The sequence below is a fragment of the Megalops cyprinoides genome, chromosome 19 (genome assembly GCF_013368585.1).
Source record: "Megalops cyprinoides isolate fMegCyp1 chromosome 19, fMegCyp1.pri, whole genome shotgun sequence".
Taxonomy (NCBI): Eukaryota; Metazoa; Chordata; class Actinopteri; order Elopiformes; family Megalopidae; genus Megalops; species Megalops cyprinoides.
The window spans coordinates 7895581-7967669 of NC_050601.1; the positions used below are offsets into that span (position 1 = coordinate 7895581).

The window sequence follows — 72089 nt, forward strand, 5'->3', positions numbered from 1 at the left end:
ATGTTTCATACAGTAAGTGCTGTATATACTGGCAAGATACTTGTTGTCTGTGAAGACTCCATCCTAAAAAATATTACCTTGTGGTTGGGATGTCTGCAATGACCCTGAAAGCTTGTGGGTTCCCCAACTGTTGAGTGATGGTGTACACTGCCTCTCTGCTCACCGCTCAGTCCTACATCTTAAAATGATTTAATAGACCAGTGAATCGGTTAGAAATAACTCTGACTATTAGAGTTGGAACGGAGAAATCATCTGTGACTGCCAGCTCCCAATGAATTGGAACACACAGTGCAGAGAGCTGCCATTACTCACTCACCAGCAACAATCTATGCTACACAAATAGCTCCTTCACTCCAAAATGAAATCCTCTCTGCACACCCTAAAGACATCTTTATGTGATGGTTGCTTCCCTCTGCCTTCCATTTAATCCTCCATCACTGTATGTTGTCTTAACCTAAGGTCTGATTCTTTAAAAAGGAAACCTTGCGCTATCAAGCGCGTATAAATTGATCTGTAAATGGCATCTCATTAACATGTGCATTCAACCATATGCTTTGCTGTGGTCTCACTTTCTTAATGTGTATCAGTTATTCTGGGGAGCTTTACAAATACGCCCAAGCCCCCAATGAAATATAATGATAGAATAATTATAATATGGTGAATTGTGATCATGTTTCAGACAAATTAGCTTGAGTGGTAAACATTTGCTCATGTACTGTAATTTAGTTACACTCCCTGGTATGAACTCATTTTACAGAACCATCATTTTAAAACACAGAGTGCATATGTTGTCATGCATTCTGTTCCTGTAAAACAAAATTTAGAAGAGACGGAAAAACAACACTCCCTTTATCAAAAATGTTTTCCTGACATTACTAAGGTGTGATATTTTCTTGAAATCTCCCAATTAAATTTAACTCCACAGGCTCTCACAGAAATTGCAGTCCTGTTGAGGCTGCAATGGAATGTGGGTATGAAACAAAGAGATGAGTCTACACCTTGACAGTACATTTGTTTAAGCATGACTGTGTGTGTGTGTGTGTGTGTGTGTGTGAGAGAGAGAGAGAGAGAGAGAGAGAGAGAGAGAGAGAGAGAGAGAGACAGAAGGGGGGTTCATTTGCACAATTGGCAAATGCAGCACCCTGTGGCAATGATGCTACCCTTTTCAACCTCTCCAGTCCCCCCGTCTTCAAAACATCTACCTCAAGTGTTGGCGATGGTAGTCACTTGCCAAATAACTAACATGAATGGTAGATTGTCGGAGTCACAGCACACAATTTCAACAGATGACTTCTGAAAACCTGTTTTTCTTGTGACCTGCTTTGTGGAGTCTGACAGATGGGACTCTGGGAGCTGGAGGCTAGGGATGAACATTTTTTTTTTTTGCTTCATGGTGTATAGTTAAAGAAGAGACTTCTGAACAAAACTGAAACGCATCGGATAACTTGGCCAACGTTAGTTGGCAGGATTTGAGATGTTTAAATGAGCTCCTTTACAGGTTGACTTTTAATTCACAGAGAAATATGAAATTATAACGGTTGTATTACTCAGTTGGCAAGATATGTTATTCATTATAACATGTAGGCTTATATCATGGGAAACCTACTTGATCGTGAATTCATCAAAAAACTTTTAAAAAAGGATGTAAACGACCCTCCAAAAAATAACGTCATCTTTTTTGAATGCTGACGTTGGTATAACGCATAACTGATCTAGCGAGCTACTTTGTTCACGTGCATAAGAATTGGGCTGAGGTTTAAAATGTTTATTAATCAAAAATAAAACGGCTGAGATCAGGATCTCACTTTAACATTAGCACTGCTCTAAGCAGGAGAAGAGGTAATAATTAAGGCAAAATTCTGGCGACTGTGGGAAAAAACAAACAAAGTTGCATGCATTAGCTAAACCTCCTTTTGATGGCATACTGTTTTAAACTATGAGTACGTATCATAAAATAGTTTGCTATTTGCTGTAACATATGTCTCTCCTGTTGATGGCGACGCCGCACTCGGTGTAGAAACGCGAGGCAACAGTGTGGAGGCAGGGAGGGAGGGATTGAGTCCTCCGGTCACACCCTTTGCCGCCGGCCCCCTCCCTGAATGAGTGTACGCCATGTTTGACTGTGAGGGTGTCACACGGTGCTGAGGGAGACTTACAGCCTGCTAGCTAGCTAGCACATCAATCTGAACCCAGGGGTTTACGAGCAACAAGCCTTTCCAAAGCTTCAAAGAGTTTTTGTTTTTATTCATTACTCATATCGAGAACTTATGGGCGGTCTGTGGGACGAAGAGTGCCCCCCGTAAGAACTGAAGCGGAATGGTAAGTTGTTTTGTTAATTTGGGTGAGAGACCCATTTGGCATGCTAGCTAACAGTGATATCTCCATCAAACACCATCAGTAGACTAAACGACCGAGAAGGTTTAGCTAGCTAGCCGGGGTGGAACGGGGGAACTGTTAGCGGCCTATCGAGCCTTAATAGCTGTAATATCTTACTGGCTACCTATCGGACGAATTTGAAGCTTACGATTTTTCATAGTTAAAAACGTAAGATAGCAGTCATAATTTTCTCTGAAGGAATATTCAACAGATTGTTGCTCTGAATTTCGCGTCAACGAGCTAGTTTTGACGCCTCATAGTTTCTAAACTGAAGAGACATTTAACGTTACGTTTCAATTTCACGGTATTCTTGCGTTCAACTTATATAGCTAGCTAGTTAACATTAACAGTTTCAGTCAGTAGTTAGTTGACATTAGGTAACGTTAAAAACGTAGTTAGTTAGCCAGTCTGCTAGCTAGCAGGCTCAATGACTGCTTGACTACCTAGCTAAGATTAGTTCGGTCGGTTAGCTGCATTAATACCCAGCTAGGATTTAGTGTGTTTTCTTTTTAATTTAATGGATCTGTGGGTTATGAAATTATTCAGAGTTTTGATTTAACGTCACTTAGCTCACATCTTTGTAGTATGTTGGTAGCTTGCTCGGCAGACAAGGTAATGTTAACTGTGTAACTGTAAGGCTTTTGTTAACTAGTATTAAATAAGTTAGCTAGCTGTGTAGCAAGCTAGCAAGACGCCTTCCACCCGTTTAGCAGACGTTACACGTTGGCATGTTAAATACGACAGCTAGCCAGCTAGTAGGTTCGCTTCCATTTACAAATTATTTTGAACTTAGCTAGTCAATGTTTTATATTGTAGCCAACTGTTATATACACACGGTTGGGTAGCTATCAAGCTTCAACTGGCCAACAAAATTAAGTTGGTGCTAGGTAGCTGCCTAGCTGCTCGGAACGTTTATCATTGCATTAGCTAACGTTAGCCAAGTGAACGCAATGCTACATAGCTAGCTCAGTTAAGGCAAGTCTAGTTGGCTAGCAATAACTTTAGCTGGTTTGACTACCTTGACTAACTAGCCAGTTAGCTACGCAGAGCTAACTTGTTAGCCGACGCAGATAAACTTTAAAACGTTTAAGAAACGTTTGGGTTTCTCCAAACAAGCTTCTAGGAGCAAAACTCTCGAGATAAACATCGTTAGCTTGTTTGCTGGCTATACCCTTTGATATTTGACTCATTTAAATATTTTGAAAGCAAGGGTGTTAGCTAATTAGCATACTGTATTGTTGACTTTTTGACACGATTTCGCAAGATAGTGAACTGATTTACAAGGTCTGTAGTTTGGGTATTGCTCCAGTGTGAATCGTATGGCTCTGTGTATCCCACTGTCGTCCTCTTATGGTTTCCTTAAAACATACTCGTGTCACCAAGGATCTGTGCCTTTTGTGTGGTGGTCACTGTGTGACAGATGCGTCCGAAGCCGCCTCCCGTGAGCTCCGGCTTTGTCTTGCGAGGAACTCGGGGGCCGTGAAAGACAATGGGAAGAAGGGCGATTGTTGGGGAGAATGTCTTAATGCATGGCTCTTTTCTCTGGGGAATGCTTGTACACGCGTTTTGATTGCTGGGTGTTTTAGCTCGTTAAATTTTCGTAAGCACGAAATTTCATCGTTAAAATAGAAGCCCCTCTCCTACAGCGCGGATAAATCAAATGGGTACGGTTGTTCTGTAGCCAACGTACGGTAAGTTTAAAACATTTGGATGCCAAGACCCACACTTTACTCTTTAAATTGATTTTAAGACACGACGACAACGGTCATATTCCCAGCACACCAACTGTTGGCCTATATCATATATTCAGTATCAGAACGATCTGGTTCGTGATTTTCTCTGAAGGACTTTTCGTGAAGTGAGAAAACCGGCTGGATTACCTTGGGACAGCAGCACCGTACACAAATGCCATGCGCGTTATGTAAGCCGCTGTTTATCGCTGTAGGATCAGCCCTAACCTTGAGACGTGTGCAGCGCAGAACAGTACCTCTTATCCGGTTTTACCGAAATGTTCGACAGTATCACCTGCACTGGGACTATTTCAGCAGCCTGTTTTTCTAGGGAGGAATTGCCACGCTTAGCCAGGTGTCTGTTTTGGACAGGTGTGACATGACCTCTGACTCTGGTACTGCCGCTCGGTGATCCTCCTCCCTTGTAGAATGCAAGGTGTGGCAGAACAACCTTGCTCTGTCTCTTTGGCAGCCAGCATTCCTGCATCTGTGGAATTCAGTTTGTTCCAACACACTTACAAAGAGCAACTCTGGTGAGACTTGGGGCTTGTCGGTGCTTGCCACTGGCTCCAGTAAGTCCCGAATCATCTGAGGGCACCTCAGCACTTGTGCATGCACAGCGGGAATAGGGTACAACCTTCTTTTTGGTGTGTGCAAGAGTGTTTTATTTGCAAGCAGATTTTTCACAAGCCCTTTCTAGCATTTTGTGTGCAGTGGGTTGCCAGCTACAGCTGATAACTCTCACAGGGGCTCAGCTGAAATCCACAGGCGAGCAGGGTTTTCTCTGGTAGGTCGTCACGTGATGTGCCAGCTCCTTATCAACTAACAGGTTGCTGTCCTTTTATAGTTGAACTAATAATGATGCCCCTGGTGAGCAGTGTTTGTATTAGACATTATTAACCCTTTGTGCACACTGAGGTGTTTTCAGAGCCGTGGCTCTCCCTGATGCTTGGTTTGTATTGTAAAGGTGCCAATTTTTATGAATTAATGTTATCTTAGTATGACTTTACACCAGTTTATTTTGTACTCCGTAACACATTCAATGATCCACTTGCAGTTGCACAGTAGTGTTTGAAATGGGTGCCTATAGTGTGGTTTCACTGTCAGAATTTTTGTTTCGGAAATCTCTGTTTTGTAGTAATGCAGTATTGGTATTTATATTTCCTATTAGAATCTATACAGCTGCTAGAAGCCACACATTGGGTCTGTTTAATAGATTTTCAAATAGAAACCCACAAGGGTTTGGTTTTAGAGGTTGTGTGGCTTTGTACTGCCATACCTCATTTAATAGAGCTTCCATCTTTTCATCAATGACAGAGTTGAACAAACGCTTTATGTCAGTCTAAGCAGTATGCCAATCAGTTTGAGGGGGGGGCAGGAATTTATAATTTTGTCCTACCAAAGCGTCTTCTGTGGTATGAAAGGACATTTATTTATTGAGATAGGTCTGATATTTTGAAGTTTTGCCCCACAAAGTTTGCAGAGTTTCTGAAACCCCAATGGTACTGTCACATTGACAGCGTCTGTGTGGATACATTTTGTTGGTACTGAAGATTTTGTCAGGCTTTGAAGATCCTAAATTGGAGGAGGGCATAAAATGTGTATTGCCTAAAATGTGTATTACTACATCTCTAAATCAGGATCCTGTGTTTGGGGTATAAGCAAAACATAATTGAAATGCATGAGCAATAATTGCTTTTATCTCATTTGAACCCTGATGTTAAACAGGAAATTATTTGCATTTCAACAAGTTTGACCTCTTGCTGCTGTCTGTCAGCTCTGACTGAGCCTGTGTGTTGTCACATTCTTGCTACTTTTCGCAGGATTGAAAGTGGAATAGAGGCTAATTAAGTTGTGTCCTTAAATGGAGTTGAGTGGAGTGTGGAGACAGCTGTGCTACTGTGGCCACGAGTGGTGCAAAAATGAGAGCATTTGGGCTCGTATTAGAATTTAAAAAAAAAAAAAAATTTAAAGAGTGCTCAGTTTTTTGGCTTCGAAGCAAGAGTTGAGTTTTGAGGTACAATGTGCGACACTGGGAATCACCCTGGACGCACTTAAAACAAGTGAATGGAAGGAGCCAGGCTGGGGTCTGTCTGCCGATTTATGCATAGGGTTTAAGAGCGAGTCATGGCTCTTGTGCAACTCTGAGCATGACGTCAATTAAATGGAAGTTCCACATGTCCTTGGTACTTGAGGGCTATTGATGTCTTCAAGCTTCATTAAAAAAAAAAAAAAAGAAAGTAGTTTAATCAAGTACCTGATGTAGGGTAGTAACATCCCAAGAAAGATTTGAGTGTTCTAGAATAGTAAGAGAGAAGGTATGGTTCTTTTAAATTTTGAAAACCTGTTCAACCAATGTAGCTTAAGGCCACCCATGTCTGAGGACACGTCACCGGGTGTCTAGTTCCGGGAAGACTCTTCAGAATTGTGAATTCCTCCATAGTTTAAGTGAAATATTTCTGGTAATGTTTCAGTTTAAAATGAGGAGTTTTTTGTCTAAAGTCTTTTAATGTGTTTAAGGTTGTGTAGATGGTTGAGCATGACTACAGAGCCTCATATCTGATGAGTGTCACGCTTGATGCCTGAGGTTACCTGTAGGAAAATGTGGTTCCAGACGAATTAGTCTACAATGTACTGGAGTATGAAATAGAAAAAAATAGTTGAGTTGTTGATATGAATAGTATGTAAGTACAGGGATAGAAATGAGTAATTCACTATCTGGCTAAATCAAGTCTATGGAAAAATCCCCTCCAAGAATCTACATATGGTAGTATGAGCATAGCAGCAGTGTTAGTTCTCTTTGTACCGTAGGAAAACATTTAGACTTGCATCTGAAGTCTTCCATGTGTGCCCCTCCAAAGCACTGTTCAGTGTGACACAGTAAACTGGTCCTGACCTGTGGATGGCACCATTTTGACACAATATGAGCACTCAATCCAAAGTAAGGGCTAAACTCTAGCCTAGGTGACAGTCTGCTAAGTTATTTTAGCTTGTTCTGTATTTATATATTAAAGTTGACGTGGGGAAAAAATAAATAAGAACAAGGGTCCAGAGAATTGGAGGTGGTTGTTGTAATGTGGGAAGCCATTAGCACTGAATAGAAATCAGGCCTAAAAGCCTGTTTAGTCTGAAGGCTAATGTTAGCCCAGGTGAGCTGAAGGTAATGATGTGGATAGACAATAATCAGATTACATGCAAGGAAACTCAGGTGGCCCATGACACACAAACTCAAGCACTGCTAAATTCCATTGTTGCAAACACCTATCTGCATATAATTTCTTCACTCTGTCTCTTTGGTCTTTTTTAAATATTCTAAATCAATGTCTTGTTATGGACACACAAACTCTCCCATTCCCTCCTCCTGCGTCATCTTCCTTTTACTTATTACGTCAGTTTAGAAATGACTGACAGTGCGGTCTGTGTAATATTGGCAAGGAAGTCTACCTCAGTTAACGTCATTGTCCATTTCCCGTCAGTTTGCGTGGGGGTGACGCTACAGTGGAAAAGGTGTGTCCAGTGCGCATTCCTGGAATGGTAGTCAGGCCCTGTTTTTGCCTTATCGCTGCCTTTGGTTCAGCACCGCGCCGTGATCCCTGAGTCGGCCTCTGCCATCATCAACCCTCGCAGCACAGACCTGACCTGTTCCTCAGAGCCAGATGAGACAGGCCTGGGCTGCGTGGGCCCCCCACACAAACCGGGCCTGTGTGCAGGGCTCCAGGGAGCCACTGTGAGAGTAGAGCAGTGGCGCTTTGTTTCCGGGAGGCGATACAGTTGCCCCTCTCTTCCTCTTGTGTGCTGGATCTGAATAGGTGATTAAAGCAGCAGATGTTTCATTAGGGCCCTGCTGTATTCATGTGTATGCAGGCTCGGGGGAGGGGCTCCGCGGCCGGCCTGCAGGACAGCAGGAGTCACATTTCAGTGACTCCTAATGAATTTACGGGCTGCGCCAAGTTGTTTTTGTTAGGCGGCCCCCCTCGCGGCTCCCGCTCTCCCCTTGCATGGGAGCAGGAAGTGTAGCCTCTGCACGGCCCCAGCAGCCCCGCTCGAACCGGGAGTCGTGTTCCTCAGCAGTGTGTGTGGGACTGAAACCCGACGCCTTGACACACTGAGGGCCCCATTCAGCCCTTCCTCGCTCAGGTCTGGCCTTAAATTTAAGCTTCAAATATGCCTCAATGAAACTTCAACTTCAAGCAACACGTTTGCGTGTGACATTTACATTTACGTCCACTGCAGCACTGGAGTTTGGTGGTTAAAGAACTTAACAGGTCAGCGGGGAAATTTCGTGTTAGAAACCACGGGAAAGAAAACATCACTTGCTTGAATTTGTTCAAAAGCCTGGTCCAGTTTAGTTTTGTTTTGTGACTCGCAGAGTTGTCGTGCAACAATACAGCCAGTCACAGTTAAAAAAAAAAAAACATTTCCTGTGTGATGGACTGATATGAAAATTCTTGTAAAGCGCTCCTGTTTGATTGTGGGGACTGAAAATGCCGTTAACACTGAATCGGAAGGTGTTGGAATAGAGCAGGCGATGTCTCCAAGAGTATCCTTGCAAACTCTTCCCTAGCATATAAATTTGTTTTTATACCTTTGGAAATCCCTCCGCTTTTGGAAGACATAGCAATAATGATTCTGTTGTGTGTATGCTTGCATTCTTTATTTCCCTATCAACCCAGCATCTGATTTTACATAATCAGTTATAAAATACAGAAAATCTGTTGTTACATAACAGTGCATTTTGTAATCTTTCAAATCATACTAGAACCAGTAAATGCAGCTTAAATTATTTTTGTAGTTGGTAGATGAAAAACTTAAAAACTCAGGAGAAAGTGCAGTCGTTGGTTTTTAAATTTCTAGTTATTTCACTCATCCACTTAATTTTTCTTCCTGTTTGGTGCCCTCAGATCAAGGCAAAGGTGTGTCCACACAAGGGTTTCACTGAATATTAAGCCATGCATTGAAGTACAGTCCATGTGGAGTACGTCGGGTCTCTGAAAGTGTATAATTTTTGGAGGGATTTGATTGCTTCGTGTGTCTTTCTGGTGGCATTTGAAGCATGGTGGGTGTGCACAAAATGACCTTGATACATCTTTTCAGTGCATCAAAGCAAAGCTTCAAGATGGGCTGGTGCTCTGTGTTTTCACTCAGGGCCGTTGTTCAGCAACAGATCTGTGGTGCTGCAGAGTTTTTGAAAAGCAAATGTGGATGTCATAGGAAATATTTCGCTTATGTTTGCAGTTAAACGTGAGCAGCACTCAGTTTTTAGGTGCTAAGTAGTATATGACCCCCTGTCTGAATTACCCGCCAGTATTGAATTATTTCAGAGGCTCTGCTTTTTATAGTGTTTCATTTTCAGCTCTGCAAATCATTTCCCCAGTTTGTTTAGATTCTCCTTATAGAGTGGGAAATCATGACATTGTATTTCTGTCATGGCGAGTCAGAAAGCCTAAGGCCTCACATTTAATAGCATGTTGTTTCCATCACCTTGTTGCAGTAGTCTCTTTTTAACATTTAACATTTATGTCAATAAAACCCACAGACCTGCTGTAAGTGCAGCTGGTGTAACTGGGATCCCCAAAATGGCTGTTCTTGTTTTGTTTTGAGAATGCTTAGATGGGAAAGCAAGGGAGGGCTCTTTCTGATTATTAGAATTTAAAAAATAGTGTATGCTATATAGGTAATGAAAATGCCTCATCTGTTTCATTGGTTCAGTTCTGAAAAATACTGATATAATATGTTAAGTATTAATGCATTTAAGCTTAATAAGTAGCTTTAAATTTGGTAATATTAAGAAATTAGTTGGCTTGATTGATCAACCGCTGGCTCTTATTTGGGTTTTTTATTTTATAATGTCCTCCTATTTGTCTGTTGTGAAAGATGTGAAAATGTTGTCATCATTTTTGATGTGTAGGTAGACTCTGGTTATAATGGAATTTTAGATGTGAGGAAACGTTGAATGGGCTTTCTGCCAGTGATTTATGTTGATATGCTAAATGGTGAATCATAACCACATTTATACTCAACCAGGCATACTAAATGTAAATAACATCTCAGGAACAATTTAGGAACAACTAAATGTAAAACGTTAAGCATAAGTATCAAAATACCTGTACCGATTAGACTATAAATATGGTGAGGTGTCAGGACAAAAGGAGGTGTTTGTTCAAAACTTTATTTTGTCTTTCCATTGCTTAGCTACCTGCAAAAGAAAATGGGAAATGATTTGGTAGTAATATGCTGGTACACAATTACCATACCAGAAAGTCCTCCTTAGGTATGCATCTCCTTATGTAAGGGGAAGCCGTCTGTTACTGGATGTTATTGTACATACATATAAACATAACCTTTGATAAACAACCCATCCAGTGAGTCTTGGGGGATTGAGGACTGGAATTAGAGACAGCTGTAGGCAGCCACTTGTGACCTACTCTTTTCTCTCAGTTCCTTGTTTTCACAACAGGGAGTGAACTCAAGCATGCACAGGATGGTTTTATGCCTACGTGGCGTTATGTACTACAGTTCAATGTTTGAAAATGTGATCTATGTGATAATAGCTGATAATTAAATGTCTTTGAAAAGGGTGGTTGCAGTGTTGCATGGTTACCTTGGGCTTTTCTGGAGCCTTACGCATATGCTTGTCTTAAGTTCCCTTCGGTTTGTCTTCAGCTAGTTACATCAGGCAGTGTTCTCTGCAGGGCGAAATGGAAGTAGGCACATTTTTGTCTTGTATTGTTTACTTTGTTCACTGAAGAATGAGGAAGTTTAATTTCACACACTTCCAGTAAATAAAAATAAATGTCTGCATTTTGCGTGGCTTCCTTTCTGTGAGAAGCATTACCTAGCTACAGCGCAGAGAAAGCAGTAGAACAGTCATCGGATAACTGTAGTTTTGATTGCCATTACAGAGAATGAAGGTTCAAGGACAGATATTGCAAAGAGTTCCACAATGGCTGTGTTCGGTAGATGTTATATGCAGTGTGTTCAACTTGATTTTCAGATTAAGAGCTGAGCTAGAGACAGTGTGTTGATTAATTCTGAGCAGGGGGTCAAAGAGTAGCCAAGATTATTGATACAGTGACAACCTCACAGAGGTCCATTGAATTCAGGAAGTGTTTTCAAACTTTTAAAAACCTTTAAAATGAGCTTGTTATTGATGAACTACACTTGAAAGGTAGGTATGTGATATGAATGAAAAGGGAACTAGAAGTTGCTAGAGTGTCAGTATTGTGGCAATTATAGCAATAAATGTAGCAATACAATCAGGTTATCGCCTTTAGTTCTTATATTGATTTAGTTAGTCCTCTAAATTGATCATAAAAAAAAACTGGTGTGCGCATTTTGAATGGCTCTGAGCCAGTATGGTACTAGGCCAAGAACAGGTGAACATGGTCACTGAAGAAATGGCATGCCTTTCAGGTTTAACGGTGAGCTACAGTGACAGGTTGGTGCAACTGAGGAATGTCCCTAAAGCAGTTCACACACAGGTTATCCGCACTGCTCTTCATACTGTGTAAAAATGACAAGTCCAGCGTGTTTGTGGTCACTTCGGGGAAATGGGAAGTCACTCGTTCAGTTGCCAAAAGCTGGTATTACGGTAAAATTGAGCAGGAAATGTGTCAGGCTTAGAATCACTGCTGTTCCTTTGTTCAGCGTGTCTGGCAACTTGGGTTCCAGCATGGTAGCCTACATGTTCTGGGTTAAAAAATGCACAGCTGTGACCTATTTCTTTTTATCTGGCTGCTGGGATCATTTTAACTGTCTAGCACAGTAAGCGAAGTCAGGAAGTGCATTAGTAAGCTTAAGGTTGCTTATCTTTGTATTGTATTTCCACAATCAAACGTTTTCATTCAGCCCAACAAGCCTCAGTCATGTGATTGAACATTTGTGTGTTCTTCATTTCACATAAAACCTCCTGTGTGCTTTTTCTACTCGGGGAGATATTCCGCCTTGCGCACAAGCCATATTCATAAGGAAAGTAGCGTCATTCTTGCGTCACTGTCTAATGATTTGAGCTGCTGTGGTCAGAGTTGGCAAAAATGAATAATGAAGCAAATGTTGGAAAACTGTTGTATGTAAACTGAGGGGTATTAATCCTCTCAGTTGGGGGAGATAAGAGCTGTTGTCTTCTGCGACGATGTGACATTAAATGCCAAATGCCTTGGCCCTCTCTATGTGCAGAGCCTGCACTGATCACTTCCTAATGGTCTGGTTTTGTGTTCCAGGTAATGAAGGAACTCTGTGTGCCGACTCCCCTCTCTGTGTGGAAATGGTTTTAACAGGTGCTGCTCTGGAGGCCTCGGGAACACGCATTTGGGCTGGTGCAGCCTTGGAAAAAATAGTGTTTTGATCACTTTGTGGAATTTGAACCAAAAAACGGACCTGTTTCTATTTTTTTTTGTTGTTTTAAGTAAAAGAGCACTTGACACATTCTAGTCGGTTTTGCCCGTGAGCACTCAGCCCTCAACCAACCGCCAAAATGCCGAGCTCCACGATTCGGCGGCAGATGAAAAACATGGTGAACAACTACTCGGAGGCGGAGAAGAAGGTGCGGGAGGCCACCTCCAACGACCCGTGGGGCCCCTCCAGCTCGCTGATGTCGGAGATCGCCGACCTCACCTACAACGTGGTGGCCTTCTCTGAGATCATGAGCATGATCTGGAAGCGGCTCAACGACCACGGCAAGAACTGGCGGCACGTCTACAAGGCGCTGACGCTGCTGGACTACCTGATCAAGACCGGCTCGGAGCGCGTGGCCCTGCAGTGCAAGGAGAACATCTTCGCCATCCAGACGCTCAAGGACTTCCAGTACATCGACCGTGACGGCAAGGACCAGGGCATCAACGTGCGCGAGAAGTCCAAGCAGCTGGTGGTGCTGCTGAAAGACGATGATCGGCTGAAGGGTGAGCGCTCCCAGGCCCTCAAGACCAAGGAGCGCATGGCGCAGGTGGCCACCAGCACGGGCAGCAACAACCAGATGGGCTTCGGCCGCGGCTCCAGCCAGCCCAACCTCTCCAGCAGCTACTCGGAGGACTACGGCAAGTCTGAGGGCTCCCCAGCCTCCTACCATGGGTGTAAGTACAGAGTGACGGTCGGGGGGGAGGGGGAGGAACCACGCTATAGTATTAAACCTCGGGTCTCTTGGTCTCCATCATTGTTATTAAAAAGGCAGTTGTGATGAATGGCAAGTATATTTAAAGCTCATAGTTTAACTGAAATGAAATTTTTCAGTCTCATTCAGGCAGGTAGTGGCAGAGAAGTTTAGTTCTAGAAAAATGTGAAAGGTGCAAATATCACTTAAACATCTTGTGGCCTTTCTACAGTATAACTGACTGAAAACTGGCAGATCCTCATAGCTTTATGTGCTACTCAGCTCTTATGCTTACCATTTCAGCAGTAACAAAATGTCTTGCCAAACAAGTATGAATATTATTCAGTGCGCTTGTCTGTGTGTAGAGCAACAGTTGCTTAGTGTCACTCATATTTCCCTGTGGCATGCTGCATATGCTGCCGTTACAGTGGACTCCTGTAACAGGTGGTGTGCGCCTCCTTGGCCTTTTCTGTGAATGTTGAAACTGATTTTCCACCTTAGTGCCTGTATTTTTCCTCTGTACAAATGTACAAGTGTACAAATCCTCTATAGCAATGGCTCCTTTTAGGGGTGCAACACATCACAAAACTCACGGTTCGGATCGTATCACGGTTTTTGAGTCACTGATCGGATCATTTTTCGGGATCAGCAAAAAAAATAAAGGGAGATAAATATAACTTTGCTTTCCATCTATTACTTAAAGAACACTTAAAGCAAGGAACGTTTGCCCATGGTCTTAAATGAAAACAAAATTCAAGATGAACATAATATTGCGACAGCTTCGACCGCGGCGCAAATTCCGAGCGCTTGTTCAGATGTTCTTCGGCTGAGTCCGAAATTGCTCCCTGTTCACTATATAGTGCATATATATACATTTTACACTTGGTCGTTGGACTTAACTGCCAGCTAGCTAGCTAACGTTAGTTTCAACTAATTTGAACAGATGAAGCTGGGTGCTAGTTCTTTCATTAAAGTTAGCTAGTGATAGCTAGGTAGGTAGCAGTATAATCTAGCTAGCAGGTTAATGTCAGTTGCAACTAGCTAGTCACTTAGCTAGCTAGCTGGCATAGTTAGACACAAAGATGTTCATACAAATGTTCGAATAAACTTGCAAACATAGAACTATATTCAGAAAATGAATTTATTGTATGACTGAATAGTGAGTGAGTGAATGCGTGAGCGATTTCGGATGCAGCCTTTGTCTTCGCAACGCTAAGTAAGGTTGCTGGTTTTTAAAATTTTTAAATCTCTTCACTGCAGCCCTGCATTGAGATTTAGAGAATTATTACTTTAAAAAGTAACAGCGGCAGTTAAACTGTAATTTACACTGTTATGGTTAAACTTTGCAATTAATCCGCGGTTCACATGCGTGCCGAACCGTGGCGGGTGGGATCCATGAGGATTGAGAGATCAGTAGAAGTAGTAATCACTGTTAGCCTGGTAGCGCCATTGCACGCGGGGTGTAGGAAAGGGGTGGGGCCACATCGGGCAGCGGCTCAAAAGGACAGGCGTGGATAGCTCGGCAGGAGCCTCATGTGGCCCAGATGGGAGTTCCATCCTGTAGCCCGGGAGTAGGCCGTCCCGCAGGGTGGGGCAGGGCGGGGCGGAGCGGGGAGGGATTAGCGCCCGCTCCCCAGGCAGGGCCTTCATCAGGAAGCCGTGGCTGTAACGGAGGCTGCCGGGGGGGTAATCCCTTAAGCTGCACGTCTGGAGCTGCGCTCCAGGGGACACCAGCACTACTGTTCTTTCTGCCGTGACACGGCTTTTCCCGCTGAAAACATCTCCCCCGGCCCGCGGGCCCACACCCTGCCAGCGCTCCCTTCGCCTTGTGTGCCCTCTGTACTGGAATGTGAAATTCCTGAATTCCCCAAGGCTCACGGCTGCACTCCGGGTCACTGTGTCGGAGAGAGGAAGTCGGCTTCTGCTCCACCCCCTCCCCCACACATGACAAAAGAATTTCATAATCTATCCCAAGAAACTCAGTGTGACCTACAAGTCCTGTATGAGGAATGAAAAAATCAAAGTATAGCTGACCCCCATCTGAAGAGATTCTTCCAGTCTCAGCTCAACTGGCATTAGAGATTTTCTTGCCACAGAAAGCAGGTTCATGGTGTATGTCTTCAATTATGGGGCCCAGTGAGGATCACAGTTCCAAACATGGCCACACTGTATGGGGCAATTTGATTGGGTTCCTCTCATGAATGTCCTCAGTGAGTATATACAGCTGTATGAATAAATAATGCATTCATTGCTAATAAGAATCACATCCACCCTTAATGATTTGATACTGGAGGAGTTTCAAACAATTGTAATTGATAAAAATCCTAAATTTTATATTTAAATTCTTTAAACACGTACATTCAAATATATTCTTTTTCATTACTTATGTATATAATTCTTTATTGAATCAAATGGCATTTTTTAACTTGTGATAATTGTTTTTGATGTTTCATCATTAGCGAGGGCACATCAGTCATAAGCGCTTTGCTGGTTCACCTTCATTCTCTGTTCTCCCTTTTTTTAGAGCCTTAGACTGTGGAATGTCCTGGATGGTCTTAAGACTCTTGTAAGACCCAGGAAGGTGCTGCTGTTTTTCCTACCTTGTTCACTGGCATCCATGTAGTTAGCTGAACTGCACAACATTTTTTTTTCCTCAAACAAATTTACTTGTTTGATCCTACTGTAAGTAATTTGACAACGTTTCTTTGCATACAAAGTCTAAATGGCCTTCTTAACTTAAGTGCCATTGCAGTTAGTATTATCTGTATGTGTGTATGTGGAATATTTAAACAGTGTTAGGATAAGAACGCTTCTGTCCCAGTCTTTTTGATGATTACGTGCAGTTGATTCTTTCATGAGTAGTTGGTACAAACAAAGCGCACAGTACATGGTGCACACAGTGAGCAAATGAATAATGGAATGGCAACAGAGTAAGCAGAGCGGAATACCGCCCTCGCATAGCCGCCTGTTGATAACGTCAGTAGGAGTCCGGCCCGCTCGGCGCCCTTCCTCCCTCGCCACTCTGCGGACACGGAGAAGATGAAGCCCCAGCTGAAACCCTGGGTGACAGGCCCTGGCTGTGGGGGGTTACTATTTCTGTCAGCACGTTTCTCAGAAAAGCGGCGGTGGCTAAAGCGGATGTGCATGCAGCTGAATCACTGACAGGGGGAAATAAAAACGAGCAGAAGGAAAGCTAGGGTGCTAACAAAGGAATTTCTCAAATTCCTCCGGAGGCTTCCTGCCATTGTTCTTCCAGGGAAATGTTAATGGCCATTTTGCTTAAGCTGCATTCGCTCGCTGAAAAGGGTTTGAAGAGGAACATGTGACTTTATTGTTAGTCAGCTCCTCTCTTCCTTATTAGGTAATTTTTATCAGAATAGATTTTTTTGTGCATGAAATTTGTGATTTTTGTGTGTGTGTGTGTGTGTGTGTGTGTGTGTGTGTGTGTGTGTGTGTGTGTGTGTGTGTGTGTGAGAACTGTGGGGTGCAGACCGGATGGGTTTGTTATGTCTGTCAAACACAACATTTTGGCATGTTAGCAGGCATGAGAACAGATGGGGATGGGAAGGACCATGAACTCAAGTAGGACACACTTATGTATTTGTTACGGAGTAAGTCTTTTGAGTGGCCACCCCCCATTTAGCTGTGCTACTCCCTGTAGGGTTCTTGACAGATATTATGTCATAAGATTCTCATCTCATGACAGTCTTACTTGGTACCTGACCTTTTCATTTTCCTGCTAGACAGGAAAATGATCTGGCCCAAGTCTGTTTGTTCTAGTTTCTTTTTGCCAATGTGACAGACCTTCAGTCTGAATGCTGTTTGTCATTGTGGGGAAAACACAAAACGGCTGATGGAGAAACTTGGCTTTCCATTACTGATGACTGGGCAGTTACTGTTCTCAGTCATTTTCACATCTCTTTGACTTAAGTAGAAATATTACCAAGTCTTCAAGGAAGTCTGTGTCTGCAGAAAAATGAGCAGATAAGCACCTCAGTTTATCAGATGAGTGATTATTTTAAAAGTGTGTGCATTTGCTTGAACTGTGAAAAAGCACAGCCACTCAGAGAGCTGATGAATGACAGAAAGACTGAAGCCCTTTAGGTGTTTATAGACATTTTCTTTTCGCTGTCTTCACTTGTTAAAAATGATGACAACATAAAATAAATCACTCTAATGTGATTCAATCATTACTTTAGTATCTTATTTCCTGGAAAAAAAACATGGTTCAGCCAGTGAACTTTGTTTAACCGCAGTGTGTAATATGCTGAAGGCTCATGTTGATTTAGCTGTAAAATCACAAAGGAGAGGCTGGTTAAATGGCAGGTAGTTCTCCTCTGAGTCGTGTGCTGGGAGCCGCTGGCAGCGGTTTCAGGGTTGGCCAAGCAGCAGTTTGCGGTTTTGTGAATTGTCTGGCCTGTCATTAGCGGGTCCGTGTGAGAGCGCAGTGGCGTATTTGTCCAGGGGCCCGAAGCAGCCAGGCGAGAGGCCGCCTCAGTACACACTCACTGCCCCATGCTAGTCACTGTCGTCACCCAGTCACAGATCAGACACGGCAGTGGCAGGCAGCAAGGCTTTCTCAGGTAAACCTTACGCTGCACACGTGACTGGCTACCTGTTTGTTAAGAAGTGTGCTTTTTTAATAAGCTAGTACAGACAGCTTTTTTTGCTATTGCTGTACAACTTTTCTCACATCTGTAGCTATGGAAAGACAATCTGTCTTTTCTTCCGTGTAATAAGAAAATGTAATTATTGTGTATTGAAGGGTCTGCTCTAGCATAGTTTATCTTGTGTGGCCACTATCTTGACCTGTGTTTTGAGAAGGGAACTGTGACTGAATCTGCAGCTGTTCCTCTCTTTCTCTTCAGATAGAAGTGAAGTTAATTGCACTGGAAGTTCTGTTGTGCTAAATGCATGTAATGTAATGTTAATGAATTGATTGGTGGAGGAGCTTAGCTGTGAGTGCATTGGTGTCCAGATTGGATTAGATGCATATTAGTTGTTAGTAAGCTGTTGAGACTGGGAGGCACGTGGCATACCTGCAGTGGACTAGAAGGTGATGGTGCACACAGATTACAGCTCTTTACCTGAGCAAAGCTGCGTGCGCTGAGTCGCCCTCAGATACCCAGCCTCCTTAAGTCGGCCCCACTGAATTCTGCACACGTGTTGCAGGCAGTCACTGTTCCCTCTGAAGGAGGAGTAAGATGTTACCGAGACAACAGTGATGTCATCTACTCCCACATCGTGTCATCGGTGCCACTGCTCTTGTACACACATAAAAAAAGGGCCTTCACTTAGTTTCCATGCAACCGCAGGTATTTTGTGTTGTAACCGGGAAACTGAGACAGGCAGGCTGTGTGGGAGGAGGTACGTGAGGGTGGGCAGGCTTCTGATTGGTCGAGTGTGTAGCTTGATAAGCTGTTGGGAAGCGACACCCTGAAAATGATGAGTGACCACGGGACGTCCTTTGGACTGGGCTCTGTCATGTTGTGGCCGGTGGTGTATTGATCCCTGCTGTGTAGAATTTGACAGATGACTTCACCCTGCAGACCAGAATAATGAAGTGTTGCACAGCAACAGGAAGCTCGATTAGGTCTACGGCCTCGCTTGAATGTGTTTGTTTTGTCAGCTCTGTTATAGACAATATGGGTCGAAGCACAGCTGGACTTTTGTCATGGAAAACGTCCTGGGACAGAGCCTTTTGATAAATATAACGGGACTAAATTTAGCAAACAAAGATGCATTCCCTTTACGCCCTGTAAAATCCAAAAGCAGCATGAAGCATGGCCATAAAGTGTTGGTTTATGAAATTTCAAGTGAAGAATTGTCCATGAGGGCTTTAGACCTAGGGGGACCCGGGGTAAAGCCCCTCTTCCACTCGAGTTCATGCTTTACAAAGGAATGGTTCCCATTTATTTCAGGGCCCCTGACACATGGTTGCCCTTAATCCAATAAGCAGGGGAGGAAGCGGTCTCTATCGGTTTAACCACAAGCTTATAATCAGCCCCTGTGGCCTGCAGTGACTTAACCAGTGTGCTGGGGTGCATCTTGCCTTCCGCATGGAGTTTTCTCAGGCCAGGGGGTTTGGGCTCTGGCCTGACCGTATGGTTCATGCTTGTGTTTAAAGTCACACTGCATGTCGTGCTCTTGCAGGGTTTCCCGTCTGATTGGTCAGCCTCTTTTCTGCCATGTCATCAAGTCCTCGCACGCTCTCAGCTTCCGGTTTCAATACTGACTGAGCTGACCGCATTTTCCACAGCTCTGGTTCAATATACACACGCCTGTGTTTACAGTGTTGAGAACACTACCTTTCATTATTTGCACAGATTGTTCCCAGAAAGTGGCCGCCAAGAGGTTCAAACTGCGAGCAGTAAGAAATGACTTTACTGATTCCAGCCTCGACTGCATGTCTCCAGGCCCACAAACTCATAATGAGCCTCATCTCATTGGCAGACGCTGATCAGATGGTGATAACTGTTATCATTTTCTAATGAGATTCAGGTCTATGCTTCTGGCTCTCTTGCCTGCTTTGTGCCTTTACGGTAAGGCCACATCAACAAGGGTGGTCGGTATTAGCTAGAGTATTGACCATAGCCAGGGTCTCACGTTGCATTGAATGTGAACAGTGTTGTATTGAGGTGTGAAGCGATTAATAAATAAGTTTTATAACCACATATATGTCAAGCCTTTGTTTCAACATAATGGGGAGTTCAACTTGTACTTGTCTAGTCTGGAGGTAGTCATACTTGAAAGAATATTGAAAATGTGCCTCATACTGATTAGTAAATCAGAAAGTGCCCTGAAGAATGAGAATTGTCTTTCCAGGGCAGTGTTTGTCAAAATGTGTATAGCAAATAAACTGCAAAATGACAAATGCTGAAAATGTGTGGCTCATATTACTAAATACATTTTGCGTATCTGTTTTGTGCAATTTATGTAAAAATTCACATGCTTTATGGAAGTAGCGGTAATTGAAATGTAAATCGATTATGTCCAGGTAATACCGTTGGATTGTACATTTGAACATGCATTGTGTTTTCGTAACAGTACGTGCGCTTCCGGCAGAGAGAGCAGGCCCCATGCAGGGTAGCCCGCATGCAGGGCCTGAGGAGAGCAGGGCGGGTGACGGGTCTGTGTGTGTGTCTTCCTCAGCCACGTCCCCGAACGCTTCGTCGGAGCTGGAGCAGGCCCGGCCGCAGACGAGCGGGGAGGAGGAGCTCCAGCTGCAGCTGGCCCTGGCCATGAGCCGAGAGGCCGCCGAGCAGGTACAGCCAACGCCGGCCCGCTTGCTTTATTACCGTCATTACAATACAGCCAACGCCAGACCGCTCGTTTATTACACTGTTATTACAGTACAGTCAGCGATACTGCCACCCCCCTTCTCAGGGTGAGCTTGTATGCCCTGCTGAGGGTGTACAGAGACGGCCCCATGTGCCGAAGAGCAGTGTGCATTTCACTCTGCTGCGCGCAGATCTGCCCCACTGACCGCTATATCGATCCGCACCATCAACAGCAAACTGTTGCTCCGGCAGAAGGCTGTTTTAAAATTGGATCTAAAATGCAAACTGTCACCTACCTCCAACATACTCCTGCCCTTTTCCGTGATTACAGATTACACAGAACCACCATCTTTTCAAAGTGGAACCAGATTAACTGGTTATAGTGTTTCCAAAACCTCAGCTTGTTTAGTTTGGGTAGAAATCAACCATTCAGCACTTGAGATATATTTTATTGAGACTTGAAACAATAACTTACTGACAAAGCAGGCCAGGTAAATGGAGCAATATTAAAAGTATCATGGGCTGGCAATGGTTGTCAGCTCCTTTGTAAGCATGCTGGTTACTTTAGAATGATGAAATGGAGGGTGTTCTTTGAGAGGGAGTTCATTGAGAGGGAGTGTGCTGACACATCTGGTAAGGATTTTCCCGGTGAGAATGAGAGGCCAGAGCCCTGTGTTTAGGGCCGGGAGAAGGGCTCTGGCTAATGAAGGGGCTCTCTGCGGAGCGCTCGTCCTCTGGGCACCTCTCTGACTGGCTCCTTTCACTGCGCACAGACAGTCGCTGTTTAGAGAGAGCCATGTCGTCTGTGACCGGGTCAGCGCCCACCACCCCATTCATCTCTTTAATCCCTCTCACTTCCTGGTACCTCTGCAGATCAGCTGCCTTCCTTTTCTGTCTCCTCCGCTCCCCCTCTTAGAGAACTTTGCTTTCCAAAAAACAGACATTCGGTCCGTTCCTTTATCTGTGCCACAGTAACATGACCCATCTCCGCAGGCTCTTTTTCCTTTTGGGAACTTTCTCTCAGCTCTCAAGAGTTTGGTTTCACCCTTAAACTGATTGACAACAACTCCATCTCAAGATATTGTACCGTATGGTAACATCAACAGTGCTGAATTAGCAATGTATAAAACCGGTGTTTCTTAATTCTCAATCAGTTCAATTCAGACAGTTAAAATGAATCTATTGATTGAAGGGCGTATCTGAAGTTGACATGAATAGGCGGAGACCAGTTTTGGGTGTGAGTCACGGTTACACCCAATCATTCCCATACCAACGCACAGCGGCACCTTGCACTGAACGCATCAAATATTCATGTTGTCAGAGGCTCAATAAATAATCAGAGGAAATGTGTCATTCACTTAAGGCAGGGGAGGCTGTAAGTAATCTGTTAATGCAAGATCAGTTCAAAGCATTCACAGCAGGAGATAAACAGTGCATCTGTCTGGAGAAAAGTCAAGTACCGAAACATTTTGGTTTTAAGGGAAAAAAGCTGAAAGCAAGACTACAGTTGGATTTTCGAAATGATGATGATCTGAATGAGGCAGATGAAGGCATTAAACCCAATGAAAGCAAGCGGTTGATTACTTTTATCGCTGTTACAGGAACCATTACGTGACTTTGTCCCCGATGCATTCAAATTTGACTTAACATTGGTAGCACTCAACATAACAAGTAATTAAGAATGATATTACTGTTGCTGGGCAGTATGGGGGTGGAACTGTCAAAATGAACAGCATCTCACTATATCTGGTGTGTGTGTGTGCGTGTATGTATGTGTGCCTGCACGTGTGTGTGTGCGTGTGTTTGTGTGTGCGTGGCCTCTTTCAGGAGGAGAGGATGCGGCGTGGGGATGACCTGAGGCTGCAGATGGCCCTGGAGGAGAGCCGTAAAGACTCCAGCACAGGGAAAGTGGCCAAGAAGAAGAAAGAGGTGAGCTCTGTGCTTGGGGATCACCCCACTGCGGGCGCGCTTTCAGCTGGAAGGGTTCCCCATGCTCGGCTCTGCTTCCATTCACAGTGTAACTCTCAGCCGCTCTTTATTCATTTTTAAGGCGTTCGCTTTGACAGTCGGGCTTGTAACCTGAAGACTGTAGGTTCGGTTCTCAGGTGAGGCACTGCTGTTTCATCCTGAAGCAAGACACTTTAACTTAATGGTTTCAGTTGTATATTCAGCAGTGCAAGTAGATAATATTTTAAAAGTATGAGCTAAGCAAGTTTTTCTGGAGAACTGCTTTTATGGAGCTGTGGACGCTTCTCCTGTACAAATTGTAGCCATGTTTGTTTTTTTCCTTGGCCTTGTTTCTGCATTGGTGCACATGATTGGAACGCTCATGAAAATCTCTAATGGGACATTTCAGGTCACTTAAAAGTAAACCATCTTTCTGCATACCATTCATCAGTACAGTTGTTTTTTGCCTGAATGACTCCGTTTCATTGGTCTGAGACTTCAGAAAATTGTTTGTTTTTGATGTTGTGTACATTACTTGAATATAAAAAAGTTTCTTAATAATATAAATATGAAGATGATTACAGGAGCCATTTTAATTTCTAGATTATCCCTGGCTGTAAAATTAGTATTCTACTGACAGTGTAGAAGTTTTAGTAAGCTTTGCTTTGAGAAATGAATTGTCAGGGAGCAATTGTGTAGAATGAAACTGTGGCATTAATCCTGGATGACTGTTCCCTAGCCTGCCCAGACATCTCTGATGGATTTAATGGACGCGGTTCCCGAAGGCCCCGCGGATCAGGTTTCAGACCCCTGGGGAACAGGAGCAGCGGCTGCCGCCTCAGACCCCTGGCAATCATTTGGTAATCCTTCATTTACCTTCTGTCCCATCATGGTCTGCTGTGTTAGGGCTCTTCAGGTAGACACCTGCACGGGCTGTTTTTTTCTTTCAGCATTTGCTTCTGCCTGATCAATGTTTGATTGCCTCTTCCTTTTAAACCCTGTCTCACTCCGTGACAGGTATTGTGCTCAGCTAAACTCCGTGTTAGAACTCCAGTATGAGAACTCGTGTAGTTTACCACTTGTTTTCTTTCTAGAGTCAGGTTTTATATATCTAGTTTTTAAGTCAAAGAGTTCGTATCTTTTTGTAGTAGGGTGCCTAACTCTACTTTAGCAGTGCTGTTTTTAATCCCACCATTTTGTAGGTCTAATTTTTAACTAATTGTATTAATATGTTGTTTGAGAAGTAGTACTTTAGAGGGTGCGGTTACTCATGTAACGCCTGATAGATTTTGGTTTTCGGGGGCCAGAACTGTACGCCTACCTCTAATGATTTAAACTGTCATTTTGAGTTTCGGAATTTATTTTTAGACTTTTGCTGAGTTAGAGTTTCAATTTTTGCACTAGGTTTTTTTCCCCCTGTATCTGTGAACAAACCGACACTCTCAAAGAAACTTACAGCAGTACATGTGCCATTGTACGTGTCCTTTCTATGAATTCTGTTTGATATGGTATTTCCTTAACTTTACACTGGCTGATGCCCTTCTTGTCATGTCTTGAATCTATGTGATTCTGGCAATCTGCGAAAGTTTTTTCCCTTCAAAGTCAGATGGACCATTTGGCCTTAAGAGCTGCCACAAAGAACATAATCTGACATAATTTCAAAGGAAAGGAAAGCAAAGCCCATGTTCTCTTTTGCTGAGTTGCTGTAGAGAGCTAGGCCTTGAAGACATAGAATGTCATGTTGGAGAGGTGTGGGGGTTTTGGATTTCTTGGATAGAGGCATTAAAGAAGGCGTACCAGCTATTTCTGATTCAAGGAATAGTGTTCCGGTTTGTTATTCTGAGTGCCACTTCAATACCCCTACTCAAATGTACAGCTGGAACCAGGCTAGCATGACTTATTAGCAACCCAACACCAGTTATATTAGTGGTCTGAGCTGAGCGTTATATATACTGAGTCATCAGTATATATAACGATGAAGGAAAACCACCAAAAACCTAAGGTAAGAGCCAGTCGGGTTCCAGCTCTACCATGGAATACAGGTACAAAACAGAATTAGATCATCCACCTTCCAATAGGCAGTATCAACCTGTGTGTTTATATAGAAATTCTCCTTCTATGTGCATACACATGTGTGGCAGGCCTGTGCTGTGCAGGAAGTCCTTTTTAGTGTAATTGTTAAGTTCTCTGTGTTGATGAAGATCATTTCCCCATGGCTGATAGGGCCTTGTGGGGCCTCTCAGGCAAGACCGCCCTCCTGGCTGGCTTGCCGGCTCCGGCCTCTCTCAGCAGCTTCTAAGAAATGTGGCCCAACCGGCAGTGGCGCATTCCTGTGTAAACCAAACAAAGAGACACAGTATCCAGGCCCCTGCAGGTGGAGAGTCAAGAAAGCTCCAGAAGTTTCCTTTTATACGCTTCTTCAAACAGTCTAATGTTCTCATAACATTAGTCCTCACTGCCAAGCAGAAGTAGTCCTAATGCAATGCAAAAACATAGTTTTGTCAGTGTATTTTACAGAAAATGCTCAATTGAGAACATAAGTCTTGAATGGAGGTCCCTGTTTTGCTTTTAACTGTCAGGCCCTCACATGTGGGATTTAGCAGTTTTTAGTGTGCAGTGATTTTGTCAGTCTAAGGCCAGTGTTCCTGGATGAATATCTGCACCACAGTTAGTGGTGCTGTGGTTGACATTCTGAAGTGGTGAAAGTTGTTATTTTAGTGTTTTTTGGGCTGCTAGTGATATGTCACAATTTTATAACACTTCCTCTACTCCAAATGGATTCCCATGCATGTCACATGAAACAACATCATATAGGATGGTGTATATAGGGTAGGGGGTCTGATTCCCCACTCAGGCCTGTCAGGAGTGAGCGAGTAATTTACATCTGACACTCGAGCTCAGGTAGGTCAGGTATTATTTTAGGTTATTAATGTGTTAACATGAACTTATGAATGAAGATATACATAATATAGCAGACACAACCAGTTACATTGTTGTATCACCTTCATAGTGTACCTTTGGTGATGCATGTCATTTTGGAGAGGGAAAAAATTGAAAAGTTGAGCATTATTGTTGCCAATTGTGGTTTTTAACCAGATCAGTAAACATGTCATTTTTGTTCTAGTTGATGTTAGCTATTAGCTAGCTCAGTCAACACAAGGATTTACACAAAGCGAAGGGCATAATGGACTTCAGTTCACCTGAAAGATGTAGTATTTTTCCTCTTAATTTGCTGGGTTGTTGTGTTTTATGTTTTCCTGTTAATTTGGATTTTGTGGTTGTGTTCTGGAGCAGATGACTCGTTTTCTCAGTTATGTTTTGCATGGCTCAAATTAGCTGGTGAGCTGGAAAGTAGATTTTATGGGTACAATGGTTCCACTGTGATTAGCTAGCAAATGTGTTTATACTGGTTGCGGTGTTTTCAGGGACTCATGACAGTGCATTTTGACAAGAAAGGCCTGTGTAGGTACATTTTAAGTGATTTTGTATAGTTGGGCAACTAAAGAATGCTGTTTGGGCTTGGTCTTGGTGGGGCTCTGTTTTCTCTAAGCAGCTTTTATTTCCGGGAATCAGAAGGCTATTGTTCCTCTAGTAATTGGCATTATTGTTGTTGGCATCGTAATAATGCATTCAGACCAGCTCAGGTGATTCAGCAGAATGTGAAAATAGGCAAAAGTAAATCTCTAGGAACGGTCACTTTTCATGCATTCACTGCACTAAAAATGTTAATGTGTCTGTTCGACTTACCTTTTGTGTTTTAGGAGCAGCCTCAAAGCCAGCTGCACCTGTTGATCCTTGGGGCCCACCGCCAGCTTCTGTTTCAGCCACTCCCATGAAGAGCGCTGACCCCTGGGGGTCCTCCACAGCACCAGCAGCCTCCGACCCCTGGGTGTCAGGGTCTGCCGCTCGCCCCCAGGCCTCTGGCACAGGTGGGAACTATACAGGAGGCCAGACTTGCTGTAACATCCTTTAACAAGTAGAGTGGCTGTGTCCCAACTCGCACAGTAGCATTTTTGTAGTACTTGGACGTTGTACTGCAATCGCAGAAAAAGAATCATGGATTGGCTGGACATCCAGGAAGTGTTTCACGGTTCTGGTCCCAGAATTCATAGCAAAATCAAAAGTATGGGGAAGATGGTAGAGTTCAAAATCAGAAAAAATGGCAAACTGTTTTAATAGTTGTGTGTAGTCAGTATACAAACAGCTGGATTGTGAACAGCTGACCTTATCGTGTATCATATTTGTTTTCAATTACGCTAACATAGATCATTTGATGTACTGTCACACGTTAACATGCCAGTTGTAGTGTTTATTATACTGGAAGAAACCATAACTATCTAGCTAGACTTTGCTGTGGCTAAGGTCAAAAGCTGTGAAATCAGATTTCTGACAGGGAAGCGCATTCATAATTCTAAAAGATTTAGTTTAGAGTATGTACTACACACAGCTAGCACATTAGTATGCAGTACACTAGTGTGAGATTTGGGACACAGTCAATTTTAAATCCTGTAAATAAATACACATTCTGGGAACAGAAAAATGCAAAGAACACAGCTAGTAACCTAAACTGCTAAAGTATAGTTTGTCACACAGCTGTTCATGTATTCCTCATGCCAGGCTCTAGGTTTTCTGGTAAAGATAAAATAGTAACACAGACTTCATTTCAATATCTGTAGCCAGGCTTGCTGTCAAGTTCAGTTATTGCCATATCCACACTTGAGGATGTACAAAATAGTCACAATATATAGGATCAAACGCTACGCTAAAATTACAGTAATTGCAGTAACTTTGCAAGTTTCATTGACAGTGCTTTGCAACAACTGGGTGTGAAAGATAAGCACTTTTTATGAATCAAATGGAAGAATGTTTTTCTGTTTTCTTATTTCCTTTCAGGTGAATTTGATCTGTTCAGCACACTAAATGGTACTTCTAAGGAGGACTTCTCTGACTTTGACAGCATTCGTTCCTCATCAGTTAAGACAGGTAGAAAAAAACAAGAATTGGTGTCTCTTCAACCATTATTTAGCCAGAACCTCATTAATTCCTTAATCACAGTGGGTCCAGGTTTATCTCCCCTGAACAGTGTTGAATTTGGATGCCTAATAACAAACAAAATCATAGCAATGGTAGTTGGAGTTCCCACCTGGACTGTTGTTACTTGTGTGGGTTGTGAATCAGTGGTTGTTCATCACATATGATCGTTAGGGCAAGGAGCAGCATGCCTGTATTTCATGAATCAGACCATATGAGAGACGTATGGTTTCCAATTTGCAGGAGAGGCCAGAGGAATCTCCACCCTGCCCTCACGGCCCAACGCGTCAGCTAGCCCTGACCTGTTTGACTTGCAGCCGAGTGTCCCACTTAGAAAAACGCCCGAGTCCTTCCTGGGCCCCAACGCTGCGCTGGTCAACCTGGACTCCCTCGTGACCAAGCCACCACAGCCCACCCCCGTCTCCAACCCCTTCCTTGCAGCAGGTATGTTCCACTTGACCTGACCAGAGGGGGTCATTACACAACTACCCTACCGAACACAGGCTGATGGCTGTAAAAATAACTGATTAAATCCCAAGCACACACAGGTTTTCTCAGAACTTTCTCAGCACATTTTGAGTAACATTCACACCGTGGTGAATTTTCACAAGAAAACAAGGTCACCTTATATCTGCTTGTGACTGATGTATTTATGAATGATTATGTATTTAATGACCAGTGTCATGTAACAGTGAGATGATGAAAAAAAATGCTGTCACTGTATTGATAGACTCCACCATAAAACAAAGACTGTGCTTTACAGTGTAACCTGTCCTCCCTGCAGGAGCTGCCCCTCCCACAGCTCAGGTTAACCCCTTCCAGGTGAACCAGCCTCAGCCTCCCACCCTCAACCAGATGCGGGTGAGCCCCATGATGGGCATGAGCGCCCAGGGCTTCGGCGGCCTGCCCCAGATGAGCGCGGACCCCATGCCGCTCTCCTCCATGCCTCCCCCGGGTCCCATGACCATGATGCCCATGACAGGCATGGCGGCCCTGGCCCCCATGGGCCACATGATGCCCGGCGTGGGCATGGGCATCCCGGGCTCCATGTCCATGCCCCAGCCGCTCATGAGCACAGGGCTGCCCTCGTCGGGCACGGCCGCGCAGGCCGGCAGCACAACCAACCCCTTCCTGTTGTGAAGGACACTCCCTGGCTCTCTGCGCCCGTCCCCATCGCAGATGAGCACCACCTACATCAGACAATAAAACTCTTTCTGTGTTTTCAGACAGGTGTGCTATTTTATTAAGACTTTTTGGAGTAGCAACAGTGTTTACAGTTTTTTTTTTTTTTAAAGGCAGAACATATTGTCTGCCCAGTGGGAGGTAGGTACCCTACAGAAATTGGTATTTTTCTCACAAATTTCCCAAATGAAACCTCTTGTTTCATTAATGTGTTGTGAGTGTGATATCCTATCACCCTTGAAGTCCACAGTAGCTCTCCAAAAGCCAGCATATTGTTCAAAGGGGTGTAACAAGTAAAAAAAAAAAAGCCTTTTGATTGCTTTAATCTTATCAAAGGGTTGACAGTTTAGGAATTCTGCTCCATTTTTGTCTTTAGTCTATTAAAGCAATGTATTCACTGAAGCTAACCTTTTTTAATCAAATTAACCTGAAAGTTCTATGTCAGTGCATATACACTGTGTGTATTTACAGGATGCATTAGTAGACACACAGTCTAGAGAACTCAAATCGGTTTACATTTAATGTTTTTGATGTTCTAAGCAGGGATTTTGCACAAGCTTTAGTTTCTTTGACTGTTGGTTCACCATTAGTCCTTAGGTAAAGAGATACAAGGATCAACTGTGGCATCAGTACGGAGCATAACAAATGATAAAAGTGTGTGCTGTTACTGCTTAGGACGCAGAGGAGGAGTCTGCACTTCTTGTCTGACTGGTTCCAATCCTGACACTTTGGGGATGAACTTTTACCGTTGGAGTTTCAGTACTTTTTAAGCGTGACAAGGAACCGGTTCACACGTGTAATGGTGGCTTTTAATTTTTACAAAAGCTGCCATTTTTTACTGCATACAATCTGGAGGAATTATTAATTGGGATGAATGGTAATTTAAATTCTATTCTGTCGTACAGCTCACTTTTCATCATTTTTCTTGTGACTTTTCTTAAGTTTAATATGAATCTAATTTCTAATTAATACTTCAGTTTAGTATTCAACTGCCTAGCTCTTTTTGAGTCATGCTGTTATGATGAAATATCCAACAATCTCATCTGTTTTTTTTTTTTTTTTCCCCAGTAGATCCTGTTTATTTATGTGTGTAGAAAATATGAATTGTCATAGAAGGAACAAAGGGAATTGGGAATTGTTTTCTTAAGGGCAGGTCCTGACCCGTCTTGCTGTAATAATCACCTACAATATCCTTTATCTGAGCTGTTTCGTTTTCCCATACATGGTCATCACCTCTACAGGTTTATAAGCGTGTTAGTGCATGTACATATCTACACTGCGTGTTTGTGTGTATGCACATATATACGTACAAAAACGTATGTGTAGCAAATACATGTGCATATAAGTTAACTGTAATGTAATGAACTGTTTATCTTCAGATATGTGAAAGTATGCTCATGCTACTTAGCATTTGTCTGCCCTTCTAAGGTACAGATACATAATAATATGTTCACTTGTTGATATGAGTAATTGGGAGGCTTTTTTCTGTAAGATTTCATTAAACGAATGGTGTTGGTGGGGGGGATACCTGTTAAGATGCGGTTAAGACTCAGGACATTTTAGCTCCTGAAAAAAATACTCTCAAAAATGTTCTGTTTTTCTCAAGATGTTCTGAAAAGATTTAACAGTGGAGCAGTTGTTTTAAAGCCTGCCAAGGCCCTGGGTCTTTTAAACTAAATGATCTGCATAGTGTCATTTGACTATGCATTTTAGCTCCAAGCATGTATACAGTAATGTGCCAGTTAAACATGGGTATAAGACTCATCCATTGTTTTGGAAAACCTCAGTAAGCTTGAAGGTACCTATGGCAGTCCAGGTATCCACTTTCTCTGGGGTTCACTGTTGAATAGTTCTTCTAGGAAACGGATCTCAAGCTTCAGTTGCATATAGGTTAAATAATTAAAGGTGGACTACTGATCATTGTCAAAGAACAGCATTAGGGTGTCCTCACACGGGATCAGATCCATTTTCTTTTCTACTCCATTACGCATGGGGAGATTTAGGCTAGAATAGATCTTATAGGAAGAAAGTGTGGGGTCACAGGTCAGGGTAAAAGCAGTTAATACTGTGCATCACCCTCTGCTTTGACGAGTTAGCAGATTGATTCTAAAGACAAAATATGCAAGAAAACCAAACTTGGGAAGTGTTGGAAATCAGTATGTTAATTAGATTGCCCCATTCTAAAATTTCAAATTCTGAAAATGCACCTACTCGTCCTGCGTATCTTTCACAAACACCACTCGATAACATCAGTTTCACATGATCATTACTGGTTGCAAAGTAGAACCACTTCTCAAGCACAATAAACTTGCAGGGTCTCAATCACAGAATTTAGTTACCAAAGTCCCAACGGTTTATACAAAAAGAGGTGCTGTAGTGTTTCCCGTTAATATTATGTATTTTTTTTAAAGAATAACTTAGGCCCCATTGTTTTCAACTATTGGAAAATCACTGCCATGTTAGTTTTATTTTTTGTGTCAGCTAGTGCCCTCTGCTGGATCCGCTATGGTAGCACAGTCCTTGTACAGCTTCGTTACAAATCTTAGGTGTACTCTGATTGTAAGCAGCTTAACCAGCATACCTGTAAAGACACGTTCGCAGAGGGGGAAGACAGCTTTAAGATATGTTTTGTGTACTTTAACATAGTAGATGTTGGTTTGAGCAGGTTCTAATCCTGTAAAAAGGCTAATCCCTGCAGAAAACAATAACATAAATATGCAAAAGTGGGAATTATATGGCTAAAAAGGAAAAAAAATGTGTTCAAAGGAAAAAATGTTGTGCTAACATTGTTTTGCAATGTTTCCTTTAACTACAGACAATATCTAGCTCAATTTGTCACGACTGTCTCGTTTCCCCGTACCTGTTCATGTATTTTCCATGTTTCCTGTTACTGTGTACTCATCCTGCATTTATTGTGGAGGACTAACTTTGTGTACATGCATAAACAAGTTTGTTTTTTATGTTACTGTGTCTGTATATTTACCAAACTGTTTCATATTACTGGGAGCAGGCTGCTTTTTTATGGATACGTGCTCAACTTGTTGGCATTATAACTGTATAATATAATTTATCATTTGTACTATTGTAACATATTGTTCTGTATCTTATTTCTGTGTAATGGTTTTTGTAGGAAGGTCACATGGGAAATGTGATGTTTTAACGGCATCTAAATGGCAGCGAGTGATAAAGGACCTGTAGCTGCAATGGTAAAAAATAAATTGTATCACTTAAGGTTTTGCTTGTAGAGTGATGTGTTAATGATACTTCATAACATTGTGACTTGGTAACAAGAAGTATCAAATATTCTATGTATGTTGTACTAGGCAGAATTTTAGAGTGAATTTTGGTACAGTCACCTTACAGTCAAGATTCCTGTAAGATGCCATCAGTTAGATCTTCACCTACTTGGGCAGTTGTGAAACAGATGAACAAGTATAATTATAAATGAATACAATATATAATACTATAAAGTGGGTTTATTGTGATACCAAATCTAAACATTGTATACATTTGGAGTGACATTTCTGTAGAAATGAACCACACTGACAGTTGGACCCATGCTGCTTACGTGATGCCCCAGCTTGCTTTCAGTAATCGTAACTTTTATGTCATGAATACTTCTGGAGGCATTACAAAGCCTTTTTCCATAAACACTGGCAAAGCAGGGTGGTTTGTCACTGGGAGCATTGGCGGTGGCGTGACGCTAGGGTCATAAGTAGGCGGGGCGTGTGGCAGTCAGACTCGTGGCCTGCTGTGACTCCGTCCACGCAGTGTCGTAGCCCAGCTTCCCCATGTCCTTGGTCACAATGTCGAAGGAGAGTGTGACAGAGCCTCGAGAGCGCACCCTAGTGACTGAGACAGGGACAAACCCGTCAACGTTTAACTTCCTGTGACTGCAGCAGCCTGGTTCCTGCTTGACTGTGACATTGGTGGTGCTGTATATATCAAAACAGTGTCAGGATCAGCAGCTGGTGCCAGTGATGTCATTGAAGATGGGGGTAATCAAAGGTCAGGTTTATGAGATCAGCACTTTGCATTCAATTCTTAAATTACATTGTTATGAAATAAGTTCAGTATGATACTGGGGATGTTTCTGAGGGTGGATTTAGCTTGAATCAACAAGCAGTTCTAGATCTGGCTTATCAAACTTCTGACATGGTATGGCATTGGCAAATCTAATGCTTATCCTGGAGATTATTTAAACTGGTCTTCCATTAAACAATTCCCACTGGATTGTGCATGTTACATGGTAATTGTAAGACAAGCTGCTGAATTTTCAATTTAAACAAAGATGCCCTGATGTTGCCCTTTTGCACAGGAATTTGAAATTTGGTGGAAGGTTATGTGGTTTGATCTCTGTTATTTTAACCTAGTCTAAAGGCTGATGGGGAAACTGGTGAATGAGCACCAACCATAATATGCACCTACCTTCCCTTCCTTCTCCCTGGGCAGCAACCTTGAGGTCTGTGAACTCTGGACACCTTCCCATCAGCCAACTGGAGACGAGAGGGTATACGAGACCCAAGCGGCTGCATTTACATTTGTGTGCAAACTAAATCAGAATGAAAATACAGGCCACACTGACTCATACATCTTAGAGATTAGTGCCTAGGCAATCAAAAAATGCCTCAATGTAAAACTGATAGCTGAGGAATATTTCAGGGTCTTTTAAACTAAAAATTAGTAATGTTTTTGGACATACAGGTGTCCTTAATATCTTCTGCTTATGCCTTTTACTTGCATAGACTTGTAAAGAAAATACATTTGTGTGATCTTCCTTTAAACATTCTGGGCAACATTCTGTTGATATCACAACAGTACAAAAATCCCTTCATGTCTATTAGCAACATGGTCATTTCAAAACCATGACTATTTAAAACCAGAAATAGATGAAGATTGTGACATGTCTGGAGGAAAAAAAGAAACAGAAGACCAGGAAAAATGTATTTTAGAATTATTTCATTTACCAGGAAGCTTGGAAATTTTGCCTTTTCAGATGCTTTGAGCTTAACTGTTACCTTGTGAATTGCTGCAGTCTTGAAGTCGATTCAGGAGCAAACATTGGAATGGCTCTCTTATGTCTGAAAACAGAAGGTATTGTCCATTTGTAATTTTGATGGCATTTTTACAATTATGCTAAACTTTGGAGGTACGGTTGTATGTATATTTCATTAGACTGGTTTGTGTCTGGAAAATGTGTGTTTGACCATTTGGAAATGGCAGAGAAAAGATACCTAGCCACGTCTAGCCCTGCTTGATTGATATCCTTTAGTTCACAGCTATACAGCAGTGCAGGCTAGAGAGAGTGAAACAGGGGATAGCACTCACCTACCAGGGGTGAAAGGAATGTGAACTGCCCCGTACCCTCGCACCACGTCATTTCCAAAGGCGGTGGGACCGTAAACACTGACCACTATTTGAGGCCCTGCAGAAAGTCCCGTTCATAAGCCATGCAGAGAGGTGACAAATGATGTGAAGCAAGTCTGCTATGTATACTGTGACGAATCCTGCTGAGGGAAGTGAGTATCCTGAGTCACACCATTATGAAGATTGTGTATACTAAATAATGCGGTGTTGGTGCATTGACCCAACAATATCCCCTTTTCATTTGTTTAGCAGATGCTCTTACCCAGAGTGACTTACATCACCCGAAATTTTTACATTACCCATTTCTACAGCTGGATACTGAGGCACTTCATTGTATCCTTGGGCAAGATACTTCACCCAGCTGTGTCCCACTTGGGGATCAAATGGTCAGCATTTGGATTATAAACCCTCTGCCCACTGTACCACCCTGTTGCCCATTTGAATACATGAATGTAGGACTTGGTTGTTATGATGTGTCACCACTGTATTGTGTAAATGTAAGTGTTTTGATGTTTTGAAGCACAGCTGTCAGATGGTTAACAGGTGTGCTGCAGGTGAGATGTAACGGCGGAAGGGGGCCCTCACAGCCATAGGGGTTGGTGCTCTTGAAGATGATATCCACAGGGAAGTTCCACACCTGGTTGTGCTGGGTATCTCTTCCCCTGGAGGCAATCTGTGAGATCCCCTCCTCCAGACCCTGCAGTGAGGGAAGGCATGAGGACTATTCTCCAGGCCTCATTGAAACAACAGATATGAGCAATAATGAAACATTACATGACATTTTAGCAGTCTGATCTGTCTTTAACTCATAAAGATGAGAGAGCATAATTCCCTATCAAATTTAGTTAATGCATTGCCTTTGTACCCGTTGGCTTTCAGTGTACTTCTTGTAGTGTTACAATGTAAGGTACTGGGATCCAGGCCATACATTTCATGGCCAAAAAAAAAAACACAGGAAAACACGAGGCACAACTTTACAAAAATGCTTGCAAGCAACACTGTCGTAAAGATTGCACGTCCTAGACAGTGTCTGAAGCTGTGCAGCGTATCAGTGGCATTATATTCAAACTATGTTTTATTTCACACAAGAGAATGGGAAGAGAAGGCCGCGGCGAACTGACTCACAGGTGCATGAGCGAAGTTCCTATATAACCAGTACTCACCGACGTGGGTAACCAGTCCCGTCCGTAAACATAACAATACTTGCAATACAGGTCGTCATATTCTGGAAACTAAAGACAAGAAAAATCACCGGATGAATCAAAAACATTTAAACAGCTCACGTTAGATTAACACATTTCTCCATGAAATGGAAAAACATTTTGAGATTCGTCAATGCCTTTAAACCATTACTCACTGCATCTTTATTCAGTTTTAACAGTCTGAAACACGTGCTGACAATGTCATTTGGATGCTGAAACGCCTAAGATTAGTAAAATACACTGCCTGCTGGGTAGATGCCAAAGGATCCCAGAACGTGTAATAATTATAGTTAGTTAGCTAGCGTTAGTATTTTTCCACAGTTTCACTTTATCAGATACAGTTGGAAGGCGCTCACAGGATTTACACATGGTTATATTTATTGCAAAAAGATTAATTTTATTTGTTGTAGTTACACCTACACGTCCAACGTAGGACTTTTGCCATAAGGTTCCCTGTGTTCTGCACTATCACCTTTTCCTCCGCCATGATAAAAACAACATCCCTCCTGTGTTTTTCCCAATAAATTCGTTACGAGACGTTCGGAATTGGTCAAGGTGCATTAACCGTGTCTGTTATCCGAAAAAAAAAAAACGCCATAAATTAATAATTTGTCTTCCAAAACTGGCCAACATCTGCTCAATGCCTCTGTGCAAAATAAACAAGTTTTTAAGATTACACCGCTAATACCTTATCTGTTTAAGCATACACGTGGTAACTGTTGTTGGCTAGCAAACTCAAACGACTTGAGCTCAGGTAATCGCAAGCTAACTACTTACACATGCTTCTTCGATTTGACCATTAATCATAAGAAGAAATACGGACGGGTTTTTCGTGTCTGCCATTTCAACGTAAATGAAATGCCTTTTATGACAGCTAAACCACCTGCAGGTTTATGTAGGCTGCTAAATTAGTTTAAATTAGATGTCTTTATCTGAGAATATATGACTAACGTTATACTTCTTCAAACAAGAAAACTGTTGCTTTCTGTCCGTTGCCAAGGTTTCTTCTTGATCCTATGGAGGCCTTGTGGACGCAAATGAGCAAAACGCATTTATGCTGTAAAGCGCTTGGAAATTTATTCCACCAGATGGCAGTATTTGCCAACATTACGGTAACTTTGGACTCATTTCCTTTCATGTGAAAACGATGAACAGTAGATAGTGATTCAATTCTAAAATGCTTAACGATAATTGAATACGTTATCTGCATGTGGGAAGAATATTTGAAATGTGTTTCGCGCCGCGTCCTTCCCATTTAACGTTGGAGTGATTAACCTACTGCAGTGTGACCACGCACCCATATTTCTGTTAAGCATACATTATTCATTTAACAAATGAATTTGTATGCAGGCTTTAGCGATTGTATCCTTCCGATTTTTTCCAGATATAACGTTAACATTTTCGTGTTCTACAAGGGACTACTTTCAACATTTAAAAAAACCAGATAAGGTTACATAGGTCTAACTACAGTGCTATTCAACCAGGGAGGGTCGTGCTCTCGTACTCTCAGAACTGAGAAGGACGATAAAATGGTTCAATCAGGACAATGATTCGTTGACAAAGGTGGCTCGCTGCAGCACTCCAGGATCAGGGTTTGAGTAACTCCAGAAGACACTGCCATCCATGCATCCGACGTTTGTTGCAATCAGTACCTGAATGGGTGATTGATATTCTTTCATGGCTTTTTACAATGGATTTGTGATTATGGCTTTTGCAAGACTTGGCAGGGGCAAGAGGCAGCCACAGCCAATGTGTATAGATGATCAGAAATGGATATGTACAGCTAAGATATTTAACTGTCCAGGTTAAGCACCTTCCTTAAGGGTGAAACCACAGTGTCCCGCCTAGGATCTGAATTTGCCAACTTCTGATTTCAAACACCCTTCTTCCACTATCCAGCTGTGGAATATACAGGTGTAAAGCACCATGCATATAGTATTAGTTTCCTCTCAGGTGGTTGTGAATAGTTGGTGAATTTGAAATGATAGCTAACATTTCTGTGGGCGCTAACATGCGCTGTTTTCATTAATGTTGGATAAAACAATGAAGATTAGTGTTTTTGCTAAGCAGTATTGTTTTATCACACAAAAGCCCCCTGAATGCACAGATTTTTATGATAAGATGCTGATCTTTCATGCTGTTTGTGCACCTTAGTGAGCCAGCAAGGTAGTGCTAGACTTGTTCTAATCATCTTCATTTATTTGACATCTGGCACTGTCTTCCTCTTTTCACATGAATTGTGTTTCTGGATTTATTGCCAGCTTATCGTGGAGTTGGGTGTGGAGCAGAGTGTGGAGAGTGGACTGAGACGGCAAGCTCCCCTACAGCCTGGACGGTGGTGGTAAGAGCTGAAAAGATGTGGGAAATGTATGCACATGGCCCAATATAATCTCAATTTAAATCTTTAACTCTAACATAGGGGACAGGGTGCTATTACAGGAATACTACAGCTGCCTTAGTTCGTCTTTGAAATTTTACAATGCATTGCAAAACCAGTGTTCATCTATCTTAACATGTGTCTGATAGAATAGACCTTGAAATTGATCTTAACTTTACTGGAAAAGATAGAATAGACCTTGAAATTGATCTTAACTTTTCTGGAAAACCTTTATCACTGAAAGTGAGATCCAGAAAAACTGACCCGTGATTCGAATGACCATGGATGTGTCCTACCAAATTTTTTTTTTTTCCTTTGTGTCCTCATAAAATACGCCTCAGTTTAATGTAAAGAGCGTAGTGCATTGGGGGACCCAGGAAGAGGGCAGATGCAGTAGTCATTGCAGCTGTAGACATCAGTCTCCATTAGCCTGTCGTGAAGCTTTGAGCTGGGAGTGTGCTGGTGCCGGGCTTGTGGCAGGACTCGGCCCGCAGGCCCTCATGAACCTTTCCAGCCCTCCACTGTAATGGCTTCTGATCTGCCAACCAGCTCCCCTCATAACTATTTTAGGAAACCTGTTTTGAAATGAAAATGTTAAATGCACAATAAAACACTGCAAAGGCCAGGCTGCTGTGAAGCCATAAAACGCCACAGACAACTTCAGAACCCTTGTGTCTCAATGCTGGGGCTAAATAATAATAAAAGGATAGATTCCCTTGTACTTTTTACATTCACTTTTGCCAATGGGTTTATCATTATTTTTACAAGAAGCTGTTGTAAATATGATGACTCTCATTAGATGCAGTCATGCTGGTAGTACACACCTACATGCTGTTGATCCCCCCCTTCAAGGCACCCTGCCGGTCAGAACGTATATCTGAGCGTACCTGCTCAGCAGGAACATAGAAAGCTAGGGGAAACGAAACACTGCAAGGAACAACGCCCTCAGGTGAGACTCCTGTTGAGTTATTGAATAGTTAGAGGCCAGGGTGATGAAGTGCAGATTGTGTCAACACAACAGGGAGCTCCCTGATAGCTCATTTCTATTGCTCTTCTTATTTGTCTGTCTCATACAGGGGTGTCATGTAGGATCACATAAGGCACATTCAGGCCCAGTTCCCTGTGATGGGTTGGGTTTTTCTGTGCGTATCTTGCGTTGGAGCAGTCATGTGTCACACTGAAGAGGCCTTGGACTTGCCACCAGGCAAATACGCCATAGTCAATCTCTCTGACAAGGAGTGTTAGACCTTTGTAATTGAGTGTACTGTGTAAAGCTCTGCCTTTTGTCCTGACATTTGTAAACATATTACACATGGTGTGATCCTGTTTTGTTAATCTTGTGTTTTTTTTTGTGTATGGCGTTTTTGGAACTCTGGTACTACTGACACTGAAAAAAGAGATTCAGCAGACTTAAAGATCAAGTTGTATTGAAATCTAAAACCATTTCATGTGTCTAATTACTTGCAGCATGATGAAAGATTAGAAGTCCAGGGGCTGGCAAATGATTCTCACATTGTTATGAAACCTACAGTTAAAACAGCAGGTTCCATGTTTTACAATATATCACTGATTAAAAGGCTGAAGATAACTGCAGATTCATAGACATTCTGACACACGTTATTATCAGAAACTTGATGCGGACCCCACTCGTGTTTTTTAGGCAAGGATTTTTAAATAGTTGACCTTTGTAAATGAAAACAATTGCACATCTTGTCACTCCTGCCACAGTGTCACTCCTGACTTGAAATTCTAGGTAGAGTATGATTCTATGCAAGCCCATTATCTTGATTTGTGGATTTAACTTTGTCATGACAGCTAATTACTACGCTACATTACAAAGACATTGAACTGATCACATTACTGTTGGCCAGAAGCTCTGATCCTACCACCTTAAAACCAAGTCTCCAAAAATTCATTTTACAGTCAAAGGATACTCCTTAAAACACAAAGAGGAGACTTACAGCATGGCATTATCTGAACCATGGCATGATCTGCTAAAACAGAACAGTCATTCCGTCATTTTCATAACCACTTCTCATCTATCTCAAAGGCCTTTGTGTTTAAAATATAATTCTGACATGTTGACTCACGATGAAATAAGGTCCACAGCTTGGCTGATGATTTAAGGACTCTCCTCTCCTAGTTTATAAACAAGATTCTAATCTGTGACAAGTTACAAACTCATAGCTGTCTAAAATTGAACAGTGTCATAATGCAATGCACAGTAGATGGTTTTTGCCACACAAAACTGGTAAAAAAAATCCTCTGTTTAAGGAGCACTTGTAACACCAAAAACGTAACCTATGTAATAAAGTAGAATACCCATGTTAGCTCCAGTATGTGGGTAAAGCTTCTAAATGCTCAAAACAAAGAATACGTGAGCCCTGTAAGTCAAAGTGACAGACTACTCTATTGTGTGCCATTTTAGTAACCACTCCTGCAACATCACCTCATTGCACTCACTAGGAATAAAGCTAATGTGGCCCCTAGAGGAGGTAACATTAATGAAAGGTTAAAACCGAGAGAGCTTTTTTGGAACTGTACTCTGAGCACGGTAAGACCTGGAGGATTAAATGAAGAGTGTGATATGAAAAATATGTCATGATTTGGATATTAACCCCTCCGTGTGATCCTGACTTTGTAGACCTTGATTCTGTGCCTGTCACTTCTGTCACACTTTCTATCACAGATGCACACTACTCTGCTAGATACATTCCCTGCTTGTGCAAGAACATGAAATGTGTAAGACTACAAAGCTTATTTTGTTGTTTTTTTTTTTCTCGTAGTGCATCACATAGATGAGAAATTCAGATCGTTTTAATAATTACTGTACATGTTCCCCTTGAACTATTCTGCTTAGACTCGTCTGTTGTGTCGTGTGGGAATGAAATCTTTAGATTTCTGTGCATTTCTGGCAGCCCCTTACTCTATGCTATCAGACACTCCTTAAGGGATAGACTGCTAAGATCATATACCTTTTTAATGGTTGCTTGATTTTTTTCCATATGCCAGTTTGCGTGCTTTGTTGTCTGCTGGGAAATGTTGACCAAAAGCATATCTAATTAAATGAGATTTGCAGAGACCGCAGTGTGCAGAAGTTTCACTCATTTCTACTGATGCAGACGTCTTCTTCCTTTCATTCTCTTTTCAGTGGATTTGCATCTGATCTCCGGTCAGAGTACACAAAGATCTTTTGAAGTGTGGAATCTTCTGGAACGAGGCCTACATAAATTGCAAGTCTGCATACCATTATAGAAACAGTTTATGTTGAAAAATAAACACTGAAAAAATGATCAAACATAACAATTTTCCAGAGAACAGCCCTGGGTGTCCTTTAAACGAATATAAGTAATAAAGTACAGCACCTCCCTCCCTTGGAATCTCTCAATGTCACAGAATGGGGCCTGTCACTGCTAAATCTCCTGTTGTCCCAGTTTGAGCTGTCCTCCATGGTGCCGTTTGTCCCTCTTTGGGACTGGGTCTCCGACACAGAGCCTCTATTAATAGATATAGACCCGTCTGCGCTACTTTAAAAGTCTTTTGTGGAACCTACACCTATCTTTCTAAAAAAAATGAGCTAAAGGGTGATCTAGTTGTTTCCATCTTATTGGGTTTTTTTCACCGACATTTTGGTGGGTATTTTGACTCCCCACTCTGGTGTATGGTGACCCTCCGTAGCTAGTGCATTTTTTGAGGGCCTCAGCTATGGCTGCTGTCTGGCGGCTATGGTTAGACCTGCCTCAAAAGCACAGCAGCTATTAGTGACATTGCAAACAGCTATTGCCATCTCATTGACATTTCTCTTCTGTTGACATTTACCAAAGCGATCCTCCGAATCTCCCGCCAACTGTCCACACCAGTAGAAGGAAAAAAAAATGTCAGGGAAATGTCATGCACTGGAGGCCATCCTCTGGATTTTCAAGGCTCTTGTTTTTGGTCTTTTCCTTCTTATCTGATGTCATCCTGGGCTGAGTGTGACACGCGACCCCATCCCGTCTCTCTGCTCAGAAGCCACAGGTTCCCTTGGAGTGAGTCACGATAACAGCCGGTGCAGGCACGCAGCTCTAGCTGAGGTTTAACGAGGTCGGGCTCGGCTCAGCGATTTACAGAACCGTCTCGTTTAGCAGTGGCTTTGCCGTCCTCAAGGTCAAATAAATGATAAAACGATAAGATCAGACATGTACTTGCAACAGGTTGAGCCTTCTGCCAGGCAAATCCTTAAAGGAAGCTGCCGCTATGAAGCCTTGTCCATTTATTGAAAAATATGGAAATTATGCAGAGCACAGATTAATTAGCAGTTAATAAGCGATAGGATTTTTAATGACCAATTATGCATCCAGTAGACCATACTACCCATATAATCCAGTGGGGTCCTTATTGTGCAAAGAAGACATGCCTAATGCAGAAAAACTCTGTGAACTTCATCTATATGGTAAGATGGCTGCTCACCCTGAGTAAAAAGAATTATGCCCGCCTCATTTTTGATGCATAATATTTCCATAGACAGATTAGCCATATTGCACTGTATTCAAAATGTAAATGGCATTTGGAAATGAAGCGCTGTGATATGCGTGCTGGCACCGGGATTGTACTGAAGAGACGGCTGTGTGGGAAGGCCTGCACGTCATTGGAGCTTGACAGGAAAAAAGAAAAAAAAGGAAAGAAAAAGGGAGAGAGAAAGGAGGAAAGAAAGACAGGAAGCAGGATGAATGCAAGTAGTTTGAAGGGTCCTGCATATGCCAGCTCCTGGTGGAGGGAGGAATTTGCATTTTAATGAGCTGTGTGTTCCGCATTAGGGCCCACCTCCCAGTGGTCCCTCTACCACTCACAGAATGAATAAGGCGTGCATGTTCCCGGTTTTCCAACTGGCCTAAAGTCTAATCTGCCACTAAAGGCATGGATGACCCGCTACCTATATTCCATATTCCCACCATAGATAAGATGTTTGACCAAAATCACACACAAGATTATATTCCCCAATTAGCTCCAGTGAAAAAAGAACAGCTAATAAAATAGTAACAATAAACACTGCATATTTAACTCAATGAAACTGCAACCCAAAGTGATTCACAGTTTGCCAAATGTGTAACATTTTAAAATAAACTAATTAAACAGAAACTGAAAATAAAATCAAACAATAACAACAATGTGATAACAGTGATTACAATCTATGAAATAAATGATATCACCATAGGATTACCTTCTGGTAATGAAAATGCCAGCTGTAGGAAAGGGTTGCAGGCCATGTGCCAGCAAGAATTATCAGCATTTCCCCGAATTCCCCAAAGTAAGAAAGCAGTCATTCTCCAGACTCAGACTGTGTTTGTATTTAAGGCCTACATTCGAGACCAACAGTGCATTCAGTCGAGTAATAATGCTTTCGTTTTTCACATTGTTGATTTGAGGCTGCTGACAATAGCTACAACATTCAGTGCAAGGAGAGAAAAGAAAAAGCAAGAGATTGCTGAAGTCAGTTTGTCAGATAGGGTGAAAGGGCAGTCCATATAAGTGGAGGCCCAAAGCCTAAATCCTATGGGCTGCTGAGCTAGCACAGACCAATGGCCGTATGTGCTGTGTGAGTGGCATGCGGCACACAGAACATAAGCTGCTGCACAGTGAGCATTACAGAACCACAGGGGTGTCCCTTGTCTTTCACCGCTTCCTGTTAAATAACCGTGCTTGGCGTGGGGGATGGAGCTAAGCTAAGCTTGCTCTCTTCCACATTGGTCTCTACAGCACACCTTCCACTCTCGAATGAGAGGCAATAATTTGCACACGGAGACATGCTGTGTGCTGTTGAGTGTTTTTCATGACTGAGTGTATGTTCAAGAGTGAGTGTGACCTGAAGCATGGAGCCATGGACAGCCTCCTGGGCAAAGACTTACCTGCAGGGCCGTGATGTCATTGGGAGACGTGTCTCAGTATTCTGTACAGAGGAGAGAAAGAGCACTGACTGGGTGTTGGAAACTGAGCAGTTAAGGAACAGCTCATGAGTCACGCTATGTATGAGTGTGAGACGATTCACTGCAGTTGTCTCTGTTGTGTCCTTAAAGCTACCTGCCTTGGAAGGTTTACAAGGGCAGTCTCTGCACTGTATCAAAATTGGGTTGGCAGGCCAGAATAGCAGGGATTTCCTGCAAGAGAGACTGTGTGCTGTACACATGCATTTAATTTTCATGTATTAATTTATGCATCTGTGTGTGTGTGTTTGTTTTTCCATATTCTGTGCATAAATGTGTACATCTATCACAGTGACTGAGGTAGTCTTGCACCCTTATTTTCAGGGAGGGTTTGGTGGGGCTCCACAGCAGTGGGTTTCTCTCGGCTGTTAGTATTGTAGGCATTTTATCATGCAGATATTATCTCCTTGGTAGGAAGCGAGACTCCAGTTTGTCTTGTGTGCCTCATGCTGGGAAACTGGGTTAGTCGGGGAGCACCAGTGCAGTGAATAAGGATTGTAGTTTATTAGTTTATTATGAAAGATTTACCTATAGGGGTGCTCTTGAGCCAAGATGGTGGTTCCTGATGAAGGCTGATAGAGGGAGGATGGGGTGTAAAAAAAAAACAATGAAATACGAATCACTACATTGGCCTTTGTGATTGCTGTTGAATATGTATATGTATATTGTTCATAAATGGTTTTAGTAAAGACATCTCTATCATAGAAACATGGTCTCAGCTATATAACAAACTACTGCCTCAAGGGCATAGAACAATTTTTTTTTTCTGTAATGTTAATATCCATATATATGCACATACACAACAGCACATCACCAGTCATGGAAGGTACTCACAGATTCACGTACAATTTTTTTTCTTTTGCTTCTCACGCATAATGGGTGAGTTGAGAAATTGTTGCAAGGTGAGGAATCCGCTTCTTTCTCGGGTGACGCTCTTGATTTCGCTCGCCTCCGGGGACTGTTTTGCATATTCACTTGAGAGACGATTTAAAATGTACGTGGCTAAGGAGGAGGCGGCTCCTGCCGTGTAGCAGCTAGCAGGGCAGAGTCCTCTGGGCTGTTTTCCTGCTTCAGGCTGGATGCACCATCTGTGGCAGAAGGCGATGCTGCTGCCTTAGTGACATAACAGGAGTCTCTCTCAGTGACTCTTCTCACACTTACTTTGCAAGAGGTTTCATTAGCAAGCTAGCTTCCTCTGCCACCCCTATGCAGCAAGGCCTACAAGATAAGTAGTGTAGGTTGTCTTCCATTTAGCTTTTGTGTAGGATATACTGTCTTTTAATGTACAATTTCTGTCTTATATTTCTTGCCTATGCCAGGAATACATAGAAAAATAGACATGGTAGGTGCCTGTAACCCTAATTACAAAACAAAATGAGCGGTTCTATTTGGGAACAGGTGGGGAAAAATTCTGTTTGTGTTCCTCGGTCCTGAGCTGTGTGTAGTCGCATAGCCACACAGCAGGCTTTCGGAGAGAGTGCCTCATCTCATTCAGATGAGAGGAGTTTCAGAACTCCAAATCGATGCCAGTGCTTTGTGGCATTCGTGCTGCTCTTGCAACCGATGCGTTTTGACCTTAAAATATCACAAGACAAACAAACGGGGTTGGAATGAGTCACGTTTTTAGCTGGTCACCTGTGGCAGGCTATGCCGAAAATGGCCGCAGTTTGAATAATCACATAATAACATAGATTAGGCCTTTGAATTATGCTTCTCAGCCTTCTGTAGGGGAACTGTGAGTGTGGGGCGGTGCAGCTCAGATTAATGATTTGGGTTTCCTCAATTTATTGCAAACAGCGTGTAATTTAATTGTTACAGAACCATGGAGGAAAGTTGCTTTTACCTGAGGGAGAAACAGAAGGCTCAGTTCCAATACACTTTTCAGAAATGCCATTTTTAAAGCATACTGTTTTGACACAGCTCATGTGATGGAATTCCACTTTTTGTTGTACATTGTCTTCATCATGGGGAACAAGAGACAGTGACACACAGCAGTTGGGAAACCTTGTGGAGTCATGGTTATTAGGCATAGTAAGAAACCCTTCCTTTACCTGATCAGAAAGTGCCATGTGACTGGGCTAACCCATGTGTAGCACATGTCAATGGAGGACTACTGAGCTGAACCCTTCACATGAAATTCAGAAAGGTATTTGGCTAGATATGCAGTGAGGTTTACGAGCGTGTCATTGATTAAATCTGTGGTTGGTATGTCAAGCTAAACACTTACAGGGATTTGATTTCAAATAATTCCAATCCATTTTACACTCTTATTAGTAGCAGTATATGTGACATGATAACCGTAAGGAAAACCATTGGTTATTATTTTATCAGCTATCATATCTTTGGTGCAGTAACTCACACTACTGTGGTGGATGGAAATTTCATGGGTCACTCCGCCCATTCTCTCACATCGCATTGCTGGGTCAGTGACTCCTGTGATGGTTTTAGGGAAGAAAAGATTTTAAAAACCAAGAAAGAAAGAAAGAAAGAACAAAATCAGCCTGAGCAAACAGTCAACATAGCCCCTTACTCCCAGCCACACACCTGTATTTAATAGGTCTTTAATTAGGCAGATGTGGTTCATTAACCAATGAGGTGGTTCACATAGACAAAGACAAATATAATTACAAACAGACAACCAATTAATGGATAACAGATTGAAATGCACTTAAATATAATAAAAAATTAGTTGTTGGAAGGTTTGAATTTTATAGATAGCAATTAACACAAATTAACAATTAACATTGTTTCTCGGGGAGGCGATGGCTTTCCGCCGAAGGGTCATTGGTGTCAGTGATGTGGGAACAGTGTCGCGTGAAAGCAGTAAATCAGAGTAGCGGATTTTTAGGCCGTAGTGGCTTCGCGCGTGCATAACGGCAGCATGGGTTTGGGGCAGAGGAGACAGACAGCCGGGCTGTCACTCCGGGGCCCGTCTCTGCTCGTCAAACCAAACGTCACGCAAGTAAAATTCCGCCCCTGCAGCGCTTCTCCTTGGTGCAACAGCAGATGTCAGACACGTGTCCCATCTTGTCAGTATTTGACTTTTGCTCAAGCATCGGAACCCTGTCAATCCCGCTGGGCTTTTTTTGGGTGGCGGGGAAAATTGTTTTCTTAAAATGCGCCTTGGGTTGCTCTGTATGAAATAACGCCAGGGAAATGTTTGGTTGGGTGAACCAAGTGTGTTTTCTAATAATCTGCCTGGTAAAGAACATTTTCCTTATCTGTGTTTGTTTCTTACCTTGGGGTTTACTTTTTGTAGAAAACTTAAATGACTTTTTTTTTAGCTCTAATTAAATATACATACAAAATGATTAAGCAGACAGGAAAGAAAGTGATATGAGCTGTAATTGGACAAATGAAATGAAAACAGTTTAATTTTATTGCGGATGTCATTGACTGCTTGTGGCTTTGGTCACTTGGGAAATTGAATGAAAGTGCATAGCTGGAGAACTCATCAATCGAACAGTTTTAGTTATGGAGGAAAACCTAAATTAAAGAGAACCCATGTTAAATCTCTTAAGAGTAGTCCTGGGAAAGGCATTTGGTTGGACACACCATGACGAAAAAGAAGATACTTCCATATAAAAACATAGCCATGTTTTTTATGCATGCAAATAAAGAATTCCACTAGGAGCCCAAAAAGAAGTGTGTGGGCCTCATTTGGCTTTTGTGACACACCAAGGATTCATCCATCACCATTGTATGGGTCATCTGCATCATTTGTTCATTGTACATCCAACCAAACTGGATTTACTTTTCTGAATTTAGATATATACTGTATGTTAAATGTCAAGAGGGAAGCTAAGCATTGATTACATTTGCAGAGGTAATTACTCTTGGTAACCTTTAAAAATTGAGCTTTAATAGACTGATTTGGCAGAAGGTAATAACATACTGAGTTCTCTGATAAGGTCTTGGGATAGCTTTTGTGTTTGTCATGAAATCATATTTCTTGTAAATGAGTACATTGAAAAAATATAATACCAATGTTCTTTTTAGGTTTATGCAGTGTTTAAGTGGCAGACCTCCAAGAAAATCAAGGTTGCTAGCTTAAAAAATACTGTTGAGCAAGAAGGGCACAGTCATCCCTCAAGGCTTAATATTAATGATCTCTGATGGGGACACTGAACTGTAGAAGGTGCTGTCCTTTGGATTTGATATTAAACTGACTCTGTGTGGTCATCAAAATTCCATGGCGCTGCTCACAAGAAGTGGTGATGTAATCTGCTTGCCTTTGCCAAAATTCCAGTCTGGCCATCTCAGTCTGGCCTCTTAATCATTGCTCCACTTTAATTGGCTTTATAATGCTTGTCTTTGCATCTTAACTGATGTATTGTTGAGTGTCCTGGCACAAGAATGCTTCTGCTTCTTTGAGCTGAGTGCTATAAACTGACAGGTTAGCTACACTTGACTTTCCTGGAGTGTAATTGTGTGGGATCTTGGGATCTAGGGGGCTATGCAGTTCTATGTGTTTACGAGTCCTATTACTCAGACAATAAAATAGGGTATTTCTTGTTCTTCTTTTGCTAAATAGCATATGAATCCATTCTCTGTCTAGTACAGAGAGATCTATGTCCCAAGGATAAAGATTTGGTCAGAAAATAAATTCTAGACTTTAATGCGAAAGGGGAGACATTGTTCCTGAACCAAAATTGGAAGCGAATAGCAGCTCTCTTCCATTACCTGATTCATCACTGTAATCCCAAACAGGCAAAAAGACAATGTGAACCTCAGATGCTCCGCGGAGAAGACCTTTCTCCATAGTTACTTATGTGGCAAGCCGTTTGGCGGTGCTTGCGATGATAGCGGTCCTTGTGGACACCCAATCAGCAATGCCTGTTTTCAAAGGCACACAGACAGATAGATGGAGCTGCTGCTGTGCTGAGTTGATCGCGTTCCAGAAACACATTGATGAGCGGTGGGAAGTACGCCAGCAGCGAGCTCATGGTATTCAGAGGCTGCCTGAGGACGAACTGTATTAGAGCAGAATTTATAGCTTCGGAACAACTGAAACCAAACCAAGGCCAATATGGGGGGGGGGGGGGGGGTGCTGTGTAATATAAGATGCAGTCGGCAGCGTCCCTTAAGCATCAAGATCTATATTTCAGAAGCTACAGCACCTTCGCCGAATGCAGCCATGTGCTTTGAAGCCTGGATGCTGGGAGACTGAAAGGCAGACTCCTTTGAAAGGTTTCTCCATCCCCTTTCCTAAGGAGGGCTCTGCTCCTATCCTCCTTACTCTGCACCATTTCTATCTCTCTGTCTGTCTCTGCCTCCTTCCTTCTCCCTTCTTCCTCAGCTGTAGCATGATACAGGCATGTATTGTACTGTGCTTATGTAAATGAAATTCCATATATGATAAATGTGTGTTTTTTATACCATCAGATAATACATATAGATTAAATCATCCATGGGTATCTCACGGTACATCTTCTCATCCTCTTAATACCATCTCAGTTTCTAACAGCCATCACTAGCACTGATTTTTTTGTAACATTCGAATGTACCTCTGTACAACAATTATAATCAGCTCTCTACAGAAGGAGAATTTTGGGAATGAGAGACTTAATGTGTCAGATTAGCTCTGCTCTAAATTAACAAGATAGTAACAATATGCAGATAAGTGGAGTGGCCATGTGCCTCTTTTTCCTGTGAATGGGTACATGAGTGAGATTCCGTTGCTGTGGACTGGATTCTAATGCTCCCATCTGCATGAACATGTCGGGATGTGGGGGTGGTTTTATAAGAGAGCAAACCGCAGGGAAAGTGGGACCCAGGGTCAGAAGGACGCAGAATTTATAAAACTGCCTTGTAAAAAGCCAGCAACCAGGCGACTGCTCGATCTGTCCCACTAAACGCCGGCCCATGGGCTCATTTACAATTACTTCGATTGCTTTTTCACTTTGCCACGGGTGCCCTATATCATCAGTGAGCAGTGACTCTGCTTCTCGCAAATGAAGGGCACACACGCGCACACACACACACACACACACACACACACACACACACAGCAGAGATAGAGAGATTGACTGCACATCTGCAAGGTGCATTAGTATAATCATGTTCTGATCGGCGATCCTTGGAACAAAACCGCCACACAATAGCCCCTTTATTCTTTTCTGTCTGTGTTATTCTTTTCTTTCTGTGTTGAGGCAAGGTTGGGTTCAGTTTACAGAGTTTAGATATTTACTTTTTTTAAAAATACTGAGCACTGAGATTGTAAACAACTGTGATGTTTAACATAAAAAAAAGCAGAGAGCAATGAAAAGGTCACTCAGCATCTTTCCACTGATGAACCCTGAAAGAAAGAGAGACAGAACAAGAAAGGGAGCAGATGAAGGACAACTTCTCCAAACAGAAGTTTACATGTAAGAAATTGTTTTCTGCAGACAAATCTAAAGTGGAGAAGTGTGCGGTGAAATGGGTTGGCGTGGTGAGCCCCGCATGCTTTGCTGTGAGAGCTCTTCGGGGACCCTGGAGGATGCCCTCGCTGTTTGTCTATTGTCTGCAGTGTAACCAGGGAAGAAATGCAGGTGAAGCAATACTGACTCATAAAAGCGGGGAGAATCCGCGGGGTAGAATCCTTTAAGAGGGAATGTCACCTTCACGGGAAGAAAAAAAAAAAAAAAAAGAAAACGTCTTCATTTGACTCAAAAGCATTCGATATTGTGAGAATAATCTGCTACCTTCAGAATATCCTTGAGCACAGCAGAAAAGCACACACTGGTAAAGAACAGGAATCCTTTTGAAGATGAAATTGAAAGAAGTGGAACGGTTATGTAATGCGTTCATTGCGGATAGGCAGCTGGAGGTCAGTGCTATGACAGGTTTGGATGTCCACTGCTCAGGTAGAAGGATAACAGTGAGGAGGAGGGCATTGCTTTCGATTATACCAGGGTCAGGTCCATAACCGCTGTTTTCATGTCTTCTAAAATCTGTTTTCAGTTTCTCCTCTTTACCTGGCCACATGTCTAAATGCTCTTGTTGGAGCTGGTGCAGTTTAGCAGCAGCCTGGGGTTGGAAATTTGTAGATAGCCAGTTTAGATTTTAGATTATTTCATAGCATCAGACCGGCTGATCAGTCTGAGGACAAACAGGAACAAGAAACAATACTTTCTTGTTCCTGTTCTTGTTGTTGTTCTTCTTCTTCTTATTATTATTATTATTTCTTTTATTTCATTGTATTATCATTACAAAAATTATTATAGTATTATATTATTTCATTTCATCATTTGATTTCTTTGGTTTATATTGATATTTATCTATGCCCACATTCAAGAGTACACATTAAGCGCCTATAGCTACAACTACAATATACATCACAAAATGCTGTTTAAATATAATCAACAAATTCCGAATGGAATAAAGAAGATAGCCTTTTAAATCAGTTTCAGAGGGTCAGAGGTAGAAGGGAAAAGGGTGTGGTCAGGGTGTAGGGAGAGATGAGGGGTGGTGAGGAGAGGGGTGGCACTGGAGAAGGCATGCGGGTGTTGAATGAGCCAAGCAAGAGAGTTCTCTCACTGGCAAAGACGTAACTGTACAACAGTGACTCTGCCCTTTGTTTGAGATGGAGGATGAGGATGGAGCACAGATTCAAAGAGTTTGGGAGCCCCCAAAGCCGTCATCTAATAAGGGAAGGGAAGGGAAGTTTTTTCCCTGAATAATGCGGGACAAATCTGTGAGTGATTCCTTGGCGTTTGTCACAGCTCCCTTTAAAGTGAACTCCACTGGATTCAGGAAAAAAGAAACAGCTGTTATGAAGTTAAAATGAATTTTCACAGGTTAGTGTATTAAATGTCATTCAAACTCTGTATTTCCAGGCTGTGTTTGAAAGAGGGGAAACGGGGGCCAGTCCGATAAGTTAGTTGCTATGCAACCAGACAGTTCCGTTTGAAAGCTTTAACACCTTCTCTGTTCTGAAATCTGTCAGAATAAAAAAGTCTTGAGCATAATATTACTGAGATAACAGAAATGTGCAACTCATGAGCTTTTAATCTGAATTTCAGATGAATTCCACAGGTGTAATTCATTATTCATTCATTGACTCATAACTCTTAATACACTCTTAACGTTATTAGACATTGTTATTAGACAGGGTGAACAAAGATGGCTGACAAAGGAGGATTCAGCTGCACAGGGGTCTGCGTTTCAGTATTTATTGCTGTAACTTCTGACAACATCAGAGACGGAAGGAAGCAGGGGGGCAACACTGGCATGACTTGGAATCGCTGTGGTTTCTCTCTGTCACACAGACAGATGGCCTTGTTTGCTTTAAATAAACACTGCATTAAATTTGTAAGTGTTTGGCCGCCTGCTGTTTCGAATGTTTCTCTTTGTTTGGGCGGTTTGAGCCAGGTCCTGGTGGAAGCTGTAGCATAAGTCGCGTGTAATGCCGCCACCCTTCCGAGAGCTCTTCCCCTGAGGGCCCCTGTGCTCACCGGGGGCCTCTGCCTGCTCTGTGCTCATAGAGAGGTCACACACTGGCCCCCCATTCCTCCAGACCCCCCCGTTTTCAAAGCGAGGAGATGTGACAGAACGGAAACAGCCGAAGGGAGCTTGGAGTTTTCGAGCAGAGCGGGGAGAGGGTGCATTTTCACAGTGTGAGACACAGCCTCGTAGACCCTCTCCACCGCATGACAGACACGTTGGGTGGGCCGAGTCCATTTGCTCACTGTCCTGGACATACATTACATTTACAAAACATTATTGTCATTTAGCGGACGTGCTTATCCAGAGCCACTTAGAATAGGTTACAATTTTATTCATTTATACAGCTGGGTATTTACTGAGCTGATTGTGGGTTAGGTACCTTGCCCAAGGGTACAGCAACAGTGACCCAGCGGGGAATCAAACCTGCAACCTTTCGGTTACCAGCCCTGCTACTTACCACTATACTACACTGGTACATATTAAGAAAGCACAGCTAGATAACCATTTTAAGGCGTCTCTGTTGCTCTTGCAATACTCAGAGAGAAACATGGAAAATACATGGATCACCCATACAGTAGAACGTGTAATGTTTTCATGAGGGATGAGTGACAGGTTCAGGGCAAATTGGAGTTTGTGGGTTTATTATATTGCATAACACCTATTTGCCAAATATACTCATCTGCTTCTCTTACATGTTTGCATGCCCCAGCACACCCATGGCCATTTGTGCTGCAGTATGTTGAGGATAAACCCAGATGTTTATGTCATAATATTGTTTGCTGTGGTGGATTATGTAGGAATTATGCCTTTCCATTATCTGGGATGGAAATGCATGTGGAATGACTCAAGAGCACACAATATAATAAATGAATAACATTTAATGTATTTGCTGTACTCTTTAATATCTGTTCCATTCATGTTTTATTTAATTCCATACATTTACTTTAAGCATTTTTCTATGAACCTGTGATTTTTTTTCCCTTGCAGATACCATTCATCTCTTTTGTTTTTAATCTAAACTACATATTATTAACATCTATTTTAATGTATTTAATGTTCCTGATGCATTCAATTTTTAACTCTGGATTTTGTTTGCTTATGCATTCATCTCAGATAGATACCTGTTGCAAAAATACAATCGTGATAATGCACTTCAATTTCCATGCATTAGTTAAATTATCAATATATATATTGAAATGGATTAAGTCCACTACCAATACACAAACGGAGCAAATAAGAGACTGCTCCATGCTCCATATAAGGCGAAGACTGTTGAGTACCCTGCAAGTTATTTTGATATCCTAGTTTCACCTGAGCTAAAAATTTCTCAAAAATTATTAAAATGATATGTAATTCAAAGTCAAAAAAGAAACTGAGGTCATAAACTCAAGTGAAATTGCATTCACCGAGATTGTCAACATTTTTTTTCTAGGAAACAGTAACATGTATCCAATGTGTTTAAAATGTTGAGTATAACGTACATTTGCGCCATATGGGATCCTTGTGCGGTTTCGAGTAAATTACATGTTTCAATACTATGCTTTCGCTTCCTCACCTCACCCCACATGCTAAGCTAGTCTTCCAAGCTGGAGGGTATTTTTAACCACTATTGACTGGTATTGTCATGTTGAATCAGATCAATGATGTCAGTTTAGAGGCAACGAACAGAATGAGGTGGCTACACCACAGCTGTGTCACGTGGAAGAAGATGGAAGGTCGGGAGTTCTTCATGCTTTTTAGTTTGATTTTAGTTCTGGTTTTGAGGGGTTTTTTTTCTTTCCCTTCCAGGCAAAACAAATATGACATTTTTTTTCTGTCACGTGCAGAATAAAAAAAAAAACATTGTGTGAACTGTGCTGATTGGTTGTTGGTTGTACCAGAATATGCTTTCAGCATGAGACAGGAGCAGATAGGTTTCCGGGACATTGGTCAGTTGTGGTGGCGGCAAAAAACCTGTTACGTATTCAACACTGAGATTTGATCTTGCTCGAATTAAGGCTCATAAATAAAAGATAACACAATCTCTCAGGCCCCTCCTCCCCAGCTTCCGCCGCCACTCACCTTTCAGACGGACGCATCCCCAAACAGCTCTCCCTCACCTGTCACGCTTGTTTATGTGACACATTCTGTACACCCGGGAATTCTTCAAAATGACAAAAAATGGAGTCTTATTTGGGATAATTGCGAAATGGTGGAGCTTGGGTCACGAAACCTGAGGTAATGATACCGGGATTTTGCTTGTGGTTTGCAAGATTTCAGTAATGAAGGGGGCTTTTTCCACCCGCTGGAGTGGCGAAATCTTTTTTTCCTCTGCAATAATAATGACTCCGTGACGTGAGAGATTTAATGAGGATCTCTCGGTACCCACCTCCACCTCTTTAGCCCTTTCCTGTGAGGTTCCATCAATGCGAAAGCCCCTGCTGGGAGAGAGATGTAGGGGGGATTCGCTGAGCTGTGGCCTGCAAGCCTCTAGCCCCCAGCACACCCACACACTGTCTCCTCATATCTGACACGAGACCGTGCGGCTTGCTGCGATGAAAACCCCCGCTGATATCTCTCTCTCTCTCTCCTCTCTGCAGACAAGGGGAAAGCCTGCAAACCCAGCTACTGATTCAATTCACAAAGAAGCCAGTTTTAAAAAAAAACAAAAAACAAACAGAAAACACTGTTTGGTTAATGACACAGATTGTGGTGATCCACAAAACATGACCCCCTGCTGTGTGCGTGTGTGCCTGGGTATAATCCCCGCTTGTAAATTACCAGCAGTGTTTAAACACTGGTATTAATGGTGACGACTGTAATCAACAGAGTATCCAAAAAAAAAAAAAAAGAATAATGTATGCGCTCAGGTTTGGTAGCGCTTAAATAAAATATGAGTGCTTAGCGGTGCATGATGAAGCCTCAGCAGCTGAGGAGAGCGGATTGTTCACGTGACCGCTGCGGTCCTTCCATGTAATGCGTAACGTTTGCCCCTGCCGCTGCAAAGCTGTTGTTGAGCGTGAAAGGCGCAGAAGTGTCTGACAGCTGTGCAATTAATGTGTTCACCTGCAGGGGGCGGTACCAGGGGGGCTTGGCCAGGGAAGGGATGTGTAAGGGTGCTGAAATTAGACGGGGAGGAGGCAAACCCATTTACACTTTCTATTTTGGGTGTAGCAGATGGCCAGGTACTGCCTTTGTCCCGGGTGTATACATGCTGAACACAAAATACTGCATCTTTTGTGGAACATCCGGTGTCAGACCACACACGTCACACGAGTGCAGCGTTTCCTATAAATGTGAACACCCTGGAGGTGCATTTTGTATGGCGCACATATGCATTTCATTATTCCTAAACTTGCATGTCTGCCTATTCACAACCTTTTATTTAGAGTAATATCAGCGTCACCAATACCTAATACCTGATACTAATACCTTGGTAGGCTTAACTAAATATACCACTCGTTCTTGATTCCACAACTTGAAAAATTCTTAAAAATCTACAACTTTAGCTGCAGGCTAAATTAGGAATAAGGTTGGTTGATATGTATTAAGCATGGTTAATTAGCAATAAGGATGGTTAATTTGATCATAATTTCAGTATGTATCAGATCATCCATGCCTTCTCTCCTAACAAGGGAGGGCACAAATAATGTTAAAGACGGTGGAGATCACCTATAGTTTTTTTTACTGCTCACATGTTATCCATTGGCTTGCAGGGTTTCACCGCTTACCTTCTGAAAACACCTTCCCCTTAAAAATGCCGACAAAATAAAAATGGATGAGTTTGGATGAACCCAGTAGGTTTTGCTCTCATAGAGAGAGAGATCCTTTGAAACATTTTAGTGACGGTGCAGTGACAGATTATCCAATTGCTTATTCATGCATAAAACGAAATGAGAGCCCAGTTCAATATTTACAGAGCATTTCATTTTATACGTAAAAAACACGTGTCCCTTTATGACAACAGGGGGGATGGTGTACACTAAGTTGTTTGCAATCTAATTAAGGAAGGCAAACAATATATGTGTAACCCACAGAATTTAAATCGGGTAAGTCTGGCAGACCTACTCAGGCTGTCACCTAAATATGCAGAATCATCAGTTCTTAAATAGAAGGTCAGTGTTTCCCTTCCTGTATCATTAAGACAAGGCTCTCATCCATTGTCCTGCTCATCTCTGATAATATGTGGTCGATACGCTCTTTGACGTCTTCATTGTTGGCTTTGATTTATTGCAGACGCTAAATAGCTCACTATTTAGGCAGGTTCCGTCACTGACTGTTTAAGCATGGCCGCTTACTTTGGCTTACGGCAGCCATCGATCAGATTTCTTTATGTCAAACTGCCCTTCTTTCTTTTCCCCTCTTATTAATGTACGGAACCAACCTCTGCATTTTTCTCAGTCATGATATTCATTGGCAGCAGGCTTTGTGCAATATTAATATGTTCATGTTTCAAACATGCAGGCCTCAGTGGATATGTTTCCACATGGCCAGTTCAATGCTCTGTGCAGTCAATTATATACACCCCCTGATTTTCAGATCACCATCAATGAAAAAAATATGCGCGCATTAAGAGTGGCACCATTTAAAGTGAGCGCGGGGGAAAGCAATGTCCATATCTGAAGGATTAGCAATCGTCAAATGCTTGTATTAAGGCTTAGAATGTGGAACTATATGCAAATAATATAATTCAACTTACAGGCACTTTAAAACAGTGATGTAATAGTAATGTCACAGTCATGGAATTGGGATTCTGGAATTAGTGGAATTGGAAGAGTTTGGCTGGACATGTCACTTGCAGCCAGTAGATGGATGACCAGGCCACCCACCATAGGCTGAGCAAGGTGCCCCTTCTGACCACGTCCCTGCTTCCTTACACCCCTTTCCTGCCCCTCACCCAGATTTGGTACTCACCTGGTAGAGGAGGGCTCCAGGTCTGTCTTTGACTCGAACCAGCTATTCCAGACAGCAACCCTTTTGAGACAGTCATTCGTGTCAGGCCAAGTCCAGAGACTGTTCCACATCACTGTCCTGGGTTTGCACACACTGGGCCCCATGTTGGCAGATAAGCTATGTCAGGTAAATAAATATTGATGCACCTTATATAATAACTCTCACTGGGAGCTTCTCTTCAGACTGAAATACTTAATTGCATTGGACTGAGGTGTAAAGTATGTCCTTAAGACAACAAGCTTACCAAATAATTGGGGATACATTTCAATTAGGCCGCCAGGCACTGATTATATGTGCGTTATCAATACAGAGCCCCAAAATGGTGTTGCAGCGAGTGAATTCAGGACATTTCCTCTCTGAAGGCACGATGTTTCCATGGGGCAGGCTGGTTTAACATCCGTGCAAGAAAGAAAGAAACCGCACTGTCAAGGACAGGGGTTGCTAAGCAACTTTGACTGAACTTCTGATTGCATTCACAATGGTAAAGTTTTCCCGAAGGCGGAGATTTGCCACATCATGCAAGCATCAGCCATCGAGCTGGCTGCTCTCTGTCTCTCTCCTTTCTTTTCTTTTCTTATCTTCTTTCAGCAACATCACAGTGCATGTTTACTAGACTCACTCTCGGCATACCCGATTCTGCACGATTACAGTGTAGTCAGTGCCTAAAAGGCAGTCAATGAGGCCCTTCCCAGAAAATCAATTCAAGTTCCAAATAGATTTGCATACTAAATGACAGTTATAACATAAACCACCCACCATTTTCAGTGAATGAGCCCATCATTGGTCACAAAGCTCCTAGAGGAGTATAGTGAAGTCTTGATCTTGATGTAAACACTAGCCCAGCTGCTGCGTTTAAGTGGAACCAGGACTAAACACAGAGGAACAGACATTATTTATCTAACGGCCCTGCCTGACAAACCAGTCCAAACCATCCGGCCTAAGCACTGTGTCACCCTCCTTTACGGAAACCCCCACCTGCACCTGTCACCAAGGTCACAGTCTGCTTGCATTTTTAAGATGGCAAAATGACTACATAGCCAAATAAGGCGTGGCAATAAACCTCTCTGGGGCATGGTCTGTGGATTTACGCCGAAGCCTCCCAGGAATGTGGCTGGAGGACTTGCATTAAGCACAAACGTGTTATGTTCTGCGTTAGCATAGCGGTGGCATTTTTGTAGATTTCCTTCATGACAGCGCCACAAAGACAGTAATAATGACGTTGGATTCAGAGCCGCGCATTACTGGAGCCAATTATTTCAGGTTCAGGATGCGTTCCAGCCCATGATCACCAAAGACAAAAAGACTAATTATCTCCTGTGCGTATATGGTAATAAAAGCTAAAAGCTAAAAAGCTAAGAGTGCACGCATCATAGCACACAGGAGAGTGTGGCAGTGTGAAAGAAAGGTGCTGTGATAAGCAGTGGGAATCAGGGCGGGAAGCCTGCTGGCCTGTAAAACAGAGGTAATGGTTGGTAAAGGATAAGCATGGGGGGGCGTTAGCTAGGCTGCACTCAGAGGGTGCAGCTGTGCTGGGGCAGATGTCCTCGGAGTTTGTGTGAGCTCAGCAGGTGAAGTGACACCTTGTTTTCATTCCACTGACTCTCCTGTTCCCTCCAGGGAACAGGGCCTGATCGCTCCTCTCCACAGAAGCAGTGGGGGGCCTGCTTTTATCACATGATCAGGGACTGTAGCTTAGGGGCCGCAGGAAGATGGGTAATATGGTGTTTGTCCATTTTTCTGTGTCTGTGTGTACGTGTGTGGCTGTATCTGTGCTCACCTGTGTTTGTGAGTGCATCTGACTGAGGGAGGTGAAGCAGAGGGGAGTATTTGGCCTTTTTCAAATTTGACATGCTCCCACACAGGCAGCTACCAAATATCAGTATCTGAGAGCGGGGCCTTTTTTTTCAGAGAAGAAATCGCGTGACTATGCATAGCTTTCGCATTTTGGAGAGAGCTGTTAATGGCATAGCTCTTCCATGACAGGGGCGACCGCTGTTCCCCCTCAGAATGTGCGCACACTCTGGGAGCGTGTCTCAGAAACGCCGCAGGCACGCGGGGAATCCCGTGTTTACACCTTCACGGAGACGTGCAGGCCCTGGCGCCGCGAACGCTACTCCCAGGCAATCCGAGCAGCGGCGGCGGCGGCTGGCAGCAAACGTCACCCAGCCGCGGAAAATCTCCGCCCTCAACGTCACGTGCCTCCGCCCGCAACGAAAATTCGCCTCAAACGCTCGCGGCCCTCCTCCCAGCGGGGCTGGGGGAACCGCAAGCTGTCAGGAAGGCTCCCAGCGCGGTCCCGAGTGTTTATGCGGAGCAATAACAAGATCTGTACGCTGAGTCTCATTAAGACGTTTTCTGTGAAGACGGGAGGCAATTCCCAGGGCAGCCTCTGCGCTCAGTTCTGGCTCTGCCAACTCACTAGGCCGCTGGCAGAAGGATCACCATTTGCATTCGTGCCTAATGTATACCACCTTCCAAAGCTTGCACAGGGAATTTGTCAATTTATAAACGTACCTTGTTTTATTTGTACTCCAAATGTGGGAATTTCGATTTCTTGTTTTCCCTAATTTTGGGGAGAAAAACATCCCTTTTCTTGGGAAAATAATGAGTAGTCTGACAGAGAGATACCTCCAACTGTTATGCAGTGACTCATTGCTGAGTTTGAAAAACCTTCCTATGAGACGGGAGAGCAAGCTCGGAAGATGGGGGCAAGATTTCACAGCTGAGGAAAAAAATGCCATGAGAAGCCCTGCTGATTCAAGCAGAGCTGAAAAAGGCCACCTCACAGAATGTATGGGTATGGAACTTTTTGCACGCAGAAAAAAAAGAGCAAAATGTGCACTGAACTGGGTCAGCCACATAGCAATCCGTTCAAAAACGATTGGTTAGCCGTCAATTGCCTTACACTCAAAAGAGCTGAGAGGGCTTCAGTCAAAAGAGAGCAGTCAAGAGGAAACTGCCTAAAGAGCTGTGACACCAGGTCTCATATCTGTTCACCAGTGGTGAAACATGTTATTGCTCTCTCTCTCTCTGAAGGCCTTGTCTGTTATCATCAGTTCCGCTGCTGACTTCTGCACTCTAAGTTAAGTCTCTACGCTGGTGTCAACAAGTCAGTCAGATTTGTGTACCTTCATATACTTTAAATTAATGCCTCTTAAGCTGCTTTGAGACCTGCCAGGGATTTTGCCAGGTGCGGTATCTACCACTTTCCCAAGTCCTGATGGATGGAAAACACATGACAATCCATCAGTGTGGCAGAGAACAGTTTTACCTTCACAGATACAACGAATGGAGAATCAGAGCAACAGAATTCTCTTGATTATTCTCACAGTCATGCCATATTGTTGAATACGTCAATCACACGTCAAAATATGTCACTGTCAATGTGTACATATTTCATGAATCCACGTATAGCTGAATATGCACCCTTAACGCGCCCCCCCCCCCCCCCCCCCCCCACACACACACACACACACACACACACACACACACACAGACTGCAATATATCCTAAGCGGCGCGGAAAATGTAAGAATAAGCAGGAGCTGGAGCCTGTGGCTGAAAGCTGAGCACCTGCACTGCAGAATGAGCCTCTGTAACCCTTTACGCAAGACTGTCCACTCATGCGCCTGCATGGTGGGAGATTACAGTCATTTTCTCACTGGGAACAGAGCGTGCACACTGATAATGGAGCCCCCTCTGAATCCCCTGGCTTAATCCCCTGGTCAGACGTGCGATGATGGGAGACACAGGACCGACACGCATAGCCCTGCCGGTCCATTCAGCCCACAGGAGGAGCGGCCAATGACAGAGACTCCCTTTTACTGCGTGTGCAGCAGTATGTTCATTTCAGCTCTCTGACCATACAAACCTCAGGGAAAGTGTTTGCATGGTCTGACTAAGCATAATAGGTAAGCCTTGCGGCTGTCATTGACCCGGTGCGTGCTTGTTATGTCTCACTGATCACTACACTTTGAGTTCATTTTCAATTACATGTGAAATTTTCCCAGGAGGCATTTCATTTATTACATGTAGATTTATTGCAATGTTACAATTAAATATGCATGATTAAGGGTAGGTGTAAAGTAAACTCCTGAAAGTCTGTCAGAGAACAGCTCTCAGCACTTTAAAATTCACCTTGGATGGTATGATTTCCTTCATTCTGAATACTCACAAACCCCACAATCATCAGTCATCATGACTCTGTCTGTCATGTCGTATCTCACCTGCTGGACAGTACATAGGTGTATCAGACCTGCCCCCCCCTCACATTTTGGTGCACCCTGGAACTTGTTACAGACGAAGAGCAATTATGGTGATTGCATTCTGTAACCCAGCTCTCTGCAGTGACTGAACACCAAAGCAACAGGCGTGTTGCAACATAGTCTTGCAGTTTTATGATGATAGCATCCTCTCAGGTGACACAGCTCTAGTGACTGTGTCTGTAAGACGCAGGAGTGACAAGATACAAATGTTTTTTTTTTTTTGGTGTTCTTTGTTGGTGTTGTTGTTTTTTTGTCAGGATGCTGGATTGACCCAACACTGCCCTGAAGCAGTGCACCAGACATGTCAAGCTCTATAATGGATGCCTTGTTATCTCTTCAAGTTAAACAGATGTAATCGTGATAAATCACCCGTTTCACAGCGATTTGATGGTGTGTTGATGCTTTTAATCACAGCGCTGTTATACAAAAAGACGTGGCAAGAAGGAGATTATTTCTAATCTCTTTTCCTCAGGCTTCAACTGACATGTCATTTTGTCACCGAAATCTCCTCTTGTTCGTGACAGTTACAGGATAGTTGCCTCTCTGTCATTCACCTCCACAATTCTTCTTACTTTTCCTGTGCCCCAAACCTCCTTGTGTCTCCTTATCCTGGGTCATCTGCCACTCACAACAGCCCTCTGCTCAATCCTATTACTTAGAGAGAGAGAGAGAGAGAGAGAGAGAGGGAGGGATAGAGGGGGAAGGAGAAAGAAAAAAAGGGTGGGGGGGAAGACAGAGTAGAGGAGCCAGAAGGCAGGATCCTCTACGGTGCTGAATAATTTCCAGCAACATTCCTCTCCGGATCACAAGCTGAGTAAATATGCACCGTGAGGAAGCGTATCCCCTTCTGGTCTCCTTTACAAATCGGATTTCCTGTTCCCTTTGATGCAAAACAACAGCCTCATGACCAAGGGTTCTAAAAGAGAGTGGAACATTACTGGGAACGTGGTAATGCACCGTCTATATGCTGCAGCAGGGACGGCACAGTCCTTCGCTGGTGACCCAGGATTGAACGATGAACTGGTGTCTGTCCTCGAACCCCACTTACCAGAGCGCATTTCGTTATCGACAGGGAAGCCCCCCCCTCCACAGACCCCCCCCGCCCCGCTCATTCCCCTTGCTGTCAGGTCAGAGGTGAGCTCCACTGCGGAAATGAAAATGCCTCTGAGAGCAGGCTGGTTCAAGGAGAGGTTTCTGTGTCCAGACCCTGTGAAGGGTAACATCAGGGCTAAAGCAAATTAGCAAATTAGCTGCCGTCCTTCTGAAAGGATTTAAACGAGAACCGTCGTTCTCCGATTCTCTGCGGACAGATTCTATCCTCTGCCTAAACTCACCTCAGCCCCAACCTTAACAACACATGGAGTATCAAATGGATTCTAATCCTAATCTATGAAACATTCATAAAATAAATATTTCAAAGAGGCAATAAGTCATATATTATGTAATAAATATAGCATATTATATTTAAAGTGTGTTTGTTTGGAATCAAATTTTATATTTTGCATTATTTTTGTTCAAGAGCAAATGCCGGCTAGAGAGGTATTACCAACTGCAACTCAAAAGAATGAAGTCTTTTTTTGTTTTGTATTCCTCCAGCTCAGTATGACCCCTGTTGTTTGAATTCCACATATTTGATTGAATACAACATTCCTCAGCAGCCTGGAACATCCATTGCCTGACTTTTGTTTTTCTTTGCTTTTGCACGGGATTGAAAAATGGTGTTTTTTAATGAATAGGGATAAAAACTGATAAATTGTCTTTTCAAATATGACCGGTTTCCATGGTGTAGCGGAGCAGTGTAGCGGGGAGAAAGAGAGCTTCGTCCCCTCTAATCGCATTCTGAGCCTTGTTAGGGAACAACGGGATGGGAGGTGTCATTGTTTTCAGTCTGGTTGCTGTTTAATCGAGCATCCCTATTTATGAGGAGGGAGGAAAGAAAGCAGATGTGAAATCTCAAAAAGCGTGAAACTCTGACAGTAATGATTGGGGGGTGGTGGTTATGGAGCCTGGTTATGGACCTGGAACACTGTCAAGGTCACAGCTGGATCCCACAGGAGGTGAGGAGAGGGCAGCAGCCTGAGACTCAGATATTCACCTGCAAGAGGGTACCGGACCCCTGCGACTCCTCAGTCAGGATCAAGGCGGGGTTAAACAGAACTCACCACCCAGAACCCACTGGCTGACTGGACTCTACTTTCCATTTATTTGTCTCAGAAACAAATAATTACCATGCATAGTATTTCTCACAGGACCGACACCAAGGGTGAGATTGGTCTCTGCAGTCACATTAGGTGGCTGTAAAGTTAGCTCGTTAGCGAGTGTAATTATTCGTGGTGCCTTGTCTCTCACACGGTTGAGTGCTTGTGCAGCCCCATCAGGAGAAATATTGCACCAGGATTTCTGATCTGCCCTTACAAAAAAATAGTCACACATTAAAAAAAATCCAATAGGATAGTTTAATTACAATTTTATAAATGTATGTGCAATTTCTTATTTTTTACTGTGGTTAACAAGCTTTATTTTTAAGATGCAATAAAACAATCGAATTGGTCTGAGACAGCCACCTAAAATGCTTTGAAGGCTCTTATCGGGCTCGTAAAAATTCTGACTTGTTGCAAGGAGACAGAGCTCAGTATCCACTCACTTCTTCCTAGAGCGGGGAAATGATCTGCGCTTGGGCTTCACGGGTACACAAGGAGAGGGAGAATTCTCTGCTCATGAGACAATTTAACGTACTTCATTTGCATGAAAGATAAAGTGGAAGGTATGGAATGATTTGAAAATTCGGCTATTGCAAATGCAGCACTTAAGGTTTAGTGCTGCTTCAGGAATGTTTTGAAAGGCACTGCATTTATGAATGTTGCCACTTTAATGTAAGTAAATTCATGCATATACGTCCAAATAAATTTGAAGATTGTAAGTGAAATATGTTACATATGCAGCATGTTTTGACATATATTAAAGTGTACGTTCCTCATACCTTGCATGTGACTGTGTGGGGGGCGTGCGTAATCCCACCCTCTTCTTCCTTCTGGTCCCAGATGCTGGCTGCTGTGGGTTCAGTAGTGTCGTACAGTGTTCAGTTTATAAGGGGGGTGGGGGGGGAGGGTTACGTTGTTGAGTCTCTCTCACGGTGTGACTCATGTTTGCAGCAGGGAGAGAATCATACGCCCTCATGGATGACGGGCACTTAGCATTGTTTCACACGTATGTCAAAGGGGATTATGGGCTAGTTGGGGGGGGGGGTGAGGGGGGGCTCATGGCTCAGCTGCCAGCAGGGACCATTCCTCACTCTCCTCAAGTGCCTTATATAAAAGCGAATGTTAAGGGGGAGGGCAGTCGTGCGATAGAGGGAGAGTGTGGCTAAGGTTAATGGAGCTGTCTCCCCTTGCACGAGAGGCAGCTGATCGTTCACATGGGTTGTCTCCAGAGGGGATCCGATTGGGTTCAGAGAGTCGGGGTATTTTGCTGAGTGACCTCAGCGCTGGGATGAGAGCACAGGGCACTGTTCCACCATCTGGTGCCCTGAACCAGGCCAAAGCCTCAGTGATATGCAGGGACACTGTTCCACATATCAGGCCAGGAAGTGCATCATATATAAGACGGCTGTATTTCCTGTGCAGGTACCACATTACATTATTGTGATTTAGCAGAAAATCTTATACAGAGCGACTTGCATAGGTTAGAGTTTTTTTTTGATATGTTATCCATTTATACAGCAGGATATTTACTGAGGCAATTGTGGGTTAAGTACCTTATCCAAGGGTACAATGGCAGTGTCCCGGTGGGGAATCGAACCAGCAACCTTTCGGTTACGAGCCCTGCACCACTATGCTATACTGTTGCACCAGAACATTTCTCCTGCTGTGCTATGAATCCATGCCACGGTCTCTGTTTAGATTCTAGAATTCAGAGGTGCAGCACAAACCAGATGAGAAGTTTCTGGTTAAAATTCCGGGTGAGGCTCTGTTTTTGTACCTGTGTACAAAGTGCTTAGGTATCCAGTAAGATTAATGGACTTTGTTCCTGCCGGATTTTGTTAAGCCGGTGCTGGTTTCTGCCAGTGAACCGCGGGGTCCTGTCTGCCCCCGTCACTGGCGCGGATATGAAAGAGGCCTCACGGCATGATATACACCAGCGCACGCTTCCGGGACTACAACATAAATCAATGAGTTTCCCTGTCAGCACGTGAAGCGAGCAGAAAATTGTCTCATAAAGTGTTTAAAGGCGGCGCGGCGACTGAGTTTTTCATCACTCAGACAACAGACAAGCCACTGTCAGGGAACAGAGTCATCACTCACCGCTGCAATGTGCTGGAGGCGCAGTGGGCAGGGCCGCGGGAAGGCCAACCCTTGGGAGAAAACACACAGACGTCAATGTCTGCTTAAGTGTTTCGCGCAGCACAAAAGGTTGCGCACATTGTGATATGCTGATCATGTAGTGGTCGGTGCCCTAGTTAATCCGTGACCTGTTGCCCGCGGTGCGTATTGGCAGCTCCTTGAAACGTCTACTACATGCGTAGCATGCACAGCGAGACGAGTATCGACACAACGGCAACTGCGCCTAGCGCTGCTGCAACGATGTGCAGATTTTCTCCTATCTTGTTCCAGCGCTTCACTTTGAGTAATTAAGAGACATAATCCTCCTTGATGCCCGCATGGAGAGAAAATGCAGTGGCCTCTGCTCTGTGGGCGTTGCGTCACAGAGCGAGCCCAGGATCAGCACGTGTCCTTACCATCGTACGGACCAACTGTACATCCTTAATCTCTGGATCAGACGTCAGAGCGCACACATATTTCGCATGCTGGTTTGCACATGCCCAAAAGATCCAGCCAAAAGCTTTCCCCAGGTGTTGCTTTCTTGTAGAACCACGCTAGGTGCTGCTTAACTTGGCTGCTCTGCTCTTGTGAAACTTGACACTTCATTTTTTTGTGGAGGAATCCTGTGATGTGGATGTGAATGGAAGAGAGAAAGAAAGAGAAAAGAGGCCTGTGCCACTCTACCACCATTACGCCAACAACACCCTCCATCACACACTGGCCAACACTAATCTCCTAATTGTGATACTGTGTGTGCAGTGTGGAGTATGTTTCTCACCACTCTCGTCTGCATTTCCCTTTTTAATTGGGTTTAACACATTGACATGCTTTTTGTTTGTTGTTTGCTTTTTTTTTTTGTTTTGCTCCTATGTTCCCTGACACATGCTAGTTGCTGGTGTGGTGGTGTCAACGGCTGGCTGGAAATTATAGTAGTGCTTCTGGGCAGAGTGGTGACCCCTCCTCACTCCCCCTGACTGACAGCTGATAGGTCTGACCCCTGCTCGACCCTTGCCTCTTGTACACTCCGCATAATCACTTCATGTGAAGAGATTCATGACAGAACCATGAGAAACAGGATCTGCCATCCACTCGTCAGCCTGGATTAGGTCAGAAACCATTCTCACAGTTTTTCTGCGATTGATTTTCAGAACTGCTTTCCCTGGAAGATGACACGGAATGACTGTTGAGAGATTTGAGGACGTTCAGTTCGGATGCTCAATTAAGATGATTGATACAAGCTGATTGATTTGCTTTCATTACTACCACAGAAGAGGGCTGACATTTCACCCTCTGCTTATTCTCCCGTTATTTGGAAACAGCCTTGTCAAGTTCCCCGAGAATCATTACCATAATCTCTCTACTTCAAGAGCACAAATACATTCCACAGAGTTTATAAAGCAGTCTTGGCTCTGAGATGCATACACTACTCAATCCTCAAACAAAAGACCTAACCGACAGTCCTCTCATAGATTGTGAGCTTCTTGGCCAGCACGGCTGCTGGCACCAGTGTGCTATAATTAAAATATTATAGTTCCTTCTAGCTTGTAAGAAGGATAACAGAACAAATTACATGACAAGGAAATATAATGGACAAAACTCCTACCCTGAAAGTGTCATGGATGTTAAAATTCAAATATAACTCCACATCAGCTATGTCTTTGTCCACCATCTCTTAAGTGGAGCTGGATATAGAGAGAATGTGTAAAATAGTGTGAAGTAAAGTATCATTATAACGTACAATGAAACTGGTTGAACTCTTCCCAGAGAATGTGGAGTTATTTACAACAGGTCAAATAGAGACAGAGCTACACACCTCTTGCAGACATCTGAAGACACAGAATCATCCATCACTTTGTTATCTCCACCCCTAATTGGTTTCTATTGGTGCAGAAGATATGGCTAATGTAACCACCAAACACAGTGATACTGGGTAAACTATAAATATAGTCATGAATTATAACTCTGTGTCATAGATTCCTTCAAATGTCCTTGCCATCCTCTCTATCCTGGAGAAATAACAATAAAAAGCCCTAACTTTTTGTAAGAATATCACAGCACAGTAGGTCAGTCCAAAGCAAGACTAATTATCTTGCCAGCGCTCATTTCACAGCTTTTGTGAGCCCTGTATCCTTTTCATGTTTCTGTATGTGGAGCAGAACCCGCAAAAAGAGGTGCAGCCGTCGATTAGAAATGGTTAAAAACGGGGAACACTCTGGGCCCCTGTTCTAAACACATCAAAACAAAAAAGGTCTGAGCGATGAAACTGGTTTCAAACCTTTTTGCAAAGAGTTGTTTATGTACTGAGTTACCTTGGTAACGCCTTTTGTCCACACGCTTAATATGAAATGTAATCTTTAAAAAGAAATCCCTTTTTATGCATTCTAATGTACTTTATGATATCAGCTACAGTAAAGACTTATTTCTTAATAGCCTCTTTTACACAAGGAGTGTTTACTGAACCAACTGAGCCAATTGTAGATGTGGGTGCATTCCAACAGTTATATTGGGATAAGTTTCTATGCCACATATAGTTATGCAACTCCTTAGACTCTAACACTCTGTTGAACCGAGAATGGCCTTCCTGCTCAAACATCAGCATTAACCCAAACAGTTGGCGACGAAATGAACTGTTGTTGCCAGAAAACAATGATTGATTCTCTACATTGTTTATCGTTTTATCAAATAAATTGTTTATTACAAAAACAATGCCCATGACTCACCACCAGAGAATAGTGCTCAGTCCAGTCTGTCTACTAATGTGCTCATAGCAACCCATCTATTAACTTGCAGAGTCTTTGTATATTGTGTATCTATGTGCAGGATCTATTTGACAATTGTTGAGGTTACATAATCTGTTCACTTCATGATCCTACCAGTCTATTAGCTTGCTGTGCCAATTTGGGCACTGATGAACTGGGCATACTTACCTATTGATGCATTGAGTATGTCTTTATATCGATGTGCTGGGCCCACCTGCCTGCTCACATTCATCCCTTCTCCAATGACAAAACCTTCCCTGTTGGTGAGATCCAGTCTGTCTAATCCTTGAGGAGTGCATGTGCTGGTAGAGAAATTTTAAACTAAATATCAGTTTCAATCTCAATCAATTGATTGGAGGAGGAGCAAGCAAATTAAATCCATTGATCTGATTGAGTCATATTCAATCAAATCTAAACAAATCAAAACAAATTAAGCAAATTAAACTGTTAAACAGAGCAGTGGAAAGTGACAGGTTCTCAGATTGTTACATAAACTGGTGCATAAACTGGTGTCAGCAGAGATGAAGAAGAATAGGAAGACCTGGCACTGTCGTGTAGTGGTACGGTGCAGGGCTTATAACCTAGAGGTTGCTGGTTCAAGTCCCCACTGGGGTGCCATGTACTTAACCGAAAAAATACCTCAGTTGGATCAGTAAATATCCAGCTATATAAATGGGTAATGTAAAAAAAAAAAAGCTGTGACTTATGTAAGTTGCTCTAGATAAGGCTGTCTGCTAAATGCAGGCAATGTTTTGTAATGTAATGTTTTAAAAGGCAAAAATCAACAGCAAGTCAAAAAGAAGCGAAATGACAATGTGCTATAGTAGTACAGCGGGGAGGGCTTAAAAACCACCAAACAAACTGAGCGGTGCTTGGAGGCAATTCTGACTTAATCACCAGCAGCGCAAGAAAGGCTCGAGGGACTGTCCCCGTGGCAGTGACTCCAGAACAGCAGCTACACCTCTAATGCTAGGGCGCTTAACAGAATCAAATGGCTGGCTTGACTGCCGCAATTGAATCATGTTGACACAGTTGGCCTTTTCGCGGTATTGAATAATGAAAAAAGTCCAGGAGGTAAAACTGTTGCTGTTTCCACTGCTTACATAATGTTGCACCGCTGCAATGCACAATGTCCTCCACACCTCCGCGGTGACAAGAGGGTCCAACCGTAAGCCCGTGACATCAGCACCTCTTGAGGCTAGCTCATTCGTGAGCTTCATGCAAGCTTGGAGGGTCATATCTGAACGGTTCCTCTGCAACGAACAGCTGACACCAAACTTTCTGTCTCTGACACGCCCACCTCATTACATACAGATGGCTACATTATGAACCTACATAGCCAGCATCTTATATGGCCCAGACAGCAGCTGTCCACCATCAGATGAGAGGTGCCCCGATGGTGCTCCCCCAACATACCATGTGACCACGGCAACAGAGAGGCCCCCTCGTCCAGATGGCTCCCTGGCTGACGGGATGATGAGAGAGCGAGAGAGAGAGAGAGAGTCACTGGTGGCAGGAATGAGGTTTCAAGGGTTAAAGCAGCTTTGCGGATTGGAGAGCCCAGCTGTTCCTCAAAACGTACCGGTGACTAAGACGGAGTTATGACAGAATTAATGGTGCTTTAAGGGTAGAGGGCTGTCAGTATCTTCAGTGTCCTGCAGGGCAGAGCAAAATGTCAAATGTAGAGCCATTTTTTGTTGTTGTTTTTATTTATTTATTTATTTACTTATAGATTTTGCGGCAGGACGATTGGCTTTTGGAGTGTGTGGTCATTGGTGATGACAGTCCAGATTTCACATGCAATGTAAACAGCACTTAGTCGCTGTCAAATGAAAATGAATGAAAATGCTGGCATCTTTTCCTCGGATGACTTACAGCGCATGAGACATTAAGGACATACATTTTAGAATAATAGTAAAGCCATCAAAACAAGTGGAACTGTGCAATGAACAAATGAAAACTATTTTATATTTTACATTCCTCAAAATAGCCAATCAATTTCACTATTTATATTTGTATTTTATGCTTGTCTGCATTTCAGCATTTAAGCGTAACTCTTTCGATGAAAATATCTATGAATGCATGTTTTCCTGTATCTTAATCAGGTGTGTCCAAACTTTTGACTGGTACTGTATGTTGCGGAGGTTAACTCATAAAGCCTTTGAAATGCAGAGGTTTTTTTTTTTTTTAAAAAAGAGGTTTTTCTTTAATAGATAAAGGTAAAGCAGAGTAGCAGAATGGTAACCTCTGTGGTAAACAAGAACAAGGGCTCAGGAAATCAATATCAATACCATCAGGCAGTCAGCTTAAGGGAGCTGATCAAGGAAAAAGTTTTGAGAGAAGCTAGGAGCAGAGAAGGCAAGCCGACCGGCAAAATACTTTATACAATGGAAAGATATTGATTGTAGAAAGGAAGGCTGTCAAACTTAGGATTGTAGAAATCAAGGTAAGAAAAAAAATCTCCCAAACAAGGAGCTGTGAAGAATATGTTGCCAGAGGGGACAACGTCAGCAAGCGTTACACGTAAGAGTAAGTGACAGGCGTGAGTTAGGGACATGACGTTCGGCATGAGCAGTGCAGGGCAGTTATTGAGTGTGTATGTATGCGTTTACTGAGGGTAAATATTCCCCCATAATTTCAGAATTTCAAGATTGCCTTACAGAAAGGTGGAAGTAGAGCTACATTTTATTAGGATGTATAATACTTTAAAATGTTTTAATTGCATCCTGCTGTCATTATTATACCTTTCATCCCACAGTAACTGTGCAGAGTGTCATTTAAATGGGTTCATTTTACTTTAAAGGGATCTGAAGCTTCTTTACAGCAATGAAGATCATGCTGCTGTGAAGATCATGCTGAATCAAAAGAACGAACCAAACTTTCAACAGATAAATGTTTCTTGAATGATGTCCTGTATCATTGCATAACTATACCAACCAACATTTGTTGCTATAATGTAAACAATGTACATTTGAAATGTAGATTTTCATTTTGATGACATTTTGTGGAATGACATCTTCACACATATAATTTTCAATGGGTCTGTCCATTTAGCGCCCTATATAATAATGACTGCTTTGAGGATGCTATTCAAGAATTATGCAGATGGCAAAAAAAAAAAAAACACTGAACACTCGCTAAGTGAGGGGCCTGAGGTCTTCCACGCGTGATCCTCCCTAGCGAGGCACAGATAATGACTAAGACAAGGCAGCGAAATCGGTGTGCTTTGGCCGTCTTATCGCGTAATGCTGCGGGAAGAATGCAGCAGCAGGAGAGAGAAGGGAGGAGAAAAGAGGGTTTGACAGCCCGAGGAGACAGCAGAAAACCGGGCCTGACAAGCTGTCTGTGATGCCTGCTGGAATTTGCATGTCCTTGTGTGCGAGACACAGCCCTGGAAGCCCTGTACAGCAACGGAGTCATCAGTCTGATGTCTTCACAGAACAACTGTCAGACCCCCCCTCTCCCCCTTCACCCCCCACCCAAAATATGTGCCCCTTTGCCTGTTTCACTTTGCGTTCACACCTGTTCTGCACTTATTATGAGATGACAGAGCTCTTTGGCATCCAAAGCCCGCTGCAATGGGGATTAGATGAACAAGCTGATACTCTTGCCAGATTCTCGAATCCTCAGCAAAGCCTTATTCCTGCCTTGCTATTGCTTTAGCCTTTTGAGTTTATCCTTAAATGTCAACAGTAAAACTTGTGAGAAGTCCTAGATCCAGGCCTGACCTGAAGAGGAGTGTAGCTGTGTTTGACTTCCCTGTTTGTGCCCTGAATGTCGTATATTGTGAATCACCTTACAGGGTGATATGCGCTGCGTACATGAATAGAATACCAGTGAGGCCTCGG

General features: G+C 42.9%; 2 protein-coding genes across 2 annotated transcripts; one reads left to right on the forward strand and one right to left on the reverse strand.

The window, feature by feature from the left end:
• Positions 1–2123: 2123 nt before the first annotated feature.
• epn2 (epsin 2) lies at positions 2124–31021 on the forward strand. The gene is made up of 9 exons (XM_036552719.1): positions 2124–2319; positions 12326–13174; positions 20344–20456; positions 22299–22400; positions 23158–23278; positions 26180–26347; positions 27312–27401; positions 27693–27893; positions 28234–31021. The coding sequence occupies exons 2-9, from the start codon at positions 12580–12582 to the stop codon at positions 28587–28589; spliced, it is 1746 nt and encodes a 581-aa protein (XP_036408612.1). The 5' UTR covers positions 2124–2319; positions 12326–12579; the 3' UTR covers positions 28590–31021.
• Positions 31022–32340: 1319 nt separating this feature from the next.
• b9d1 (B9 protein domain 1) lies at positions 32341–36043 on the reverse strand. Its single transcript, XM_036552827.1, has 7 exons — positions 35978–36043; positions 35162–35230; positions 34584–34695; positions 33960–34056; positions 33650–33712; positions 33060–33127; positions 32341–32483 (listed from the first exon to the last, which is right to left on the reverse strand). Exons 1-7 carry the CDS (start codon positions 36041–36043, stop codon positions 32341–32343), a joined length of 618 nt encoding a protein of 205 aa, XP_036408720.1.
• Between the last annotated feature and the right edge of the window lie 36046 nt (positions 36044–72089).

What these genes read in the sequence shown, in the direction of transcription:
- epn2 (XM_036552719.1), top strand. Translation starts at nt 12,580, where the DNA reads ATGCCGAGCTCCACGATTCGGCGGCAGATGAAAAACATGGTGAACAAC. An exon ending in CCCAGCCTCCTACCATGGGT is followed by an intron (nt 13,175 to 20,343) that starts GTAAGTACAGAG and finishes TGTCTTCCTCAG; the next exon opens with CCACGTCCCCGAACGCTTCG. An exon ending in TTCCTCATCAGTTAAGACAG is followed by an intron (nt 27,402 to 27,692) that starts GTAGAAAAAAAC and finishes TCCAATTTGCAG; the next exon opens with GAGAGGCCAGAGGAATCTCC.
- b9d1 (XM_036552827.1), bottom strand. Translation starts at nt 36,043, where the DNA reads ATGGCAGACACGAAAAACCCGTCCGTATTTCTTCTTATGATTAATGGT. An exon ending in GGGACTGGTTACCCACGTCG is followed by an intron (nt 34,696 to 35,161) that starts GTGAGTACTGGT and finishes CCCTCACTGCAG; the next exon opens with GGTCTGGAGGAGGGGATCTC. An exon ending in ATTCCTTTCACCCCTGGTAG is followed by an intron (nt 33,713 to 33,959) that starts GTGAGTGCTATC and finishes TTCTGTTTTCAG; the next exon opens with ACATAAGAGAGCCATTCCAA.